This window comes from Spermophilus citellus, assembly GCF_964194105.1.
Source record: "Spermophilus citellus genome assembly, chromosome: 6".
Classification (NCBI taxonomy): Eukaryota; Metazoa; Chordata; class Mammalia; order Rodentia; family Sciuridae; genus Spermophilus; species Spermophilus citellus.
In genome coordinates, this window is record NC_138187.1 from 160,762,349 (window position 1) to 160,834,437 (window position 72,089).

Below are 72,089 nucleotides of genomic sequence, written 5' to 3' on the forward strand. Positions count from 1 at the left end.
TCTCAACAAACCCTTCACTTAAACAGCTGGCCTCCATCTGCGTGGTGCCACACCCGTGGGGGCAAGCTCTGTTGAGATTGGAGAGACCCCGTACCTGTACTGGCACGTCCAGACCTTTTTATCTGGTCCCGATTTCCTAAAGAACACCGATAACAGCTGTTCATATGGCATTTACATGTAATCAGAGAGCTGTGTGTAATCAGAGGTGGTTCCACACCCATGGCAGATGTGTGCAGATTCTGTGCAGCCACCTGGCCATTATTGTGTCCTGTACTTGAGCATCACAGACTTTGACACACGGGAGGTCACTAGAACTGGTGCCACCAAGACTAAGGAAGGACTGGGTTTCCAGGGAATCAGACGCAGACAAGCACCGCCTTTCCAGACGTCTTTAATAGGGACTAAGAAGGGGCAGTGAAAGCTTCCAGCTTCCTCCAGATCAGCACCTACGATGGGCTCAGGGGATTCAGAGGGAGGGGAAATCTGACTCGCCCTCCTCGGCCTGCTCCAAGATGGCCTCGCACCTGTAGCTCTTGTTCAAAATCTCCTCCACCTCTTCCTCCTCCTCTTCCACCAAGCCCTCCTTATTGCCTTTCATAGGATCTACAGGGATGTGGGTGTAGTCCTGGGGCCAGTTGTAAAGAGGCTTCAATTTCCTGGTGTAGATGAACTTAAACCATCTTCGGAAGGTTTGTTTGATAGTTGAGGAGGTCATCGTGTGGGCTATTTCCCTAAAAATATCGCGGGTTTTTTTTGCTAACTCCCGAATCACCGGGTCTTCATCCCGGACTGTTTTTTCAATAACTGCAACAGTAAAAGGGCACTTAGTTTGAAGCAGCTCTCTCTCAGAGGCCAAGAAGCTCCAGCCCTCAGCAACCCCACTGCCCCCCACAGTCCCTTCCTGTCCACTCCCTCTTCTCACTCTCCCTCACCTCGACGGGGATGAGTAGCATCTCATTAAAAGAAAAATGGAAATAGTCACTAAATGTCCACTGAGTTTCTATTATGTGCTTGGTAGCATCAACATAGATTCATGAAGCTCATGTACACACATTGTATTGATCATAGTCATGAAAAATGTTTGCTATTCAGCTACATGATTAGACCCTAGGAGCTGCTTAAAAGTTAAGGTTACCATAAAATGAAGTGATGCACACATTTTAACAAGATGAGATGGGCACATGTTCCTTGGCATGGGAGGTGTTTGACACATGAGTAGGTGAAAAAAGTTATGATAGTTGTAAACACTAAATATGCAATGGCATGTATGTTTTAAAAAATATTTGGGATAACACACCTAGCAAAATGCTAATGGGGTCCTAGGCAACAGCAGGAAGTGGGGAATGATGATTTCATTTCTTAATAAAAGAAGCAGAATAAGGAGGGACCTTTAGAAAAGAAAGGATGGGGAGAGGGAGGAGGAGAGAGAGGAAAGAGGTGGTAAGAGAGACCAAGGGAGAATCCTGGTGCTGCTGAATGAACGAGAGCGCCCCCTAGTGAGTCAGCGGGGTGAGAGGAGGTGACAGCATAAATTCACAGGGAGTGAGAAATGTGGGACCCGCTGGGGCATGCTGACCGTGGAGGACGTGATGGGGCACCTCTGTACCTGCCGCTCAACTTCGTAGGGGAGCCTAAAAATGCTCTGAAAAATAAAGCCTCCTTTTTTTTATTTGTAAAGGAAGGAATGAAGGCAGCTCCCCTATTTTCTAACTCACCTGCTAGTGATTGATTCTGACCTAAAGAGGCAACGGAGGCTAAGAGGGGGAGAGGCCTGCGACCCAGACACTGTGGGAGAACAACAGGACCCTGCTAGAATTCCCTCCTCTGCCAGTGGGACGGGTGTTACCGTCAACTAAAGTGGGAATGCTGGGAGGGAAGAGGCTTTGGTGGTGGTGGCTGCTGCTGCTGCTGCTGAGGGCCCAGAAGCTAGGATAGCGCTGTTGCTCAGGAGGGGCTACAGAGGCACTTGCTGGTTGGAGGAGTGAGGGAGTCCCCAACACTGCAGTTCCCAAGGGTTCCAGGGGGAGTGGTCAGGTTGCAGGGAAAGACGGGGAGAGAGAGCAAGAGACACAGAACAGAGAGCAGGAGGGGCCCTCCAACCCCGCCCTCACACTGACTCCCCAACTAACCATCCCCTGCCCCTGCTGCCCTCCTTCCCTCTGGGCACCCTCACGCAGCACTCATGTGACCAGAGTCACAAGTGGAGACTTTATTTGGACCTATGCATAGATGTGTTATCATGACCTCGGTACTTACCCTCCAGCATGACTTCGATTTCATCTTTGAGTAGTAAATACGCACCCAGCTTTGCCAAGTACCCTAGCACAGAGTGGATTAAAGTTACACCAAAATACATCACCGAAGTGCATTCCCTGCTGTTACCTGGCTACAAGCTTTGCTTTCCTTAACGCAAAGTATCTACAGATGATCTTCCAATCATCTATTAGTGCTTTCAAATGGTTATTATTTAACTATTTATTACAAACTATTTATTGAAACACAGGCCTGTGTTGACCCAAGTTTAAAGCCAAGTTTTCAATTCTATGAATTTTTTAATGAAATGGACACAGATGTGTTAAAATAAGTTGTAAATCATAATCTAGCACTTCCTATATAATTTGTTATCATTAAAAAATTAATAAATATCATCACAAATCATTCACCTATTATTACTTTTTTTTTTTTTTAAGAATAGAGCTTGAAAAACACAAGTATTTATCTCACAGTCACCCTGAGTGGGGTCTTTGTGGCTCAGTGTCAGGTTCACAGGTGTTCCACAAGCAGGATGACGAGACACCGGGGTTAATGAATGACTCTGCAGCTAACTCATCTTCCCTCCGTCTGGGTCACCAGTGTCCCACAGGTCACCAGAGTCCCAGAGGCGTCCCTCAAGCCCCTTGCAGTTTCTTCCTGCACCTTCCAGAGCACGCTCTCTGAGGTCCGCCTTCTTGCTGCACTTGAGCTTGGGATTCCCACGGTCTTTGATGCAGCCATGGTCCGTCCATTCCCATGGGCACACGCAGAGCTCAGTTTTCTTGAAACACACTGTGCACCCCGGCTCCGTTTCACACATCATCTCTACCTGCGTTCGCCTTATGACAGCCGAGTACCTCCAACGGAGATTCGGTGGCACTCAAAGCCTAAAATATTTACTATCGGGTTTTCAAAAAAGTTTGCTGAACCCTGCTAGATGATGTTCTATCTTTTTATTTATACTTATTTTTAGTAGCTCTGGGGATTGAACCCGGGGGCACTTTACCATGCCTAGCCCTTTTTGAGACAGGATCTTGCTAAGTTGCTGAGGCTGGCCTCCAACTTGACATCCTCCGCCTCGGCCTCCTGAGTTGCTGGGGTTAACAGGCGTGCTCCACTGTGTGTTTTATCTTATGAATGCAGCCATCTTCTTTTTTTTTTTTTTCTTGCCAATGGTGGACATTTGTGCTGTTTCCAGTTTGGGGCTATAGTGAGTAACGGTGTTATGGACATTCTCGTGCATGAATTCGAATTGCTGCTTGGTATATAACTAGCATTTACTGAATAATGGAGATACTTATGTTCAGCTTTAATAATTACTGCCAAACAGTCTTCCAAAGTGCTTGTACCAATTCTCACTCCCCCCAAAGCCTGGAGACATTCCCCGCCTCATCCAGAGGCCTTGAGGTCCAGGAGAACGAGTCCTTCAGCTTTGGCTCCCCTCAGGTCACCGTGGCTCTCAGACCTTTCAATTTTCACATAAAGTTTAGATCAGCCCACCCAGCTCCATCCACACCTCCAAACCCCAGGTAAGGGTCTGCTCAGGACCAGGTTGAGGGCTCGGGGAAACTGTGACGCATCTCATCCTTCAATCCACCAACAGGAGATAGCGCTTCACCTGGGTTTTTTGTTGTTGTTGTTTGTTTTTAACTTCTGTGGTTTTCTGCTTTCTTGTGTATCAGTGTTGCACATCTTTTCTTAGTCTTAATACATTTTATATTTTTGGAGTTATATTTGATAATTCAAAACTTTAACTTTTCAATTTGTTTGTGTACCGATATCCAATTGATCTTTTTGTATTGATGTTGTATCTAGAAACTTTGATAAATTCGTTTAATGAGTATTTTTTAAGAATTCTCTCCAATGTTCTAAACATGCCAACATTTTTGTGGAAATGTTGAAAATGTTATTTTCTTTTATTCAAACTTAGATATTTTATTTCTTGCTGTTGCCTTGTTTCAGGTTTGGATCATTCACGGCCTTATCTCTTCAGGTGGTTTCGTCTGCCTCGCTCTCTCCCTCCTCCTCCTGTAACATGAACGTCGAAGCTTTCTCTGTGTCTCATAGTATCTCATGCTCTTTCCACATTTCCCATTTTTATTTCTCTAAGCATTGATCTTGGGGCTGAATCCTTTGCTGTGACATATTTAATTCTCTCATTCTCTTTTACTTTCTTTCTAATTTGCTGCTGAATGCCATCCATTGAGTTCTGCATTCCATCTCATTATTTAATCATTCAAATATATTAGTCATGTGTATTTTAAACTATAATATCTTCAACAACTAGACATCCTGGATTCCACTTCTATGGTTTTTTTCCTTCTGATTGAAAGCATTTCTATAAGACTGGCTAATTTTGGTAAATATAAGCTATTGTATGAAGATGTGGATTTTCTGTATTTCAAATAGCCCTCCTTAGAAAAAGTAGCAATTTACAGTGTCACTAGTGTGATTGCTCTTTTCTTGCCACCTGGCCAAAATGTATAGTATAAAACTTTTTTTTTTTTCCTTCAGGACTGGGGATTGAACCCAGGGGCACTCCACCACTGAGCTACATCTTCAGCTCTTTTAACTTTTAATTTGGAGACAGAATCTCACTAAGTTGCTGAGGCTGGCTTCCAACTTGTGATTTTCCTGCCTCAGCCTCCCTAGTAGCTGAAATTACAGATGTTACCAGAGTATTCAGCTAGTAAAAAACTTTTTTCATTAACCTCATGGACGGAAACATTTCACCATTCAATTTGCTTTACTGTATGTGTAAAATTGTGAAAGGTCGTATATAAGTGCCAAATATATGTATTTTTCATATATTCTTTGCCAATTTTCCTAATGAATTGGTTGTGTAATGGATTTGTAAGAATTCCTTTGATAATGAGTATTCACCCTTTATCTATGATAAGTATAAATATTTTACCTTAATTTGGCTTTTAACTTGGTTTCTACTGGTTTTGCCTCACCAAGATTGTCATGTAGTTAACAATTTTCTGTTATGGCTGCTAGGTTTAGACTTTTGCTTAGAAAACTTTTCCTTCTTCCATGATTATAAGGCAGATATTCCGGATTGTTTTTATCTTTTTTTAAATATAATTATGAGTTGATTTTTTTTTAGCATTTGACTCTTTGACTATATGGAATTTATTTAATGTAAAAAGTTAAAAATGAATAAAATAATTTTAAAAATCCCCAGTGGCTTACCAGGTGTCCCACATCATCTAAGAAGCCCACTATTCACTTTCTAAAATGCTGCATGAGTTGGGCTGTCTGCATGGCGTCCTTTTGCGTTCATCTGTCTGATCATTGCCTGCAGTTTGATGGGGCCAGTTCCCCTCCTCATTATTTCATGCCTACTTTTCCACTTAGTTTGAGAATCAGCATGCTAGTTTAAACAAAAGAAATCCTATTGGTGCTTTAATTAGCATGGCTCCATGTATAAATTTAGGAAAGAATTCATACATTTTTTGGGGGGGTGGTACCAGGGATTAACCCAAGGGCCACTTGACCCCTGAGCCACATCCCCAGCCCTATTTTGTATTTTATTTAGACACAGGGTCTCCCTGAGTTGCTTAGCGCCTCGCTTTTGCTGAGGCTGGCTTTGAACTCAGGATCCTCCTGCCTCAGCCTCCTGAGCTGCTGAGATTACAGGCCTGCTCCACCGCGCCTGGCTTCATCCATTGTTTTGTTTTTGTTTTGTCTTTCCGAGACATGATTTATTCCCTTCTCTTTATTCAAGCTTTGTGTCCTTCAGTAATGTCTGCAAGTTTTCTTCACAGGTATACTGCACACATTCCAAAGTTCAGGTTTAGATGCCCCCCTCCCCTCTGTCCATCCTTCCTTCCGTCTTTCCTCTTCCCATCTCTCTTCCTCTCTCATCATCTTCCTCCCTCCCTTCAGGAGCTCTCCCTCCCTCCCTCAAGCTGACCACCCCGGGGGCGGGGGGCTTCTGCTGTCCCCTCTGGAGTCTGGCTGGACTCCATCCACCTGCCTCTCCTTTCCTCAGAAAAGCTCTTCCTCCTTGTTGTAGTTGGTGGCCGCAGATGTCCAAGGCTTGCTGACGATGGCGTTGGTTGGTGCATGTTTTAAAGTTGTTCTTTGGACAGTGACTTTTAGGCAGTGAAAGGAAGGATGAGCTGTGATAGGTCTCTGTCTTAAAGTTTGAAATGGCCCTGTTGAACGAATTCTGTGCGATCATTTGACCAATGCAACTGCATTGCAAAGACACCTCTGCTCTCAGCTCATTATTAACCTCTGTTCATCACAGATGGCACCGTCACAGGCGCTGGGCGTCATAAATAGAGAGGATTTGTGACTTAATGCAGACTTACACTGCTAGACTCCTCTGTACCTTGAAAGACAAGAAATAGAGTTAAATTTATTTACCTACTAAAATAACCGATCCTCTCCTCAGGTATAGCCGGGAGCTCCCCAGGAACCCTAAGGTACCAGATATTAAATCTGTAATGTAGCTCTCGTGAGAAGCAGCCTAAGAATAAAAAGGGAAAGAACCATCTCTCAATTGTTTAAAAGACATTTTTCTCCCTTCAGAGAGGCTTCAAGACGGAGGACACCAATGGCTCCTACTCTATCAGCACCAGCGAAGCCTGCGGCGTCCTGTGTGTGACACACTCTCTGGCAGGCGTCGAGCTGTTCACGATGTGACTCCGGAACCCACCTGTGCTGAGCTCTCTGCCACCCCCACGTGTCTCCACTGCCCACGCTGGTTTTCAGGGGACCAGGCCACGAGGTGTGGCAAAGGAACTCCAAGAAGAAGAGGAAGCGGGGAATTCTCGTTTTCGGCCATCCCAAGCCCTGGCCACAATCACACTTACTTGTTATGTTTTCTTCACATTCTTTCAGGATCACCCCTGCCCTCCCCCATTTCGTCACTTTGTGCGGCCCTTCCCTTCTGTCTGTGGGTCTGAACGGTGGAAAAGGGAAGGGCTACTTACAAGGTGGTTACAGATGTTGAGCACCACCAGCTCAAAGTTGTAATTTTCATCTTTGAGAAAAACTGGCGTGGGCCACCTCAGTTGTGAGGCACAGATTCTTAATGCGTATTTACATGCCTGTGGGATACAAAAAGGTCCCTTAAGATCTCTTCTTTTGTGGTTGCATAAAACATTGTGATTTTCTGCAAAATTAAGGGGGGAAAAAGTCTTACTTTTGAGACTCTTATCTCCTTGTCCTCCAAAAACAGGATCAGAGGCACCAAGGCTCCAAGGGCCAAAGGGTCGAGCATCCAGGTGTACTGACTCATATCCTTCAGCAACTCACCAAAGTGTCGAATGGCCATGCTCCGGATGCCCCCATTGCTCTGCCAGGTGCATGCGGAAAAGAGAAAGGGCCTCATCTGAGCACACTGGTACCACTGCTGTCTTCAATCAACACGATCTACTTATCTATCTATTTTATATGCGTATATTCATATATTCAAATGTATGAAATTATTATTTGTTTTTAGGAAAGACCTCGTCTACAGAGCTCTTCTTTTGGTTTTAACATAAGATTTACTTACCCATCATCGACCACAGCCAAGATGTAGAATTGACCTAATGCCCACTAATGGAAGCATGGATAAAGGCCACACGTGTGAGTGTGCACCTCCCCTCTGCCCCACAAGTACTCTAAGTCATAATAAAGAAGAAAATCATTGCAAAAACTACAACGGACCCCAGAGGACACTATATGGCTTGAACTCGGCTAGGCACAGCATGGACAGACAATCCCTGCCTGCTGGCCTCACACACACACCCTGAGGGAGTCAAACTCATCACACAGAGTGGAACAGTGGTCGCCAGGAGCTGGAGGCGGTGGGGGTGGAGGAATGCAAGACATGTTCATTAGAGGGTCTGAAGCTTCAGTTGGACGGATGAATAACTTTTAGAGTGTTAATAATGTATAGCACGTTGACTATGGTCAGCCATAATGCATTTTGTACTTGAAACTTGCAAAGAGATTAGATCTTAAAATGTTCTCACCATAAAAAAAAAAAGATATGTGAAAAGATGGATTACATTGGTTAGCTTGATTTAATCATTTAACAGCCTGTGCATATATCAAAATGTCACATTGGACAAAAATAAAGTATGTCATTTTCATTTGGCAGTTATGCTTTAACTGGGGAAAATATTGAAACTGGTTAAAAAAAACATGAAAAATTTTACTTACCAGAATTCAGATGGTGTTAAAAAAAAATCTTGTGTAAAAAGTGAATTTCTTAAATATGGGAAGACTATAGTACTTAATCATGTCCTCAAAATATAAACTGGAATAATCTGCATAATTGGGGATAATTTACCCAGGCTGTGTTCAAGGCTAGAGGACTTTGCGGAATTGCAAATCAATAGCGATGGGAGTGCCTCACCTATGGGCATACAGTTGGCCAAGTAAGAACTGACTGCATTATGAAGACTCTAGAAGGGAAAAATCTCTGCCAGAGTCAGAAACTATTTTAAAAAATACAATCTTCTCTTCTAGTATTGAGGAATCATCATCTTCTAGTATGAACATCACTAACTTACTGTCCTCTTTCACCCATGATCAGAGACTGTTCTTCAGTTCTCCTTTTTTTTTTTTTTTTTTAGAATTTTAATATTTATTTATTTATTTATTTTTTAGTTCTCAGAGGACACTACATCTTTGTTTGTATGTGGTGCTGAGGATCGAACCCAGGCTGCACGCATGCCAGGCGGGCGCGCTACCACTTGAGCCACATCCCCAGCACTGATTCTCCTTCCTTAGGGACAAACTTTTCTAGATTGTCACAATGTAGTTTAAAAATAATTAAATAAAAGGGTCCCACAAATACTCAAGCCTGGAGCAGAAAAGCTGGCTCTGGGGGAAGACTGCCGCCTGCTGGTGAGGCCAGGCTACGGCAGGATCTCCACTGGGGCTTCCGCTGAACCCCACAACCTCGGCTCCTCTACTCAGTTCTCCACCTAACTCACGTGATCCATCAGAGGACGGTAGCTGGAAGCGATTTTGGCGCACAGTGAGGAGTAGATCACCCTGTCCAGTTTGCATAGAAGTTTCCGGAGGGTGAGCAAGGCCCGGATGACAACGGTGTGTTCCTTGGAATGGAAGGCTTCCAGGATGGATGTCAGTAGGCTGCAGACATTTTCTATCTGCATGAAAAAGGAGGAAGATGGTGGGATTTGGGAACTGGAGGAGATTAGAGCTAGTGTTTGGCTTGCACGTCTCAGTCTAGTCTGCTGGCCCTGGCTCGCAAGAGTCACTTGTCAAGTTGCCAAAAATTTTGTGGCCTACTATTTTTAAAATGTCATTATTAAAAGTCGGGGCTGGGGTTGTGGCTCATGGTGGAGCACTTGCCTAGCATGTGTGAAGCACTGAGTTCCATCCTCAGCACCACATATACATAAATAAAAAATAAAGGTCATGGAGAACCAAAAATATTTTTTAAAAAGTCATTATTAAAAGTTAAATTGTATTAGTTTAGCATTAAATAAAACCAAAGGTAAGACTACAAAGTGATGGATTCCCGATTATTTTGGTGACAACTGACTATTTTCTACACTCCTGAGTGGTGGAGGCCTCTATCCAGCTGGAACACTGGGCTTCGTCAACAGCAGGGAAACCTGAGCCCAGATCCCGGCAGTACTTCTATTTCATTCTCCTCGCTATTCTGGACACAGAGTCCCCATTTCGTCAATGACATTGGCCAGAGCTCTGGACAAAGCAATGAAAAACTTGATGCTTCCTAAAAGAATGTTCGCTGCCGATAAATCTGTTCACTTGCGTGATTTATTTAAAGCAAACAGACCATGGCTCATGCCGTTCTAAATGCAAAAGTGGTGTTTACGGACAGGCCTTGAGCTTTTGGAGACTCTGCTGAATAGGTAATGGAGTCATCATTGTTAGTTATTATTAGTTATATTATTACTTATTATGAGGCTCATTCTTAAATCAACAATGAGTCACGCAGCATCTGCAGTCTCCGCGTGGTACAAGACCCGCTGGAGTTTGGAATTGCAGAACCCAGAGGCAGGCTTAGCTCCAGGGACTGGAGGGCATTCGTCCGATTCAGGGGGAACCAGGCCAGACGGTGACTCTCAACTTTAACCTGTGTTAGAATCAACCGAAGATTCTTTTAACACACAGACTGAAGGTCCTCAACCCAGAATTTCTGATTCCACAGGGTGTGGGGTGGGCCCCCGGACCTGTGTTTCTAACAGGCCCCCAGGATCTGGTGGTGATGTTGGTGGCTCTACAACCGTACTTTGGGGTCCGTGACATGAGGCAGTGCTCATGGGGGGTTTGGCTCTGAGAAGGGATGAGGCCATTCAGTGAGGTCCACCTTGAGCTGATGGTTGGGAAAGGAGAAAAACATGCCTATGGCAGGTGACAGAGAGGGTGAGGCATGGAAGGAGAAGCCGAGTGCTCCCCAGATGGGACTTGGTGAGTGTACCGTGTGCGCTGGAGGGAAACTTGCTGAGGAGTCTGTGGTGTAGACTGGAAGAGGGGTGTTCCTGGAGGCCACGGGTGATAAAGTTTGAGGGCAATGAATGATTTTATGGAAAATTTATAAATAAGGTGTTAAAGCCCCTAAGTTGCTTATATTCTCTTCATTTAACTCAGTATTCTTATTGAAAAAAAATATACTAATTGTGCTGTGATTTACAGAAACTGAAAAATAATATCGATGTTTTATCATAAAGATCTTGAGCAGCATCGGAATATCCAATTATGATTTTGGTGGTGCGGGTGGACACAACCCCACCCACGTACTTCATTGATGACGGGGGCCATGTTGGCGATTTTCTGGAGACTCAACTTGCTAACTACAGGGTTGGAGTCGTTGATCCAGTTTTTGTAGAGGACCATAAATTCTTCTGGGAATGGGTCCTTGAAGAAGTTATTCAGAAGCTGAAAGAAAAGAGTTAATGATGAGTTCAGGCCAACTGTGGCATGATTTCTGCCTGGTACCAAATCAAGACATTTTCAGCAAACCAGAATACAAACTCCAAGAGCTTGTGTGTATGGCTCTACACGTTTGGGTGCTCATAGAAGAGGGGACAGGGGACAACGACTAGAGTAACTCACAGATGCTTTGCTTTGTTTTCATGGCTTCTCTTCATCATTGGAAACTGAATGACCCATTTAAGACTCACTCACAGGGTGGAGTTTTTTTGACCGGGGATGTTGCCAACAGGTGATGCCTATAAACGGCCTGGTGAGCAAAAGAGTCCCGGCCCACGACCCTGTGAGTTACGGATGAGCTGAGAGGCTGGTGCCCTGCAAGACAATACTAGACACTGTTCCAAAGAAGGAGCCGAGTTATGAGCTGCGGCCAGGACTAGGAAGGAGAGCTGGCAGATGCTTCGAGAACATTCACCAGGTACTGGATTTCGACTGTGATGAAAATTTGATTTAGAATGAAGAGTGATATTTAGATTTAGACGTGAAGGCCGAGTTGGCATTAGCTGGATAAAGTGTTTGAAGAAGACACTTCCAGGGATGGTGATCATGTACTAAGGCCCTGAGGTTGATGAGGCAGGGTGTGACTGAGCATCTTTTAAAAGAGCAGCCATAGGGTAGGGGGCAGGGAGGACAGGAGGCAGGAGGGACCTGGGGGCCAAGTTGAGGAGGTTTAGTCTGTAACAGCCAGTTTCCCCCAAAGATGTGATTATCACGAGCCATCTTGCACCTAAAACAGGCACTCAAATATGTGCATTTTTAAAATCTCTTAAAATATGCATTGACAGCTTTAAAAACACAATTTTCATGGAAGAATTTCAAACGTTGCTTAGATAGGTAAAGTGTGCAGGAAAAACAGGAGAAAACTGGAAGGAAATGGTACAGCAAGAGCGGGTGAGAGGGAGGGGTCAGGCTTTCCTGCCACGATCTTCCAGAGAGCTTTCCTCCAAATCACATACCTCCTCAGAAGTGTTCACCACTTCCCTAGAGCAAGACGCTTACTTAACGTCCCTGGCGTGGAACTGAAAGCCTAGGAGCCATGGAAATGCCAGACACCCCTCCTCCAGTTAGTGGGCCAACATCCTGAACCACAGCAGTCAGACAGGCATATAATAAGGACGACACAAAGCAGTGAAAAACAATAACCATCTGATGTTGACAGTTGGAAACAGACATGTCACTTGAGTTTAAAGAAATGCTAAAATCAACAGGGCGGCCTCCCTCCCTCATCCAGGTGTGGCTCCCCTCCCTGGGCCTCAGCCCACTCCCCGCCGCCGCCGTTCTCCTAAGTCTTGGTAGGAGCGGGCAGGGGTGGAGGGGAGAGGCTGCGGGCAGCTTGGTGAGGACCAGGGGAGGCACCAGACACCGCTCAAGCTCTCCTGGAAACTCACTTCAGTGAAGAATATTATTGTGACGATATTGTCTTCGGACCTTCTAGGACCTTCCACGGAGATCTTGTAGAAATAATGTAGAGTCTCTGGAAACTGTGGGAAGTTGAACTCACTGAGAGTTCTGTAAAGGAGAAGAAGCCCCAGTGAGCAGAGAACGAGAGCACACGTCGGCCAGTCCTGATAGTGAGGAGAGACGATGCTGCCCTCCGCCTTCCAGCTCGCAGGTGGCAAGGACAAGACACTGCCCACCGTTCCCTAATCCAGGGGAGGCCACAGCCCACCACGGGTTCTACAGACTGCAGAGCCAGCGACCCTGGACCTGCTGCCGTTTCTTCCTGGCCCCTCTATCCCGTCTCCCACATCCTTGGCCACACAACAGGAGGAGCTATTTCTGTGCAAGATCCAGTCCTTGTCCAAAGGGAGAAGAAATAGATGTCTCAAGCTCCATTCAAGACAGCCACCCAGGTCACCTATGAGGTTTCGAATCAAGCTCTTCCTTTTAATTCTGTGAGGAAGGAGAGAGTCGGGGCCCATCTTGGGTTGCTCAGGAGAAGCGGCGGCGAGCTCTGGTGCACTAAGCCATCCTCCAGACACTGGGACACGGGCTGGGCTCACAGTGGTTCTGACACAAGGGCCTGGATCAGCTCGGTAGAGGCAGGACCAGGAAGGGGCCGTGACAGAGTTTCCATGGCAGGACTCCACACTGGCTTCCTTAAACTTTAAGGTGCATTCAAACCAGCCAGATCTTGCTAATACAAGAGTCCGAGTTTTAACTCCCAGTTAAAATGCTGTTGCTGCTGGTCTATCCCAAGCTTGGAGTCAGAGGATCTACGATACTAAGGGCAGGGTGATGCTTAATTAGGGTCCACTTGTAGGGTGCAGGAGTACTACACTCTCACACAGGAAGTGCAGACAAGTGGCCACTTTTAAAGGCACCCGTGAACCACATAGGCTGCCCTCTCTGGGTTGGGCACAAATGATCTGTCATGTTGACAAGGCACCGTAGCTTAATTCTTGATCAGAAAAGCTGATCCCTGTAATCCTAAGCGTGCTGTTCACTGAAGACTAACTAGAAAACAACCTTTCCAGTACACAAAAACTGAAAGTTCCATTCTATCACATTTTCCAAAACTTATCTGGCTCGTTGGACACAGGTCTTTACCGGAGCTCTTTAAAGCACACCTAGAAAGTTCTGGTGCCTGAAGAGCAGGAAACAGCTTAACATCAGAAGGGAAAAACCAGACTCACCTTTGGTCCTCTGAAAGGTACCTGCAAGAGAAACCTGTTCTGCGGAGAGAGGATAATTGGGTATCATCAGGTAAAAGAGAAGGATAGGGAAAATATCCCCCCCAAAAAAAACTCCTCAAAAGAGTTGAAGAAAAAGAATCCAGAGCCAATCCAGATCATTTGGAGAGATTTAGACATTGGAGGAGATGCCAACTGTGTTCTCTGTGACCTACGTGAAGGAAGGTGGAGAAGGTGGCACAGAGACCAAGCCTCCTACACGGCGCCCCCTTTCTTACTTGGCAATGAGGTGAACCCCGAGTTGGTGATACAGTGCTTGGGAAAACTGGTTCCAGCAGTTCTTTTTCTTCAGAGCAGCATCCACCTCTTGTAATCCGGAACAGTTCAGCAGAGCTCTCAGGGCGTCCCGGGCATAGCTAGTAAAGGACAGCGAACTTCACATAACCAAGTATGCATGCCCTGGCCCTGCACCCCCTCTTAGGCAGGATAGGGTTTGGAGAAAGGGGATGTTTCAGAGGCAGGAGGTCACCCCACACGGTCATCTCAGCAGTATAAGGGGTGGAGTTTGAATTAAAACCGTAGCCACAAGATCCTGGGCTACCCACAGAACCTCTTGCTAGTTTATGGGCTTATTGGTAAGAGACGCTGGACAATGTGACAGCCTGCTGAAGGTGTCCCTTTCCTTGGTGGATGCCATAAGTAGATAGGATAGGTTTCCATCTGCTGCGGTGGTTCGCCTAAAGAGCAGGGAGTGGGGCATACATCCAGGGCCGGCTCCTGTTTCAGGGTGCCCCCTGGTTTACATGTCCACACCAGACAAGGCAAACCGCTAACCGCTGGGCTGGGATGCAGTGCTGCCCCTCCTCCCTCACCCCGTCCCCACAGAGCAAGGGGAGTGGACAGTGTCCCGGGGCCTGGTGGCCTCTACATGCACACACGGGGTGGGGGGGGCAGGTCCTGCCTAGGTCCTCGGGTGGCGCTTCTCTGAAGGTACTGCGCCCTTCAGAGGAGAGGACAGGGCAGTCGGTGAATGCACCCGCAGGAGGCAGGAGCCCCCGGGGCCCCAGGGCTGGACGCTCGTCGTGGGCGCTCTCACAGCGGCCTGTCCTGGGGCATCACTCTGAGCTGGCTGCTGTAGAAGAGCTGCAGCATGAGGGCCAACAGGAGGTGCGGGAAGAACTGGGCCACGGCCTTCTTGTAAGAGCCCACGGGCAGAAACGTGCACAGAGCCTGCGACGCCTGTCAGGAGGAAGAGGCCCGTGAGCATTGGCCATGAAGAAAGGCGGAGCTCTGCACCCCCCACCCCGCCACCCCGCCCGCCCCAGGAAGGCAGCCGCGTGCCTGCCGTCCCCCCAGCAACAGCAGAGCCAGGAGCGCCAGAGCACCGGTCACTGGCTGCCAAACCAGCATGAAGCAGGCTGGCTCCCAGGAGGGCCCACGTCCCGAGGTCCTTCATCAGTGGACGTGAAGAGGAGTCCTACCAATAACCCAGCGCTCCCCCCCCCCCACTGAGCAATCCAGGGAAGTGGCATAGGTAAAGGGTGGGCTGGCTGGTGCCTGGGTCTTTTGGTGTGCTGACCCCTGGGAAGCCAGCACAGCAGAACTTCGTGTCCCAGCACCTCGCCATGTTCCTCTGTTATATTTCTGCAAAACCTGAATTTATTCCCCAAAATGGTGATTTGGGTCGTTGGGGCTGCGTGTACTGGACGCAGGTGCAATTAGCCCTTCCCGTGTCTAGATGACTATGTGATTTAGCCGGAGGCTGCCCCTCTGCCACCTACACCTGCGCCCTAACTCAGTTCAGCCAGATTCCTGGGCCTCCCGGCATTCCCCAACACAGGTGAGCTCCAGTCACCACAGGACATTTGCTCTTCTGTTCCTCCTGAACACATGCAAAGACCACCCTCACCAGACTCAGGTGTCTGACTAGATGTCACCTCAGCAGAGAGGCCTGCCCTGACCCGCTGGCCTAACCTTCGCCTTCCCACCCACACCAATGTATGTTTCTTTTGACACGTGTCACACTCATTTGTTCCTCGCCTCTGTTCTCAGCAGAATGCAAGCTCCCAGGTCTGACAGGGTGTTGGAGAGTGGGTGCCCGAGCGGGGACTGGGTGCAGGAAGAGTGACTGCAGGCTGGGATCTCCCCCCAGGAACACAAGGCTGGGAGGAGGTACGCGTGTCCTTTACCGCCACAGGCATCATGTTGGTGGCGTCCAGGGAGAAGCGTCTCTTTTCCTCCATGTCCTCCTCCGTCTCTCCGGGCTTTCCTTTCAGGATCAGAAGGATAGTCTTCAGCACAAGAGGGGCCACGCTGCCCTCGGAACCCGCCGCTTGCCACATCAGTATTAGAGTGCTGTGGACACAGAGGGCTGCGGCTTTAGGGGAAGCCCGCGTGGACCCGCCCCAGGTGGACTGGCATCCCGTTCTAGTGATCCCACGTGTGGTTATCCTCAAAAACAGAGGAAGAAGTGAAATAAGATCTTAAAAAACAAAAACAGTCTGCATGTCTGTGTGGTCATTTCTTACTGCTATTTAAATGTCCGCCAAGTTCATGTTCTCTGCACCCCAAACTCCGCTCCTCTAGCTCATGATCCCGTTAGTCCAGGAAGAGTGGCACACTTAAAGACTGGCATGGGGATACAAATGCGAATAAAATGTAGACGATTCTTCAACACCCTAAATAAAATAACTAAACAAATAAAAATAAAAACCGGAGCTCATTTGGCCAAATGTACCATAAAATTTTAATGGTGACACAGATGTGACTAGAGCCCTGGCTTCTTCAGTCCCCGAGCTCTGTTCCCTACACACTCAGCCGCTGTTCATGATTATTCCTACCTTTGCTCATCTTAAAAACTGCTGCTTATCTTTTTGCCGATATATTCCCGAGACCTTGTGGATCTATGCCGAGTTCTGATGCCGCTAGCTCAGTCTTCCTGGCTCCTACTTTGGGGCCTGGATTACGTGGATGTACCCACTCTGTGCAGCGGCCCTTGCCCTCAGGGCTCACACTGAGGACCCCGTGGACAGCCCGTCGCAGGCCTGTCTTGTTTTCTTGCATCTTGCTCATAACTTCTCTAGCTTGGCTCCAGGTCTGAGCCTTTTCCACCCGTCCTTGCTCACCAGTGCCTAAGACCTGGGCCAGGTGGCAGGTTTGCCTGGCTCTGCCCGCTCCCTGTGCCTCCCTGCTGGTCATCGGCACTGGAGTTGTCAGCAGGTTTTGCCCTCTTGGGTCTATTCCCCCACAAAGGCTCGAGGGCGGATGACACTGTGTGCACAGCGGTGCCTCACGCCTGAAGGGGGGGGGGGACACCGTGTCTCCCCGCGCTCTTTCCAGGAATGTAATGGATAGTGAGATATGCTGTGGGTTCAGCCTCCTAAAAACCAGCAATCTTTCAGTCAGGAAAAAAAAGTATATACTCTGTTCAGAACATTAAAAAAAAAACACTCTATGAATTTTTTCCCTCAAAAAAAAGAGTAAATTCATAAATGGGAAGAAAAGATCCTTCATCATTTTGAGAAGTTTGTTCCTGTGTGATCTGTAATAGAATATATTGAAAGCCTCAGATAATCGACATTTCTTGAGGTCCTACTGTGAACCAGGTATCCTACAAGGTTACAACTAATAGATATGATCTTATCTAAGTCTCACAATCATCCAACATGTTGTAAAGATAGATATCCTCAGAAATAAGGAACTGGCCTAACCATGATGGGTGGAGATTTGAGCCAAGTCCCTCTGACTGTGGAGTCTGGGAACAAACCTGGATGGGGGTAGGGGGGTCAGTGGGGGTCTCCTTACTCATCAGCGGGCACCGGGTAGTCCATGAGTTGAAAGATGACCTTCTTGGGTGAAGTGCGCGTCAGCAAGGTGGTGACCCGCAGCATAGAGTGCTTCATGCTGTGGGAGGGATCTTCACACAGCTTCTTATAAATGAAATTCACAATCTTAGACACCTGGAAGAGAAATTCCTCAGATCGACCCCAGTCTCCCACGGCAAGGCCACCTTTCAACTAAGGCATTGCTCCATGAAGAATTCAGAATGATCAGAGCAGCAGTGAACACACAAATACGCACCAGCAGAAAGTGTGTGTGATGTGTGTGACCACACAGTGCACTTCTGTAGAAGGGGGACCATCAGGAGAGGAGGATGGGCAGGGAGGGAGGAGGGGAGGTGCCGGGGCCGAAGTTGATCAAGTTACGCTGTGAGCCTGTAGGATGGCGCCACAGTGGGTCTCGCTCTTCTGTGTTGCTATGCAGTGATAATTTTAAAAAGCTGGGCATTCATGAATATTGGAGAAATGCCCATTTTTAGAAAATTTGTTTTGGGAGGCCAGACTTCATTATATAAGGCATACAAGCTTAATGATAGAAAAAAATATATATTATCTTAAAGAAGAAAGTCAAAACAATTGAGTAGAATAATGGTGGACATATTTATCTCAAAAATTGTTCTGAGAATTAAAGAACTGAATCTGCATATTGAGGGCACGAACTGGGACGAGAGGAATCAGCCAGAGTGCTGAACCCTGAGCCATAATCTCGCAAACTCTGTTCACAGGTTCCATGTTTGTTTTACTTCTCCTCCTTTTTTACCCATTCCTGAACAGGAGAGTCCCCGCTAGACCTGGAATGTGTCTGAAAGCAATGAAGTCTCGCATAGTGCAGAGCCCTCCCGTACCATGGGTGCTCCAAGCACCAGAGACCTACACCTTGTCTCCTCCAGGGACCTCCTCACTGTAGGCCCAGAGCTGCTGCTGCTTGGCCTCCTCCTGCTCTGATGCGGCTTAGCCCTAGAACAAGCCAGCCCCGGCCCTGGGTGCTCAACTCTGGGGTGATGATCTGTTTCAAACTCAGAGAAACACTCCATGTGTTAGACCCACGCAGAGCTCCTAAGGCCACACATCATTATGTGCCACTGGGGCGGGGGTGTATTTTTAACCCCCTAGGCTTGGTAGCCCAGTTGTCTGTGGGAGCTGGGGAAGGGTGATAAAGTCAGAGAACCCCATTTTTGTTCCGTTCTATGTGGTTAGTGGTTTACTGTAACAGAGGATGTTTGTTTCTGGCTTTCTGGTGGTGTTCTTTCTCTCCAGGGACTTGGAATGGCTTCATCTAGCCTCCCTTGGATGCTCTTTCCTCCTGTTAGAGGAGAACTCTGTGGAGCAGAGTGAGTGGGGTAGTCATTGTAGGAGCTCCTTGAAAAAAAAGTCCCTTGCTCTCTCTCCCTCTTGCAATCTTCCCTTGCCCTTCTGCCTGCCACCATGAGATGATGCCACAAGGAGGCCCTTGCTAGATGCAGGATCCTCAAGCTGGGACTTACCAGGCTCCAAAACTGTAAGAAATGAATCTCTATTTGTTTTGAATCATCCAGCCTCAGGGATTCTGATATAACTACACAAAGCAGACTTAGGCAGAAACCCATATATTCTTTCCATCTTTCTTTACTTATCAGCAAGGAGAGGATGTTAGACTATGTGAATGACAACAAGTAAAATAAAAGCAGCTGAATTAGTTTTGAGTAGTGTTTTTACTCATTTGGTAACAATGAAATGTATTTGTGTGTATATGCTATAAAATACAAATTGTTTTATTTTGGTAAATGGCATTTTGCAATATAGATGTGGATAGCAAAATTTATGTAATAGTTTAAAATTATTTAAAACTAAAATTGTTCTTTTTATTTAGAAAAACATCAAATTTGAACATCAACAAATAATGAATACTTGAGAGAGGGAGACCTCAGAGGAACAGTGACCATCCTTGTGTGCTGACACACATAATGACACTGTACTCCCATGTGGCGAGGACACAGGTCCATCTTTCATTTTTCCTAGACTCTACAAACTATGCCAAGCTGAGGGTCCTTGAAAACTTGCCTTAAAGGCTGTGCAGATTTCAATTATGACTCTACTGTTATTGTTATTGAAAGATTTCTTTTAAAAAGATCAAATATGGCAAAATATTATAATTTAATAGGATTGATGGGTGGATATTCATTATCATATTCTCTAAAATTTTCTATATGGTGAAATATTCCATTTAAAAAAGCCTCATTTTAGTAAAGTGACAGAATGAAAAATGGCAAGGACTATAAACTGAGAGAAATAGATTTAGAGCAAAGTCAAAAAGTAGACTTGAGAGAATAAGCCCTCCCCGCCTTTGCTCACTGCTGAGTCTTACCATGGTGACCTTCTGGGAGTGATACTGCAGAGTCAGCTTCAGGATAGAGGCTGCCTCAGAGGCGATTTCAAAACTGGCTTCAGACAATTTCATCAGGAGGGTCCACACAAAGTCAGTCAGCAAGGAGGGCAGTAAAGTGTTTCCTACACTCTGCAACCAGAAGGAGAGTTGTGGCCTCAGACAGGAAAATGCTGAACTCAGACCCTGGGGGAAGCTCCAGGGCCAGACAGGGCCTCAAGACTTTCATGGGCCTCTGTAGGCTCTTCCTTTATTAAAAACTAACAGAAGTTATATTTTCTAATAGTGTCAGTATAAAGACGACTATAATCCAAGGGTAATTTTATTCGGTTTTGTGTTCTGATTTTAAAACAATTCTGCTGTCCAGGTATTGTGGACATCTTTAGCTTTGGAAATGAGTTTGCTAAGGTCAGAAACAAGTACAGTCAGCAGATGCAGGAGGAGGTGGGCAAGAAATCAAGGTGACTCAAATGTGCACATCAACAACTAGGAAGAGAGAGAGGGTCTGTCGGCCCACCACTGAGGTCAAAGAACGACTACGCAAACAACCCTCTTCTAAAGTCAGAGGAATATCCAAGGACCAAAAAATTAGAATACAATTGTATGATTATGGACCAAGGAAAGATGAATGAACTCTTTTCTCCTTGTCCTTTACATGAGAAAAATCACATTCTTCCAAGTTCAGAAGGTACCCAGTCCCACCAGTAAAGCTTTTCTGTATCGTCCACAGGACTGAGGTCTGAGTGAGAATGTGCTGAGAGCCATTGCCAAGTAGGAATGACGCATGGCCATCACCGAAAACCCCCCTGGGTGCCTGCTTCAAGTGTGGCAAGGAGGGACATTGGGCCAGGGCATGCCCCGCACCATGCACTCCGCATACCCCATGCCCTAAATGTCAACAACAAGGTCATTGGGGCTCTGACTGTCCTAGATCCCATAGGAGGGAACCCTCCATCCTTCTGGGCATGGCAATCAATTGACGGTGCCTTGGGTCCTTGTCCCTGGCCGTAACAATCAATAGACAGAAACCCAGGGTGCAGATTCAGGTGGATAGGTGCAAGGTTGACTTTCTCCTTGACACCAGAGCTACCTTCTCAGTCCTGACAGAATTCTGGGGGCAAAGAGTTGCAACTTCTTAGCAAGGAGTGCCATCCACCTCTCCTATTGTCGGGGTAGGAGGAAAGACCATCTATCCAAGAAAGACTCCCCTATTACTCTGTTCCATTGGCAACTTCTCATTCTCTCAGACATTCCTAGTTATGCCCCAATGTCAAGTTCCTTTGCTTGGCTGAAATATTCTCTCTAAATTCAATACAACAATCAACATACAGGCTCCTGGCATCAGTCAGGCCCCAGAATCGGCCTGTTCATTTTTTCTGGCCCTTTTGGAAGAAAATTGGCCATTCTGCTCCACTTGTGAGGCTGACTTGAAATACCATACTAACCTAGTTGACCTGATTGTATGGGATACCCACACCCCCACACCATTTCCTGAATATTCAGGACCTTCTTAGCAAGGGGTACCTCCGTCCTGCTCATTCCCCTTACTCCCATACTAGCGGTAAAAAAGCCCTACCTACGACTCATCAACACTTCTGTTAGGCCCATAAAGTTCTTCTGGGCCTACAACATACATTCTTTGGTTCCCAACCCATACACCCTGCTGTCTCAGATCCTCCACACTGCCACCCACTTCTCGGTCATAGATTTAGAGGATATCTTTTTGCCTTTAACTTGGACTGTCCTGCCTCAGGGACTTCGAGATAGTCCACACCTATTTAGACAAACCTTGGCCTCCGACCTCCAATCTTTTCACCCCCAGTGCCCCGAATCCCCCCTCTTACAATTTATTGATTATCATCTGGAAAATCTCTTTGCCCACCTGCAGGGAGGAAAGCACCCCACCACAGCCTTTAGGCTATGGTGGCCCTCAGGTATTCCTTCCTTGGGCAGATTCAAAAATCCTAGTCCTCTCACCTTAAGACTCGGCCAATAGAGGGATGCTTACCCACCCCTTCCTCTCCCTTCTTTCTGGCCCTGGGAGTATCCAGCCTCTCCAGGAGGGGTCCCGAAAAGCCTTGGCCAAGGTCTCCCACTGCTCCGTCTCCATCCAGGACAAGAGCTTCGACTGTCAGGATTCGGTGACGACTAATCTCTGCAGCTCGAACCTGCCACTTAGGCACTCCTGATTTTTTGGCTCTAGCGGGGACACCCCTTTTGCCAATGAATCAGTTTCCTCCTTCTCTGCGTTCTCTTCCCTCCTCCTTACATGGGTAATGTGTCCTCTCTGCCGGTCGACTCTCCCCTACAATGCCTCTTGGATCAAATATAGCACCCAGGCCTGGCCCACTTATCCCTTAGACAACCAAAGCAGATGGCCCCTTTTTGGGTCCCTGGATCCCTCCATTCTAAGGGATCTCTTCCAGGCTTTCTTTTTCCTCTGATCCAATCCTGCTCTCTGCCCCTTTTGCGAACAAATTCTTCTAGCCCATCCAAAGGGCGCTCAATAGATGACAGAGTTCTCCTACTTAATTTCTTGGCCTTAAAGGGAAATCGGGCCTCTCCACAAAAGGCCCAAATAGCATGTTTCTAGGGTTCTCTATCTTTCAAGGGAAATTGTGTCTATACCTACACCAAAGACCAAAGATGACTCTCCTTTTTGGGTTTGGCTGGGTACTTCAGGGCCTGGATTACTTTTGAATTTCTCCCTCCTCACCAGGCCACTATATAATCTGGCCAAGGGCCCCCCAAATGAACCCCTACTCTCAGCGGGAGGGAAGCCCTTTAAAAAGGCCCTCCTCTGGGCACCTGCCCTGCATCTCCCTGACCTCTCCCAATACTTCACCCTCTATGTAAAAACAGGGACAAAGTCTGGGCATTCTGTGTCAGGAATATGGCCCCACACTTGCACCAGTGGCCTACCTATCCAAACAGTTCGACCCCACCATCAGGGGCTGGCCCCCATGCCTCAGAGCCCTAGCAGCAGCCCATGACCTCCAGAAAGAAGCACACAAGCTTACCTTTGGCTCCCCGCTAACCATCTCATCTCCTCACCATCTGAAGAATGTCCTCACTTACAAGGGGCTACAGTCACTTCCTCCTTCCAGGGTCCTATCCCTCCTTGTCTCTCCTTGAAAATACCTCCACCTCTTTTCTGCCCTGCTCTCCATTAAACCCTGCCTCCCTCCTCCCATCTTCTCCCTCACAAGATCCCGTCCACAAATGCCTGGAGGTATTAGAGACAATTTTACCCTGCCCTGCCACCATTTCTGGGGACCCCTGCCCTACCTCGTCTGGTTCTCAGATGGTAGCTCCTTTATACACGAAGGGGTTAGAGTGGAGGGGTATGCTGTCATTTCCCTCTCATCCATCATAGAGGCAAACCTCTCCCACCCAATACCACCAACCAACAAGCTGAACTCATAGCTGCCACAAGGGCATGCGAGCTAGCGGAGGGAAAAACCCTCTCCCTATATAATACGTCTTCCATATCCTGATCTCCCATGCAGCCATTTGGAAAGAAAGGGGCTATTGACCACCAGAGGGACAGTCATTAATTCCACACTTATTTCTGGCCTACTACGAGCCTCCAGGCTGTCTTCCCAACTGGGAATAATCCATTTCAAGGCCCCAAACTGACTCCTCCCTTTCTACTATGGGGAATTCCAAGGCCGATCAAGTGGCTTGATCAGCCCCCTACAGAGCTTTACCTCCTCTCTGCTACTCTTGGTTACCACAAGGGATTGGCCCGAAGATCCCCAACAGTTAACTCTTCCAGTTCCTCACTCTCTATTTCATTCTAGTCCACAGAGTCTCACTACTTTCCTTCACTCCTTTTTCACCCTTTCCCCACGTGATAAGACCCTCCTACAACAGATCACTTCCGCTTGTCAGATCTGCCAGAGAACCAATACCAATACTCCATTAAACCTTTCCCTTCTCTTCAGGCCCACGGCCATACCCCGGCTGCAGACTGGCAGATTGATTTCACCAACATTCCCCAAATCAAAAACATAAAATATCTTCTTGTATTGGTAGATATTTTTTTGGGATGGGTTGAAGCCTTTCCCACTTCCAATAAACGGGCCTCTGATGTAGTTGATCTATTGCTTACTCACATAATCCCCCGTTCCGGGATGCCCACTTCTATCCAATCAGACAATGGCCCAGAATTCACCTCGCAGGTAACTCAGGGACTGGCTCACGCGCTATCACTCCCTTGGCATTTCCATTGCCCTTACCCCCCCCCCCCCAGGCTTCTGGAAAGGTTGAAAGGACCAATCGGTCCCTTAAAGAGACCCTCACCAAGCTCACCATGGAATTAAGCCTGGACTGGGTAGAGGTGCTCCCTTGGCTTTATTGCGCATTAGGGCCTTGCCAAAGAAGCCTGTTAATCTCTCACCTTAGGAAGTCATGTATGGCCATCCCCTCGTTCCTCACGGATTGCCTACAGAACCCCTACCCATCTCCGAAACCTATACCCTGCCCCTCCTCTACCATCTACGCTCTGAACTCTGGTGCTATCAAGTCTGGCTCCTTCCTGACCCCAGTCTCTCTCAAAACCCTACCTCTTTAACACCTTGTCAACTTGTTCACTATTGCCCACTTGGGGAAAAGCCCCCTCTAAAGCCAAATGGGAGGGTCCTGCTCATGATTATGTGCACTCCCTTGGCAGCCAAACTCAAACTACCTAATAACCAACTTACCCCATGGATTCATATTTCCAGACTTAAGCCCGGCACTCCTACGCCTTCATCAGAAGAGCCAATCATCACCTGTCATTAAGTACTCTTGTCAATGCTCCCACTCATTTCTGGCCTCTCTTGGCTCCTCTCTTCACCCTATGTCTGGAGATTCAAGGCAAGTGACCCTAAGGGCTCCCTCCAGCCAGACCCCCTTTTCTTCCTTTCAGACCCCCCTTACTTGCTTGGATCTGGCCAGTAGTGGGACTGTTGTGTGTTGTCCTTCTGACAAAGCACTTAGGTGTCCAGAGCATGGTGACCCCTGAATAAGTGTGATCATAAGAGAGCACTTTACCAGTTGCCTTCTGGGCCTACGGAGGAACATGTGTGTTTTGTTTGCCCTCCCAGTTTCGTAAGAATTTCAAGTATCAGTATTTAAAGTTGAGGTGTTTTACATAAAACCTGGAGAGAGCTGACTGCTCTCAAAGGGAAATATGGTAAAAATGAACCACTGTCCTCCCTTGGCTGCCTTCGAGAAAGGCGAAGAGAGAAGCAAGCTGGTACACCCAGGTAGGAGAAAGTTTGAAGAGCAGCCTTAATAGAGAGGGGCGGGAGCTAGATTGGACTAGGAATGAAGAGTGGAATTGAGGGTGTTAGGTGCAGGTCAGGCTGGTCTGCAGGTCACGCCAAACAAAGTTAGCTGCAGAATGACCTGGCCTCTCAAACCCTCTGTCTGGTTCTATATCACCTGTTTGCTTCAAGCCCAAATGCCCAAGCCCCCACTCAAGGCTGAACACTTAACACCCTTTGTGCCAACAAGACAGCTTGCAGACCCAGAGATCCCATTAGATTTGGGCTATAAAAACTCCCTGTGCCTGTTCCTTCCCTTTATCATAAAGTTCATTCAGACTCAGGTGGGTAAAAAATTTCTAATCAAGCTTTTACCAGCCTCTCCTCAGGAATGACCAACTCCTGGCTGCTGATGGTACCTCCAGTCGAGACCTATGCCCAATGGACTGACGTCATCAGGGATCTGTGGTGGCAAGGAACCTTCGTTGATCTGGTTCCTGTTATACGGGTCCTTTCTGCTCTCCTGTGGGGGCTCCCTACTTCCCTCCTGTTCTCCCATCTCAGCAGGAAGCAGCCAGAATGAGTCTACGCACACTCTCATTTAATAACAAAGAGGGAGGAATGTTGGGAGTCACCCTGGCTCCAAAGACTAACTTCCCCATCCCCCAAAAAGAGCCATCCAATGGTGAGCCCTGCTAGGCTCACATGATCCTGCCATCCAATGGGGAGCCCTGCTGGCTCACCTGATCCTTACCTACCAATCAGACTAGCCTTGCTGGTTCGCCTGATCCTTACCCTCCAATCAAAAAGCACCCCATGCCAACTGTCAAACCACCCCTGGCTCTATAAATATGCAGAGCTGTTCCTCAATAAACGGGCATTTGCTCCAACGACAAGCCTTGTTCGTTCTTTCACTACCTGTTGTAACAGTTGCATGATATGCTGGGGACTTGACATCCCACCACTTGTCATTTATTTATCCATGCTGGACGTACACTTCAGAGCACAGGCTTTTGCCAAGAACCTCTTCTTGTAAACTGATGAACTGTTTTGAATTATTTCCTTTCCACAAATTCCATGAGTTTTTTTTTCTTTATAAGACAGTGTCCTCTTTTACAAACTGTTACTATATAAAAGGAGGGAGCCTTTGTCTGTGAACAGCCTTCATGTTTTCAATGCAATCTTCCCATTTTAATGGTGTTTTGCTTCAGTGCCTTGAGCTCACACCTGGCTGTGATGCTCCTATTTGTGATCTTTGGATTTTGACTGTGGTCCTCTCAGTCTCCTTGCTACAACTTTGGATTCTATGAACCCACCTACTGGTCTTCTTGTTCCAACCTTGAATGCTCCAAACTCACCTATTCCACCTTCTTGGGAAAGTCCCTACCTACTGCTCCTGCACTCACGGCCAGCATCGAACTTGCTTTGGTCTCAACTGGGAACTGAAAAATAGGTCACACACACAAGGACCCAGGGTACCCCAACCAAAGAATTCCAAATCTGGTAGACATTAAATACAGAAAAGAGAGGACTCCAGGGTGGACGTTGTGATAGCAACTCTCATAAGCCACTTGCAAGAGGCCCCGAGGAAGCTCCCAGCCCCAGCCTCACTAGCCCAATCATGGAGTTAGGGTTTTAACTCTAGGGCACCAGGGGGATGGCAGGGTGGATGAGAATGGTTTGCTGACAAACCTACACAGATGCCTTGTTTCTTCATGAAAGTGACCAACTTCATGGTCAACCAGGCTTGCAATAGTTGTGGGATTGTGAGTAGGAAAATCCCTTGATTTTGGAAAGATGTGCCACCCTGTATATGCATATTTAAGCTGTCTTTGTAATGTATTTACTATGTCACGTTAGATGCATTGCTTCAGCATATCTTCAGCCTCCCACCATTCCAACCAGGGGAGGAGGAACTTCAGCCAGGGGAGTAGAAACTGCTTATGTCTCTAGTTTTAGAAACTCTAGGCCCTTCTTCCCCAGAAGACCAGCTAGCCTGAAGGGCCACCCCTGGAGTTTTTCTGAGTGACTGGCTCCAAGTGTCTGTCCATTTGAGAGCCCAGTCTGTACCCAGCTATTTTTTAGCCAAACAAAAAACAGTATAACTAGGAAACATTCATCTTATTTGCATTTATAACCATTAAAATATGTATCAAATAAATATTTGTTATTAGAAAATGCTACAAAGTGCTATACTTGAGAATAATAGACTTAATTCTTCTTGATAGGAATAAAAGTCAGGAAACCAAGTGCTCTGTATATCATTTACCTAAGTGGGCTGATGGTACCTGAGCAATCTTAAGTTTGTCTCGTTGTAAGGTCTTGGGTTGGATTTCCACTTGAGGAACAGCAGTCAGGTGGCAATAACTTCCAAGTGCTTTATAATTTATAGGTGAATTTTTTTCAAGGTCTGTTGTATTAAGGAAAAGAGTTTAAAGTTTCTACTTGATCGTAAACTATGATATATTGATCATATATTGACATATGCTATTTAAAGATCACAACTTTGATGATATTGCTCTTTCCAATTTTCTTTTCCTCCCCAGTTCTATAGAGCTAGTCTTCTGAATATGTAACTCTATGCCCATAGCTATGGCTCATAAAATATTATAATGGCACTGACCCAGAATGTATAAAGTATTTAAAATAAGCTATGTGAAAAATGAAGGACATAAATAATTTTTAGAGATTGACCAGATATCAGATGCATTTAGGCCATCAAATGTGATGTTCAGTGACTGGAAGAAGCTATTTCTAAGTTGCAGGGTTTGCTGATCAGAGAGTTAACTAACTTGGAGGTACTTTGAAAAGGTCTGAGGAGTGGTGCCCCAGGAAAGCCAGGCTCTCAAGGGGAGGTCCAGGTACAGATGTCCTTACTTCCAGGAAGATGTGTTTTTAAGGATTTCACTCCATAAATAGCTTTATGGAGCTGTAATTGACATATACTATTTAAAGTGCACAACTTTGTAAGTTTTTGCACATGCGTACCCCCACAAACCCATTTCCACAGTTGAGAAATGAGCACATCTGTTGCCTCCAGGTTTCTGCATGTATTTCCCATCATCTCACACCTGCTTCCCTACCTTTCTCCAGATTCCCAAGCCACCGCTCATCTGCCTTCTGCCATGTGCCTTCAGTTAAGTTTGCAATTCCTAATTTTTTATAAGTGAAGTCATATAGTCCCTACCCTTTTTTCCACATTTTTATTAGTGCATTATAGTTGTACATAATGATGGGAGTCTACCCTTTTTGATGGATTCCTTTTACTCGGCAAAATGATCGAAATTCACCCATGTTGTTGCATGAACCCACGGCTCCCTCCCGTCATTTCAGCTTTAGACATCCCACTGGGTGTGTAGTAATGGTTTTGAGTTTTGTTTCTTTAACGACTCTATATTGAACATCACCTGATGTGCTTCTTTGCCAAAATGACCATTCAAATATATTATGTTTTCAGATTGTTTGTCTTTTTTTCTCACTGAGTTTTGAGGGTTCTTTGTGAATTCTGGATATGAGTCTTGTATCTGATATGTAATTTTCAAGGATCTTCTCCCTGTCTGTGGCTTAGTGACTAAGAGCGCCTGTCAAAGAGCGGAGATGCTTAATTTTTCTTTTTTTTTCATTGATGCATCATTTTTTTGTATTTTATATAAAAGGTCTTGAGCTAACCCCGAACCCAAAGATTTCTTACAGTTTTTACATCTGGCTCAATCATACATTATAAATTACATTTTAAAATTGTCATTTTTCATGTATTAACCTATTTTAATTGACACATAGTAACCCCACACATTTCTGGGGTGCACTGTAACACCTCTGGAGAGGTGTGTAGTGATCAGATCAGGGTGTGCGGGCCACTTACAGCACCATGGTGAATACAAGTTGCCACAGTGCACATCCCCGTCTTGTCCCAAAGCTTTCATGGAGTTCCTTCAGGGTTGCCCTCCTGGGTATGATGTAGTTTTAGGATTTTCAGACACGCTGTATTAGGTGAAGAGAGTTCTACTTTATTCTTAATCACTTTTTAAAAAAAAATAAGGAATGGATGATAGACTTCATCAAATGCTCTTTGTCTACTAAAATGACGACATGGTTTTATTTTTCCTTTGTTTATGTGGATTTCAAATTGATTGATTTCAAATGAGAAGCTGAGTGCACTACTGGGATAAATTCCACATAGTCATGATGGTTTTCTTTTATGTATTATTGTATTTGATTTGCTAAACTTGGGAATTTTTTGCATCCATGTACATGAGAGGCATTTGTTAGTTTTTTTTTCTCCTCACTATCTTTGGTTTTATTATCAGAATTATACTGGCATCAGAGAAAGAGCCAGGAAAAGCCAGGCTTTTTTTTTTCTATTTGTATATAATGGGTATAGAAATGGCATGATTTCTTTCTTAAACTTTTATAAGATAATTTCTGACTGGAGTTTTTTCTTTGTGGGTCTGGTGTTTTCTTTGCAAAAAGGCTGTAACTACGAATTGAGTTTTGTTGATAGACACAGGGGCATTCAGTGATCCCCACAAGTAGCTTTCGTGGTTTGTATCTTTTAGTTGATTTTTCTGTTTTCCCTAAGTTGTCAAATGTATTGGCATGAAGTTGTTTATAATGTCCCCTGTGATTCTTCTAATATCCAGAGAGTCTCCAGCAACGTCATTTCTGTTATCCCTAACATTGTTCACTTGTGTCTTCTCCCTTTTGGTCCCCATGGTCTTCTCAAAGAATCTGCTGCTGGTTTCATTGTTTGATGATCTTTCTTGGTCAATTTCTGCTTTCCATTATGTGAATTTTAATCTCATCTTCATTCTTTCCCTTCTGCTGCTTCCTGTGGTTGTGTTGGCTCCTCTTTCTCCAGTTTTACGAAGTAGAATCTGAGATCATTGATGCTCCTCCTTTCTCAGGCAGGTCATCCTGTGAATTTCTCTCTTTATACTCCTTCACCTGCATCCCACAGATTTTGAAATTTTGAAAATTTGAACTTAATGTAGTTGAAAATACTTTTCATTTTCCTTTCTCCATCCTGTGGGTTATTTAGAAGTATGTTATCCAATTTTTAAACATTTTGGGTTTTCCAGAATATCTTTTTGATTTTTATTTAAAATTGAACTCCATTTAATTATAATAATTAATTTCTTGATGTTTATCATCTAAATATCATCTATTTTGGAAAATGTTCTGTTTAACAAAAGCACTAAAAAATGTTCTTATTTTTATGATTGGTGGAGTGTTCTATAAATGTTGATCCTTATAGATTTTTTTGGTGTGATTATGAATTGTTGAGAGTTTGATATTGAATACCCTAACTGCAATTGAATATTTCTTTACAATTCTTTTGTTTACATTTTGATTTCTTAGAACAATGTATTTTTGCTTTTAGGTATGTAAGTGTTTCGGACTATTATGTCTACGTAATTACTCCTTTGTCATTATTAAATGACTCTCATTTTCTCTAGAAGCATCCTTTGTTTTGATTCATAGCTGCAATCCTGTTTTCTTTTGATTAAAGTTAGCATGTTGTATAATTTTCCAACTTTAACTTTTAACTTATTTGTGCCTTAATGTTTAAAGTGGGTTTCTTGTAGGTAGCACTTATTTGAGTCTTGCTTTTTATTCAATCTGACAATCTCTGTCTTTTCATTTGGGATATTTAGAATATTTACATTTATTGTAATGTGGTTAAATTGTTCCCTTAACTATTTATTTTTATTTTTCTCATCTGTTCTTTTTCTACATCCCCCTTTGCCTTCTTTTGGATTAAGTATTTCTTATAATCTCATTTTATTTCTATTTTTGGTTCATTATATAAGTCTTTGTTATGTTAGAAGTTGCTTTAGAGTTTATACAATACATTTTCACCATATCACAGTTTACTTGTGTGATATTTCATGACTTTGTGCATACAGGGAACTTAAAACTGTATTCAAAAGTTTTTCCCCTTCAAGTCTTTGTGCTAATGTTGTCATACATTTTTATTTTTTGTGTGATCAACAGTTGATTTTTGTATTCAACACTTGATTATCAAAGAAACTTAAATAACAAAGATATTTTAAATATTTATTTATATAGCTACAATTTCCCATTCATTTTTTTTCCTTCAGTTAGATCTAAAATTTTATCTGGTATCATTTTTTTTCCTTGAAGGATTCCTTTAACATTTCTTGAGGTGCAGAACTGAATTCTATCACAATGCATTCTAAAATGCATATCTAAAATCTTTATTTCACTTTGAATTTTGGACAATATTTTTGCTGCCTATGAGATTCTGACAGCTTTTGTTTTTCTGTTCTTTATGATGTTGCTTCATTGCCTTTGGCTTACATTGTTTCTAGTAAGGAATCTGTGGCATGTGATGTGTCTTTTTTCTCTGGTTTCTTCTCAGATTTCCTGTTTATCATTTGTTGTAAGCAATTTAATTATCATGTACCTTGATGCTGTCTTCTTCATCTTTCTCAAGCTATATTGAGCTATTTGTATCTATGAGTATGTAGCTTTTACCAAATTTGGAAAATTTCTATTATTCTTTAGTTATTTTTCTGTCTCACTTTTTCATATTTAGGGACTCAGATTAGACATGTGTTAGGTTGACTATAATAGTCTCACACCTCACTGAAGCTCTTTTCATTTTTTTCATTCTTTTTATTTCTGTTTCATTTTTGCTAATTACTATGTTAATAAGCTCACTAATCTTTTTGCAGTGTTAATATATATAATAACATATGCTTATATTTATAGAAACAACATATATATACATACATGTATATACATATGTGGGTATGTATATATTTAATTGTCATGTCATATATATATGTTGCTTCTTATCTGAGGGTAATTTTATCCTCTGACATTACATCCCTGATGGAGAGACAGAGGATTCTAAAAATATTTTAACGCTTTGTTCTGAGCTATAGTTAGTTTGCTTGGAAATATTTTGGTATTTTCCAGTCTGGCATTTACACTGTGTTAGGCCAACCATTACAGCATTTATTTTCATTTTGGACTGAGTTTTCCCCACCAACGAAGGAAGAGTCTTCTAGGAATTCTAGCTGATGACCCACTAGAGGGAAAGAAAATAGGTCTTTATTTTTCAAGTCCACTAGGAACCTCTCTCCTTCCCACCCAGCCCTGCCTCCGTCTGGCCTTCCTATCCCACATCAACACCCTACGCTTCCCTAAGCGCAGTACTTTACAGATGTTGAAGAACCAACTATACCACACTAGAATTTCTTGACAATGCCAGGAAGATTTTTTAAAATCACATTTTAGAAAGTGAAGCTATAGATCTAGAGATGGGATGTAGAAATTCCCAGACATTCTGTCTTCCTGGGACTCCCCAGGAGAATTATTAGGGGCCGATTCTTAATAACTTCAGCAGGTGGGATGAGCCCTTCTTACCGTTCTGCCACCTGGCGATGCAGAGCAGGTGGTGCAGTCCCACGGAGGCCTGGTTCATGATGTCATTTTCAGCATGACAACACAGGAGAGACAGCTCTGCGGCCAGGACACCCAGACACGGGGCGTCCACGCTCGTCTAATGAGAAGGGAGGGAGAGAATCGTTGGTTATGCCCAGTCAACACTGAATGTCTGCATCCGAGACTCTCATTTACAGAACAGGTTTCAAGGATAAGCCTCAGAGTTTTAAAAACCTGTCCTCAAATCCTCTGTTGCTGTGAAAGGAAGACAAGAAAATGCCGTCCTGTGTTAGTTACATGAGCACAGAGGGGGACGTTCATGACCGAAAGAGCCCGGGAAAGTGCTGGACAAGAGTGCTCAGCGGAGGTTAGCTTCCACTCCATGACTAGGGAGCGGCTGGCAGGGAGCAGATCCCCGGGACAGTCAGACTCTTGGAAGCTCCCTTTTCCGGTGTGAAATGCTTTAGGTGACTCAGAGTCACTGGGGAAATGTGATGTCATTCCTCCTGGAGTTGCTCGGATTCTTCCCAGAGAAAGTCATGTTTTAAAAACTCAAACTTTCTTCAAAGCTGTTGCCATAACGTTAGTTCATGCCTTGCCCCAACAAGCTCTTTGACACACAAGCTCCACCAACTCTTGAAATCTGTGATTTTTTAAAATGATTTTTTTGCATTTTTTATTATGGCAAATTTATACATGATATGAAATTTGCCATTTTGGCCATTTTAAAGTGAATAATTTAGTTGGCAGTAAGTACCCTGCTAATGCTGTGCAACCCTTGCCATTACCTCATTCCAGAACTTTCCATCGCCTCAGGTAGAAGCCCTCTGCCATGAAGCAGTGACTGATGGTCCCCCTCCTGGCCTGGCAGCCGCGTGTCCCTCAGGGTTCGCCTGTTGCCTAGTACACACACAGGGGATCGTATAACACACAGCCTTCTCTTGGGTCGGCTTCTTTTACTTAGTATGAGGTGTTCACGCTTTGGCCATGGGGAAGTGTATCACACCCACACTTGACAGGGTAACGTGCCTTTGTATGACGACGTCAGGTTTGTTGGTCCATCTGTCTGTCGATGGGCATTTGGGCTTTTGGGTTGTTTCTCTTCTTGGCAATTTGAATTTTGCTGCAGTAAACACTTATGAACAAGTTTTTGTTGAACATCTGTCTTACGTTTTTTTGGGGGTGGGTGTTGTGCCTAGCAGGATTGCTTGGCCACGTGGTAATTTGGTGTTGAACTTGTTGAAGAACCCTTTCCCTGTTCTCTGCACTTTCATTCGTATTGTGATCAGTAATTCCTTTAAGGATTTTAGTGCTTGGTCTTCAAGTGATCTTAAAAATTGAAAATCAACAATATGGTCTTGTGACTAAGTAATGTTGTTCAACGCATAGTTCACGCTCAGGTTAGTTATATTTCATTTTGGCATTTACATGTGCCTTCTCCGCTCTTTTTTGAAAATAAATTCTCATCTGTGTCTTGAATTATCTGCTTTTGATAGTCATTTTTCCCCCCTCTTTATTTGCCTTTGCAGGTCTTTTAATTGAAGGGTTTTCTCAAATGTCTGGCAAATTTTGATGTCTCTTCATATTTGAGGACAAAGTGCCTCTTGGTGGGGCTTTCTCTGTAGCAAGGCTTGCCAGTGGTGTACCTTGCTTCACGGTGGCTGGGAGTGGAGGCTGGGGTCCTCCTTCAGTGTTTAAACAAAATGCATGATTCTTCTATCAGAGAACTTAACAATGGTTTTTGTGTTAGTCAGTTCTTCATCACTGTGACTAAGATACCTGATGAGAACAACTTAGGGGAGAAGAAAATTATGGGATTCACAGTTTCAGAGGTTTCCATCCAGGGTCAGTCGACTCCATTTCTCTGGGCCAGAGGCAATGTTGGAATAGTGGGGCAGAGGGAAGCTTCTCTGCTGGAAAGGGAGTTGGGCATGGGGGCAGGGACAGACACAGTCCCCGGGCCTTGCCCCCAGGGTCCTCCCCTGCCTGCAGTTACCACTGCATTCAGCTGCGCACAGGCGAATCCAGCAAATGGATTAGCCCCCTGCTGAGGTCAGAGCCCTGATGAGAGTCTTGACCACCTCTGAACCTCGCTGCCCTGGGGTCACGCTATCAAACCACAGAAGATTTGGGGGAAAAAAGAAAGAAAGAAAGACAGAAGAAGGCAGCTCTCAAATTCCGTCTGCTGATGAACTCCTTGTGCATCCAGGGGAAGGGGACTCTGAGCCTTCTGATTGTGCTGATTGAGCTTTCAGGACTCTCAGTTGATGGGCCTGCACTCAGCCCTCCCTTGACCCCTCGCTTCACGCCCTCCCTTCTTCATTGCTTGGGATTTTGCAGCTCCAGACCCCACCCTCGTGGTCATGGGTTCCTGCTTTGGCTCCGTGGACAGACTTTTCTATTCCCGTCTTTCTCTCCTCTGTCTTCCAAAGTTTGCTGGCATTGCTAGCCCACTGAAAAGCCTTCACCAAGCCTCTTTGTGGATGTGACTTTAGACTTTAAAACTTTCTGTTACTATCACTTCGTGAGGACTCTGGAGGGAGAGGAGATGAATACACAGGGACCACCTGTGTATTATTTAATTGGGACTCTTCCATCCATTTCTAAATGCTAATGTGCCAAAGGAGCACAGGTAGGAGCATTCTCTGTGAATGCAACAAGACGATGTGCTTAGCTCACACTTCTCTTCCTGTTGAAAGCTGATACTTCACTTAAAGGGATGAATAACCTTTGAGTGCAGGAGTTTCTCTACCCTGATGGGCACATGGGTTATGTGAGGGGAATTATCCCTTTAATAACATATTTCTGACAAAATACAATGATAATCAGAAGTCTTTGCTAGGACAGGAGCCTCTGAGGCTGAACAGGACCTAGGCAGGATGATTTATGAAGAAAATGTTTTTTTCCATTGTATGGATAGCATGAGAGGACAGAATAGGTAGCTGTTTAATTAGAGCAGAACAAAATTTAATTGTCTGTTTTATGTCAGACATAGTGATACAGAGGCCAGGCCTGTGGAAGCTCAGCTTTAAATCATTTACAATATTTTTGAGATTGTTTTGTCCTATAATCCCCTCATCCAATAATCTCACTGAATTAATTATTTTGTTATTTTATTTAAATTTTTTTAATTGTAGGTGGACACAATACCTTTATTGTTATTTATTTTATATTTATGTGGTACTGAGGATCGAACCCAGGGCCTCACTCATGCTAAGCAAGCACTGTACCTCTGAACCACGATCCAAGCCCCAGAATTAATTATTTTCAGAAGACATTAATAAGAAAGCTTCCTTAATGAAGTTTATACTTCCATGACTGTGGTGAGCTGGCTGAGTCTAGCTGTTTCAATGTTCTGAAAAATGCTGATGTACTTCCACCTGGTGGCACTTGGCGAACACTGCAGAGCAGAGTGGCAGATAATCCCACCCGGTCTTTCATACAAACCTGTTAAAGCAAGAAATCCTCAAATAATGTATGAGAGTCTTCTGCTACACACCTGAATTTACACATTTGATTTCTTGTGGATGGAGAGAGGTCTGGGTTCAGGGGCAACCCAACTAGTAATGGAAAGACCAGGGGTGCTAAGCTCTTGATACAAAGCCCCACCTGCTGCCTAAGCCCATGCTAGGATGCAGGCATCCAAATGCAGAGAGAGTCAGGTAAATAGCCCTCTTCACATAGTTGGCATCAAATACTTGCTAAGTGCATATTGTCCCAGGAGCTGTGCAGAGAACAGACTTGAGTGGTACTTAATCCCAAGCCTCACTTGCAAGGTTTTCCATGCTGAGCCTTCTAGATATTTGTATAGAACCCCAGGCCATTTTAGAAGTGAGGGTGTTGGGGGGCAGGGCTGCCTTCCCAAATCAAAGAATCAAGATTAGACAAGCCCCTGAATCTCTCTTTGGGTGCTAAAATAGGGGATCACACGATGAAAACACTGTGGACGGTGCTCCCCTGTATAAGTAAATTCTAACATGTTCCCAGCTGGCTTTAAACAAAGTCATAACAATTCAGCTATTTTAAAGGCTGGTCTAGACATTTTTGTTTTGCTATGTCTGGGGTTTATACAAGTACGAGAAAATGGACACGAGGAGCATCCCAAATGTTTATTTCCAACTCCCTTTACACGTAACTACTCCTGAAATGATTCAAGTCATCAGAAAAACTGTTAGTAGAGTATATTTTAAAATCCCTGTAGCATGAGTTGGGAAACAGACTGAATGTACAGTATCCACAAGAGAGAAACGTTATTACATTATTTTTGTCCAATGTGACATTTTGATATATGCACACACTGTTAAACGATTAGATCAAGCTAACCAGTGTAATCCATCTTTTCACATATCATTTTTTTATGGTGAGAACATTTTAAGATCTTTTTTTTTTGCAATTTTCAAGTACAAAATGCATTATGATTAACCATAGTCAACGTGCTATACATTATTAGAGCTCCAAAAGTTATTCATCCATCTAACTGAAGCTTCAGACCATTTAATGAACACGTCTTGCATTCCTCCACCCCCACTGCCTCCAGCTCCTGGCGACCACTGTTCCACTCTGTGTGATGAGTTTGACTCCCTCAGGGTGTGTGTGTGAGGACAGCAGGCAGGGATTGTCTGTCCATGCTGTGCCTAGCCGAGTTCATGCCATATAGTGTCCTCTGGGGTCCGTTGTATTTTTTGCAATGACGGAATTTTCTTCTTTATTATGACTAAGAGTACTTGGGGGATGGGTGGGTGGGTGGGTAGTGCCCCAAACCCTTGTGGCCTTTATCCATTCTTCCATTAGTGGGCATTAGGTCGATTCTACATCTTGGCTATTGTTGATAAAGGATAAGTAACTCTTATGTCAAAACCAAAAGAAGAGCTTTGTAAACCAGACCTTTCCAAAAATAAATAATAACTTTATACATTTGAATATAGGCATATAAGATAGAAAGATAGATAGATAGACAGATAGATAGATAGATAGATCATGTTGATTAAAGAAAGTAAGATAGATCCTGTTGATTAAAGAAAGTAGTGGTAGCAATGTGCTCAGATGAGGCCCTTTCTGAGAATAAATGATTATGTAAGTCTAGAAGACCCTGGCATTTAGGAAGGTGTGGGAGATGGGCATTCTTATATCACAGGAACACAGATTGGAGGACAGTGGTACATTCCTAAACTCGGACCTCCCCCACGTCTATCTAGCCATTGCCTCCCTAAGATGAACTAAGTACATACAGATTTGCATGAACATAACCAATTTTTACTGTTTGAAGTTGAAAAACACCATTGGACTCATCAATGGAAAAGTAGTTCAGTGGACTGTAATATTCAAGAAAGCACAGACTATGTTTGAAAGAATAAGATTATGCTGCTGCATATATTAATATGAAAATATGAGCAGGGCATGTTGTCCAGTGAAGAAAGCAAGTTGCAGCACTTGATGTAACTTCTTTAAAGAAGCAGGAGGTCATCCATGTGTGCATGCGTGCACACAAGGATGTAGACAAAGAAAGCGGTTTGGGTGGACACATGTCACACCAACAGGCTGGGAATGTGGGTGGAGAGGAAAGGAAAGGAAGACTTATGCTCCAAGAATTGCTTGTAAAAATTTAAAATAGATAATGATTTGTGGGGAGCCATTCTAACACCATTCTGACACGTGATTGGGTGACTCCCGTTAAGGGCCTGAGGCACTCTGGCTGTGTCGGAGTTATCCCGACCCTTTCCTGATGAGAGAGCCCATCCGTGTGGGGGTGTGCGTAACCACTGACCCTGGAGACCCAATCACTGACCCTGACCTTGGAGTACAGCCCCCCCTCAACCTTCATTGGATGGAATTCTCCCCTGAATCTCTTGTTTCCCCCAAATAAAAGGCTGATCCCCGGCGTGTTCGCTCTCTCTCTCTCCTGCTAGCCCAGAGTAATCCTTGCTGCCCTGCTGAGCGGCTGGAGGCAGGGAAACAGGGAGACCGAGCGAGCCGTCTCGGACCTAGCATTAAAATAAGGTACTGTCTGTGTGTTTTATTTTGATCTCTTCTAACTAACTGAATGCCAGAACCTCATTAATGAAACCACTGCGCAGGCCGCGTGGTAGAATTGGCGCCCAAGAGGGGGGCATTCTGAATTAGTTAGATTGAGTGGGAGCGCGCGCTAAAAAGATTAAGGGAAAGAAATAAAGAGAAAGGAAGATAAGGAAATAGAAATAAAAAAATAAAGGAAAGTAAGGAATAAAGAATAAAGAAAAGGAAGAGGTGACATTTGGGTCACAAAAGTAATAAAGAGGATAAAGAAAATAAGAAATAAGATAAGAGAAAGGAAAAAATGACATTTGAGTCACAAAAGTACCAGGAAATATTGAAGGAAAGAGACGTTAATTTACTTAAAATGGGAAATTCTACTTCTTCGGATAAGGAAATGTATCTAACTATTTTAGACAGTATAATTAATCAGAAAGGAAAACAGATAAAGAAAACTCAGTTATTGCAATTCTTAAAGATTGTAGGTGAATATTGTCCTTGGTTTTGTGACCAAGAGTCTCCAAATTTACTTACTTGGGAGAAATTAGGAAGAAAGTTACAGAGAGTTTGTCTTTCTACTGAAATACCTGAAGACCTTATAAAAGCCATTCAAGGAGCTGTTAAGTCTATTCAAATGGAAAATCAGCCTGAGGCTAAGTTAATTACCTTTCCCTTGAGAACAAAAGCACTAGGGACCAAGGTTAGAAATGTGAACTTAGACTCGCAGCCCCATGCGGAGGATTCAAACGGCGCGGATCAACCCGCTTTCCCGCCGCCGCCGGCATTTCCTCCTGGCGGGAGCCCGGGAATTCCAGGGACGGTCGCACAGTGTGACGTCACTAGCGGCGCCGACCAGGACAGTCCGCGATTTTTACCGGAGCAGAGACATGGATCACAGACAGTTTTCTTAGGACCTTCAGAGACAGTTGAATTAGATCCTGAAACGGGACCAACACAAATCCCTACTGGGATTTTCGGGCCGCTTCCTGAAAATACTGTAGGTTTAATTTTGGGGCGTAATAATTTAAAGGGAGCTATTGAAGTAATACCTGGTGTGATAGATTCAAAATTTAAAGGGCAATTATATGTCACTGTAAGATCCAATTATGCCCTAAGACTCACCCCAAAGGATATTTTTGCTCAATTAATATTATTGCCTTGTGTCTCAGAAAGGCACCTGCCGGCAGATTCAGTTTCTAAACCGCCGGACAGAGTATATTGGTCCCAGTTAGTGCGACAAGAACGCCCTTTATTAAAACTTAGAATTAATAATAAAAATTTCCTAGGAATAATTGACACAGGGGCTGATAGTTCAATATTGTCCAGCCGATTTTGGCCCAGGCAGTGGCCTCTGCATACAGCCTCAGCTAATCTAGAAGGAATAGGAAAAATTTCACAGCCTGCTCAAAGTGCCAACTATCTCCGTTGGGAAGATTCTGATGGGAACAGTGGAATATTTAAGCCTTATGTGTTAGAGTCTTTACCAGCTAATCTATGGGGAAAAGATATACTAGCCAAAATGGGACTGCTACTAGTCACCCCAAATTCTATAAGGTCAGTTGAAGAAATTAATCAGAGGTATTTTCCTGGAGATGATAGGGAAAACTTTCAGGAAGAATATCTGTTTACAAGCCAGTCTACACGGCAAGGATTAGTAAATACTTCAGGACAAAATTTTTATTAGGGGCACTGAGTACTTCCCCGATCCTTAAAACAGCTGAAAAAATTACATGGCTCACAGAAGAGCCTATTTGGATTTCTCAGTGGCCCATCTCAGGGGAAAAGCTTAAAATAATTCATAGATTAGTTGAAGAACAACTTCAAGCTGGTCATATTGAACCAACACTTAGCCCTTGGAATACACCTATTTTTGTTATTAAGAAAAAGTCAGGAAATTGGAGATTATTACAGGATTTAAGGGCAATAAACCAGGCAATTCGGCCTATGGGATCATTACAGCCAGGACTTCCCTCCCCCACAGCCATTCCTTTAGATTACAGCTTGATGGTAATAGATTTAAAAGACTGTTTTTTTCTCTATAAGGTTACATCCTGAAGATTGTGAAAAATTTGCTTTCACTGTCCCAGCAGTTAATTTTAAGGAACCTGTTAAAAGATACTGCTGGAAAGTCCTTCCTCAGGGAATGCGTAATAGCCCTACCCTGTGTCAAAAATATGTTGATCAGGCAATAGATCCCATTAGAAATAGCTTCCCTGATGCATACATTATTCATTTTATGGATGATATATTATTGGCCCATGCTAATTCAGAAGTACTTTCAGAAATTTTTACTCAGTTAGAGACCTCACTTACAACATTGGGTTTAAGTATAGCTCCTCAAAAAATTCAAAAGGTATCTCCTTTTCAATATCTAGGTCAGATAATTCAAGGGAGTACAATCCGTCCTCAAAATCTTCAGATAAGAGTTAAGGAGTTACGTACCCTTAATGATTTTCAAAAACTATTAGGAGATATTAACTGGCTAAGACCATCCTTAAAGTTAACTACTTCTGAGTTAAGTCCTTTATTTCAGATATTACAAGGAAATCCTTCTCCAACCTCTCCACGTCAACTAACTTTGGAGGCCAAAGCAGCATTAAGGAAAGTGGAAATTGCAATTAAAAATGCACAGCTTACTAGAATAGATCCTAAAGAAATACTGTATTTATTAATATTTCCAACTGAACATACCCCAACAGGAGCCATATGGCAAAAATTAGGAGTTATTGAATGGATTTACTTATCTCATTCCCCTCAAAAGACATTAATTCCCTTTCATGATTCTACAGCTCAATTAGTGATTAAGGGTAGAACTAGGATTTTACAATTAATTGGATCTGAGCCTGATATCATAATTATTCCATTTTCTGTTCAACAGACTAATTGGCTTTTTCAAACTTCTAGTTCATGGCAGATAGCTTTTGCAGATTTCCCTGGCCAGATAGATAGCCATTATCCTCGTGATAAGATTGTACAATTTGCATCATTAACATCACTTATTTTTCCAAAGATTGTATGTTCCCATCCAATAGAGGGAGCTTTATCGGTGTTCACAGATGGTTCCAGCTCTGGTAAGGCAGGTTTCTTCAGCCGTGTTCACACAGAGGTAATACAAACTTCTTATACTTCAGCTCAAAGGGCAGAACTTCAAGCCCTGATTTTGGCCTTAGATTATTTTTCAAATGAGCCTATTAATATCTATTCTGACAGCTTATATGCAGTCAGAGTTACCAAAAATATTGAAACCTCAGTTATTGGGTTTACTTCATCACAGGAGTTATTTGAATTATTTCATAATTTACAAAAGACAGTGCTAATGAGGAAGTACCCATATTTTATTGGACATATCCGAGCACATTCTAGCCTCCCTGGACCTTTGGTTGCAGGTAATGATAATATTGATAAATTAGTAGCTTTTTGTCAACAGATGTCTTCATATGACTGTGCCCTAGCTTCCCATTCCTTGCATCATCAAAATGCTTCTAGCTTACGTAAAAAATTTAGTATTACCAGAGAACAGGCTCGTCAGATTGTAAGCCAATGCCCTAAGTGTGTTATTTACACTCCATCTCTGCCATCAGGGGTAAATCCCCGTGGTTTAAAACCAAATCAAATATGGCAAATGGATGTAACTCATATTCCTCAATTTGGTAAGCAATGTTATGTGCATGTCATAGTGGACACTTATTCTAGATTTATTTTTGCCACAGCACGTACTAAGGAAAATACTCAACATGTAATTTCTCATTGCTTAGCAGCTTTTTCCGTTTTAGGGTGTCCTATGCAGATTAAAACAGATAATGCTCCAGCTTATGTAAGCTCTGCTTTTCAACAATTTTGCCAAGAGTTTCAAATTAATCATAAAACAGGAATTCCTTATAACCCCCAAGGTCAAGCCATTGTAGAACGAGCTCATTTATCTATTAAACTTCAATTACAAAAATTAAAAAGGGGGAATAAGATAATGACTCCCCAAAATAGCCTTAATCATGCCTTATTTGTTTTAAATTTTTTAAACTGTGACACAGAAGGTCACACAGCTGCTGAGAGACAAATGTCTCCCTCGGTGACAGGCCCTTTAGGCAGAGTTCTGTGGAAAGATTTACAGACTGGTCAGTGGAAGGGCCCAGATCCGGTAATATCATGGGGCCGAGGGCATGCTTGTATTTTTCCAGAAGGTGCTTTTCGTCCTATCTGGGTGCCTGAACGTGCTATCAGACATGGAGGAAATAGAACCCAGACTCAAGCGACTGAAGATAGACACGGAGGAGCCACAACCCAGAAGGAGGAGATATCGGAAAAAGATGAAGAAAGACCAGATTGAACCAGCCGAGAAGCTGATTTCATGGAAAGATGTGAAGAAATTGACAACCCAGGCTTCCCAAATACTTCGACGCCTAGGAAAGAACAGGACACCAGTCTTGATGGTAGCGACAGTAATTGCCCTACTGGGCTGTCAGGTAAAAGGGAATCAAGTAGACACTTATTGGACTTATTTCCCAGATCCACCCCTGGTACACCCAGCTGTGTGGACTGGAGAATCTATTCCAGTATTTACTAATGACTCATTTATGATGGGAGGATTTACAGATGCTCATATTACTCCCAATCATGTGACTAGATTTAATTATTCTGGCTACAGTGCCCAATTACCTTTATGTTGGTCACATGATAAACATGCTGGCTGTCTAAAAGTATCATTTGAAGAAAAGACAGCGATTGGTAAACCTAGACTGACAAATAATTCTATTTATGGAGACTTAAAACCTAATACTAGATCAGTAATTAAGATGGGACTTTCCCATAACAAGCCAGTCATTTCTGCAAAACCTCCACCGGTACCCCACTGTCCAAATAGTTCTATAATTGAAATTGACACCTTTCCTAAATGGATGGATTGTGTAAATACCTTTCCTGTACAACATAAGGTGTCTAAAGCTAGTGGGTATATTTTAGACTGGTCTCCAAAAATTGATAAGAGACAATTACGAAGAAATTCTGCTATGACACCTACAGGATTTGTTAGTAATATTTTGACTTATAGTGAAGGAGGCATTCAAAGAGATATTTGGCGTTTAATTGCTGCCTCAGAATATTTACATTTTACAGACAAACCTTTACCAAAATTTGTCGGCAAGAACTGTAAAGAGGGATCTTGCTATGGCCTAAGAGCCTATGTCCAATCTCCTTATGTTTTAATTATTGGAAATGTAAAAGTTAGATGGATAGGTGATAGATATTTTGTTACTTGTAATAAGTGCAACCTAACCAATTGTATTTCTAGGTATAATGGAGGAAAAGGAGTGCTGATACTTCATCAGCCCTCTTTTGTTTTATTACCTGCTAATATTTCAGAGCCATGGTATGCTGATGCTGGTTTACAAGTCCTGCAGCAAATTCATGCCCAGCTAACAAGACCTAAACGTGCTATTGGAGTCATAATTGTTGGTGTCTTAGCACTGGTCTCATTTATTGCCTCAACCGTCTCTGCATCTCTGACATTGTCTCAGAATATTCAGCATGCAAAATTTCTTAATAATTTAGCTCAAAATACTTCCAAGGCTCTGCGTAATCAAGTAAATATTGATGAAAGGATTGAGACTAAGTTAAACGCCTTAGAGGCGACTGTTATTAACATTGGTAATGAACTTTCAGCCTTAAAATTTAAGGAAAGGCTTAAATGCCATGCTAATTATAAGTATGTATGTGTTACAGCTGCCAAGTACAATACTTCTCTCTGGGATTGGGAGAAGGTTAAAAACCATTTATTAGGCATTTGGCAAAATAGTAATAATAGCTTGGATATTCTGGAACTTCATCACCATATCCAAGACATTCAAAATAATAGAGCTGATTTTTCAGATCCTTCTTCTTTGGCTAACCAAATATTGAAGGAGTTAAATGGATTCAACCCTGGAAATATTCTTAAACACTCCGCTTGGTACATTATTGGATTATTCTCTTTGCTGTTAATTCTCTTTTGTATTGTAACTATAGGATGGCGAGTCCTCCAATCAAGAATCCGGGGACTCCAGAGAGTGAACCGCCGCCTCATTGTTAAGAATAAAAAGGGGGAATATGTGGGGAGCCATTCTAACACCATTCTGACACGTGATTGGGTGACTCCCGTTAAGGGCCTGAGGCACTCTGGCTGTGTCGGAGTTATCCCGACCCTTTCCTGATGAGAGAGCCCATCCGTGTGGGGGTGTGCGTAACCACTGACCCTGGAGACCCAATCACTGACCCTGACCTTGGAGTACAGCCCCCCCTCAACCTTCATTGGATGGAATTCTCCCCTGAATCTCTTGTTTCCCCCAAATAAAAGGCTGATCCCCGGCGTGTTCGCTCTCTCTCTCTCCTGCTAGCCCAGAGTAATCCTTGCTGCCCTGCTGAGCGGCTGGAGGCAGGGAAACAGGGAGACCGAGCCGTCTCGGACCTAGCATTAAAATAAGGTACTGTCTGTGTGTTTTATTTTGATCTCTTCTAACTAACTGAATGCCAGAACCTCATTAATGAAACCACTGCGCAGGCCGCGTGGTAGAATGATTCACAAATATTTTTGGAAAATAAAGGGAGAACATAAAGAGGAAGATAAGGGTGGAAAATAATATTCATTATGGTCCATAGAGGAGAATCCAGAGAGTCAGCAAAACCTGGTACCAACATGCTCATGCTGTTTCTCTAATAATGCTTCTTTACCAGTTTTTGAGAAATTCTGCTCCCATGACTTAAAGCCATGCAGAATGTTGACTCCTTTCCAGATACTGCAGAGTGCAAACCCAGTAATACCAAGCAGACACCCAGCACCCTCAAGACCTCAGACATGGCAAACAGCACCCTGGAAAGCAGTCTTCAGAACCGGGCCATTGTTCATTGTGTGACTTACATCTCCTAGGACTTTCTTAGATGCAAAGCATAACACCCTGCTGATGATCGTCAGTGCTTCCTCTTGCAGGTACAAACGCTCTTCTTTCACCCACAAAACCATTTCCTGTTGGAATAACAAGAGCCATCTTAGAACCATGGAATTTCCATTTCCTAAGGAGCCCTCCTTCTAATCACCAGTTTGGGGGTCCCATGGTCTTTTGATTAATCCACGCTTGACCTATGGTTATCTTAAAAAAAAAAATGGACAACAAACAGCCAGTGTACTACTTCATCTACTATGGTGACTACATGTGGTTTTTATTTTACTTAATTCTATTCAACAAGTGACTAATAAACACTGTAGCAGTCCTTCTGTCAGGTATCGTGAAAGTTCGGCATAGGTATGTACGTGGTCATCAGCTGCTCTACGTACAAATATTCCTTTTTTTTTTAGGTACAAATATTCTAATTAAAAAGAATATGGACTCTGATCTCTGGCTTTAAAAGAGAACTGAAATGTTATCTGATCAGAAATGTTATCTTTTCTTATCTTCATGGATACCAATTCCTCTGCAAATTCACCATCCAGAAATGTTCTGATCCTTGGTTAGAGAATACATCAGTGGAGGCAGTTTAGTTAGAAAATTGTTGCTAATTTTTATTCAAATCTGTCTTTTAGTACCTTCTCTTGGTTCTAAATCCCAAGAGCAGGGATGCATTTCTCCCTGGGAAGGGAATAGACTGCACATGCTAATGAGCCCTAGCAGACTTCTTAGGCCACCTGTTGGAGGCCACTGTACTTCTGCCAATGGTTGGCCAATCTGTTCCTCTTCACCTCTGCCAAGCGGCACACTGTTCTGAAGTCCATTTCCTAAGGCAGAAGAGTTTCTAAATCTCAGAGGGGTCACACTCTGCCTTCTCTGGGAGTGAGGTTTCAGCTCTTTTTGAGGATCAGGGAGTTCCCAGACATAATGAACCTCCCAAGTTGTGGTGGCTTTGCCACAATAGCATTGCTTCTGTTCTTTTTCTCCAAAATGGAAGAAATAATAGTAGCTTCTTCATGGGATGATTTGAGGGATTACAATATGTACTCACATCCTCAGTACCCAACATGAAATGCTCAATAAGAGGAAGCAGAGAGCAGCCTGGGGCAGTTCGCAGGACATGCAGGGGGAGGGGAATGATAATCACTTAGGAGAATAACATTTCAAATGCACAGAAATATTTGGCTCCAATTCAGCACAAATTAGCTCATCCATTTTTACTTTCCTTCACATTCTTTCTTGTCTTCAAGGATACCAATCTGTCTTCTTTACTTTGGTTTGCACAACTCATGGATGTTTCTGGTAGGGTAAGTCAATGTATTCCCAGTATTTTTAGACAGCTGACTCCTGACACCACCATATTAGGAATGCAAAATTTAAGAACCTAAAACATCCAGTGCAGTCTTCTCTGCCTGGGACATGAATCATGCGGTGAGGTCTGTGGACAATAGGGGTTCTACTTGTACAACTATACTAGGCTCTGCCCTCACAGGAACTCTCTGCAGTGGTCTGCTACTGGGACAAGTCTCTTCCTGGCTGTGACATCTTTTGAAATCTAAGTAGAGGCCGCCATGCTTCTGCATTGGTGGCATGAGGCACACAGCTCATGCATTCTGTGTACCTGCAGAGTTAGCACTGTGCATGCTGCCAAGGCTCATGGTTTGGAACTCCCAGAGCAGTGGGTGGAGCCACACCTGAGCCTCCCTGAGTCATGGTCAAAGCAGGCAAGGGGTGCTGTGCTGAAGGAAATTCAGGGCCAAGTCACCAGCTGGTACAGAGGAGAAAATACTGAGGTTCTATGGGTACCTCTCTTGAAACCTTGCCCTTAAGGTCCTAGCTTACCTCTGAAATGCCTTCAAGGTCACTCCCCCATTGTATTGATGACCAGAACCTGGTTTTCATGCATGTTTAACTCTTGAGCATATGGTCCCTTAGCAACATGTACCCTTAATGTTCTCTCTCAGGCTTTTTTTTTTTTCTTAAATTCTTTACATGGTCAGGCCAAGAGTTCCCCAGATCTTTTCATTCTGCATTTCCTTGATTATAAATTTCACCTTTAAGTCCCTTTTCTCTTTTCTCATTTTACTGCAAGCCATCAAAAGAAGCCATGGGGCACCTTGAGCTCTATGCTAAGTGGAGATTTCTTCTCTCAGGTGTCCTCATTCATCATTAAGTTCTGCCTTCCAAAAAGTCCTAGAATGCAGACATGGTTCCTCCAAGTTCTCTGCAACTGTGTAGCAAGGGTGACCTTCACTCCTGTTTCCAATGTCTTGTGCCTCATTTCTCTCTGAGGCCTCCTGAGAATGGCCTGCATTCTGATCACAGCCACTTATGTTTTCCCTGAGAAGACTGAGGCTTTCCCTACGGCTCTTGTCTTCTACTGGCTCCTCAGCACAATGGTCTTTAATGCTCCATTCACACCATCTGGCTCTTCCAGCCTCATTACCCAGTTCCAGAACAGTTTTCACATCTTACATAAGAATTTACCAAATACATACAGTATTGTATCTGGGTGTCCTGAGTTCTCCCCATAAACTGAAGGTAAAAAAAAGGAGTGAGGTGGCTATGTGGATAAAGTCTCACCCAAGACCAAGCCACAAATTGCTTCTTTAGCTTAGAGATAAATTGCATTGTGTAGCAATGCTGAGAAAAAATAGTCTTTAGGTATTGGTTAGAGGGACAGTCTCTCTTCTTGCCATTAATTTTGTCTATTAGACCAAGTGTGTTTTTAGGACAGAATATCTGAGGCTGGGTGATTTATAAATATAATAGAGATATTTCGTTTTTACAGTACTGGAGGCTGGAAGTCCACCAGTATCTTCAAGGAGTCCTCATCAACTGAGGGACATTTTGCTGCATCACTGCAGAGAGAAGAAGGGGAAGAAAGCCCCTAGGAAAGAGGAGGGGCGGGGGCAAATTCATCATTTACCGAGGACCCACTTCCATGATAATGACATTCATCCAGTCATGAGGGAAGAGTCCTCACAACCTAGTCAACTCGTAAAGGTCTCACCGTGCAATACTGTTGCATTGGGATTAAGATCTTGACAGATGGACTTTGGGGGACATTAGAGGACATATCGAAGCCACAGAATATGGTATGCATAAGGCCAGAGGATCTGTTGAGTTGCCTCACCCCAGAACTGATGGAAGTGAAATGTCCTTCACTGGGAGTGGGTGTCACGCTGTGGTCCACCGTCCTGTGGACCTGGAGGCAGTTGAGGCCAATGCTGGTCTCTGCTATCCCAGCCTGTGTTCACCCACAGTCACCACATCAGACTTGCCTCCTCAGATGGCCATTGATGGCTCCTCCCCAAATTGATTTCTACACTTCTATAACTCAAATAAAGGGAATGGTTTTGTTTCGTGAGTAACTTCACTCCACAAGAACCAAATTCCAGTCACCAAATACTAGAAGTATATATAAATATGATAAATTAGAAGTCAGTGAACTAGAGTGAGCTCTTTATATTTATGACAAACAAAACTGCTTATTTCCTCTTACCCTTAGGATCTGTAGCTTGTAGAGGTCTTTAGACACTAAGATCAGAAGAGTGTCCTCAAATAAGTGTAAAATATTTTGATATAAACTCTGAAATACAAAAATAATATCACATAACCAGCCAGCAGTCTTACAAAAGAATTTACCAAATACATACAGTATTGCATCTGGGTGTCCTGAGTTCTCCACATAAACTGAAGGTAAAAAAAGGAGTGAGGTGGCTATGTGGATAAAGTCTCACCCAAGACTAAGCCACAAATGGCTTCTTTAGCTTAGAGATAAATTGCATTGTGTAGCAATGCTGAGAAAATAGAGACCTCAGGTGTTCCTAACCTTATGATGGGACTCTACTTATTTTCATCTTTCTCTGCTTCTATTGTTTTTTTTGGGGGGGGGGCAATACTTTTCATTAAACTCTTTGCCCTTGTGAAACCAGTTTTGACCAAAAATACCTTCACTGTTTCTATAATCCCTATATAATCCACTAAATCCCATGGGTCACAGAATTCACGAGGAGTTTAGGGGTGTAGGTTAGTGCTGAAGAATTCCATTATATGTAAGTAGGGGAGAAGAAAACAAAGACTGAAACCTTCCAAGATGCATTCTCAGCTCCACTGTGGTGCAGAGCAAAGTCTCAACACAAGTGAAGGAAGAAGGGTCTCACCTCCTGGTCCTCGAGGTCCTCATTGCCAATCCCCAGTGCTCTCAACTTTCCAAAGTTTGGTAGGGCTAATAGCATTCTAAAGGATGTTTCAGTTACATTCAGCTGAGTTTCATACTGCAGTACGGGATCCACAAAGCTGACAAGAAAAAAGGTCTAACTATTAAATGGGTGAGATTTCAAATGCAATTTAAATTTATGGACTTTTTTTCTTAATGATGAGAGAGGGTATACGAGAAAGTAAAACCCAGATGATAGATGGATCTTAAATATTCTCTTAGCAATGATGCCTTAAACATTAAGGAATCAATTTATTCATAAATATAATCTACATTAAGTTATTTAGAAATTGGAACATCTTTCTCCATGAACTCAATAATGTGAAGACCGAGCCCATAAACCCACACTGAGGTTTGAGATCATTTAACTGTATGGTGCCACTATTTCCTAGTCAATGATACCATGTTTTTTTATATTTTAATATTTTTGATACGGGCATGCATCTTTTAAGGTAACAGCAAAGGAAAACTGCCCATCCTCAATTAGAAAGACCATCTGCTTATCCATGTGATATAGAAAGATTGGGGAGAGCATAAGAAAAAAGAGTTGCTAAATCAGGATGATGGAATTTTGAGTCAATTTTTATTTCTCACAATTATTAATTTTTAAAAAATATGCCATTTCAAAGATATTCAATTAGTGAAATCAGAGAGTGTCACGTTACCTAGAGTTGATGGCCAGGACCATGGACTGATGACACAGCAGGCCCGCAAAGGCATTCCATAGTTCATTAATTGCATTCTCCTAGGTACCATGAAAAACACGAGCAATTACAAACAAGACAACATCCTGTGTGGTCCCTGCTGCACCAAGCCAAGGCACCAAAACAGACTAAAAAGTCATCCCAAGAGTTTGTAGAAGTATCGAGACTAGAAAAACTATAACTTCATCTCCCACTAGTGTTTTGGCCTAAATGGTGGTCTGTACAGCCAACCACTGTGCTTTTACAGTGAGCATTTGCAGATAGTAGTATTTTTTGGGGTGTGCTCTTTACCAGGTGTGCTCTCACATACTTCTGTAACTGTCAAGTGCAATCTACAGGTGTAGTGTCTACCTATAAAAATGCCAGCATGGCAACTTAAGACAGGCCTTCCTGAAGGATGACCACTGTTGAGAGCCACAGCCAAAGGGGCCCCAGCAAACTTCCAAATGCCAGCAAACTTCCAGCTGCCGGCTGATGATTGGCTCACAGCAGCCCCAGCAACATCTAGCTGATTGGCTCCTCTGCGGTGATGTTCATTGGGCTGTTTCCCTGCCCTTCAGACTGCCAGCTGATGATTGGCTCACAGCGGCCCCAGCAACATCTAGCTGATTGGCTCCTCTGCAGTGATGTTCATTGGGCTGTTTCCCTGCCCTTCAGATTGCCAGCTGATGATTGGCTCACAGCGGCCCCAGCAACATCTAGCTGATTGGCTCCTCCACGGAGCTGCTCATTAGGGGACTTCTTTGGCTCCGCCCACGCGACCCAGCCAATCAGCCTCAAGAGCAGGAGGATTGTGGGAGGTGGTGAGGTGTGTGGGGGTGAGAGGCTTGGGGAAGCCGGTGGTGGCAGTTGGGCTCTGAGGGTTTTTCCTGAGGAGCTGTTTTGTTTGGCGTTTGTAGTTCTAAAAATAAAGTTAGTTTCTTTTGACAAGTGGCTCCTGAATTGTGCCCAGCCAGATTGCGGCATTTGGTGGCTCGCACGGGGAGAGACTGAGGGTAAGTAAACTGCTCGCCCCTGAGGGCAGGGCGAGAGGATGGGTAGCCATTCTAAGTTTCCTCTTTTGTTTTGCTTCATTTTTGTTTTAAGTTGCCTGTCCCTGGAGATGAGTGAGACGGAAGAAAAACCGCTCACATTTGAGGAAAAACTATTTGCGTCTGAGGAACAGATAGGGAGAAAGGACGGATGGACATTTCAGGAGGATAGAAAGGCTGATATAATGAATTATTGTTCCATTTTTATTGCATTCTGTCTCGGTTTTGTTTGGTGTCATCTTGTTGGGTTGTATTATAGTAGAAATACGGGATCAGAAATTAGTAAAAAACAAACCGAAAGACTGTTAAGTAAATTATTACAGGAAGGAGGCTTCCCAGTAAAATCAAGAGCAGTCAGGGCATACGTTGATATAATACAAAAATGTAGCCCATGGCTTTTTAAGGAGGAGTTGTTAGATATATCACAATGGAACCATCATGGTGAAGATTTAAAAAGAATAGAAAAGAACAACCCAGGGACTCTGCCAGTTGGCACATTGCCATTGTGGACGTTCGTATCTGGTTTGCTTAGTCCAAAGCCTTCAGTTCAGACAAAGGTAGAGGAAGGAGAAGACATATTGATTCAAGTAAAAGAGAAGGTCTCTCAAGTTAGTCAGAAAGAGGGAAAGATTCAAGTAAAAGAGAAGGTCTTTCGAGCTAGTGAGACAGAGGAAGGAAGTTTAGAGCAGAAAAAGCCATCAGGGGAAAAGTTACAACAGGAGACTGCTAATAACACCTTTCTATCAGAGAGCATAAGTGTCCAACCAACAGCACCACCTCTACAGGAGACTGCTACTAACAGCATTCTATCACCAGAGGGCATAAGTGTCCATTCAACAGTGCCACCTCCATATGCTAGGAGACTCCCAACCCCCGCAGTTGATAGTTGGGATCCTGAGACAGGATCTCAAGTATGCCCTGTATTTGAGGTAGGAGGGCAGCAAATTTACCAGGGTTTAAATTTCAAAACAGTGAAGGAGCTAAAAGAGGCTGTAACAACCTATGGTCCTCAAGCACCCTTCACTGTAAGCTTGGTCGAATCCATTACCAACTTAAACATGACGCCAGCAGATTGGGCTAATATTTGTAAAGCTGTGCTAAATGGAGGACAATACCTGTTATGGAAGGTTGCCAATGAGGAATTTTGCAAGGAGATGGCTAGGCGAAATGTAGCAGCTGGTTATCCTCAGAGAAATCTAGATATGTTGTTAGGAAAGGGACCTTATGAGGATCGGCAGCAACAAATTGCATATGATCCTGGTGTATATTTACAAATTGCTGTAGATGCAGTTAAGGCATGGAAGACTTTAAAAGGACATGGAGGTTTACAAGGTCAATTATCTAAGATAATACAAGGAGCTAATGAACCTTACGCTGAATTTGTAGATAGGCTTATTCAAACAGCTACCAGAGTTTTTGGGAATACAGAACAAGCAATGCCATTAATAAAACAACTGGCTTATGACCAAGTGGAACGTTGGTGCAGAGATATCATTAGACCATGGAAACAGGAAGATTTAAACATGTATATTAAATTATGTAGAGACATTAATGAACAAGAGCAAGTCATGGCAGCTGCAGTAAAACAGGCTTTAGATGCCAGAGACAATAATGAACAAGGGCAAATTGTGGCAGCTGCAGTAAAACAGGCTTTATATGCCAGGCCAAGAACATGCTACAATTGTCATCAAACAGGACATTTTAAAAGGAATTGCCCCATAGGAGGAGGGTTTAACAAAACTAGGTATCAAAGGAGTAGAATACCGGGTATTTGCCCACAATGCCATAGAGGGAGACATTGGGCTAATGAATGCCGTTCTCAAACCACCATAGAGAGTACTCCATTACATTGGGCTAATGAATGCCGTTCTCAAACCACCATAGAGGGTACTCCATTATCAAAAAACGAACAAGGACCAAGTGTTTATCCACGATATCGTGGAGAAAGGCATCGGGCTCCGTTGCCAAAAAATGAACAGGGGGCCCCAATGCTCTGGGGCCCCAAACCACAAATATATGGAGCACTGGAGGAACCCAGCAATCCCATCAGGGTAGTGACCAGGACACATTGTCCATCAGATCCCTCATCAGACAAACCAGAGGGAGCACAGGGTTGGACATCTGTGCCTCCGCCAGATCAGTACTAACTCCAGAGATGGGAGTTCAAATCATTCCCACAGGGGTAAAAGGTCCTCTTCCCAAAGGAACAGTAGGCTTATTATTGGGACGCAGCTCTTCTACTCTAAAAGGACTTTTGATAAGTCCTGGGGTAATTGATCCCGATTATGAAGGTGAAATAAAAATTATAGCCAGTTCTCCAAAGGGTATATCAGTAATTTCACCAGGAAATAGAATAGCACAGTTACTAATAATACCAAGCCTACATAATAAATTTTCCAGTCATGCTGTAGAAAGAGGTTCCAAGGGATTAGGCTCCACAGGTGTAGATTGGGCTATGCTTTCTTTAAATTTAGATTCTCGCCCCATGCTAAAACTAAATATTCAAGGACATGAATTTAATGGGCTACTTGATACAGGTGCAGACCTTAGCATCATCTCTCGTCAAGAATGGCCAAAACATTGGCCATTACAACAAGCCACTCAAACGCTTCGAGGCCTAGGAGTGGCAACTAATCCCGATAGAAGCACAATGGTATTAGATTGGAAGGATCCTGAAGGATGTGAAGGAACTATACAACCATATGTATTGGATCATCTTCCCGTAAATTTATGGGGATGAGATGTCTTAGATCAATTAGGTTTGACATTAACAAATAACATCAATCAAAATGCACCCACTATTATGGCTAGACAAGGTTTTAGGAAAGGAAAAAGATTAGAAAAACAAGAACAAGGTATAGAAGCACCAATACAAATAGATCAAGGAACAGAGAGACATGGGTTGGATTTTCACAAAGGGCCACTGAGACAATAAAAATTACATGGAAATCAGAAAGACCAGTATGGGTTCCTCAGTGGCCCTTAACTAAAGAAAAGATACAAGTAGCCCATGATCTGGTCAAACAACAATTAGCAGAGGGACATATACAACCTTCCGTATCTCCCCATAATACTCCCATTTTTGTCATCAAAAAGAAATCTGGTAAATGGAGATTATTGCAAGATTTAAGAGCCATTAATAATGAGATGGTTATTATGGGACCTGCTCAATCGGGGATTCCCCAATTGTCTGCTTTGCCAAAAACCTGGTATGTTTTAGTTATAGATATTAAAGATTGTTTTTTTTTTTCAATTCCAGTTCATTCTGAGGATAGTCCACGTTTTGCATTTACTATCCCTGCACTGAATCATGAAGGTCCTGATCAGAGATATGAATGGAAAGTACTCCCTCAAGGGATGGCTAACAGCCCAACTATGTGTCAAATTTATGTTAACAAAGTAATCCAGCCACTTAGAAATCAAAATCCTGAACTACAAATATTTCACTATATGGATGATGTATTATTAGCACACAAAGCTAAAAACACATTGCTGGAATGTTATGCCACACTTACAAACTTATTAAAAAATTATAATCTAGAGATAGGAATATATAAAGTACAATTAAATTTTCCAATTAATTATTTAGGAGTTCTATTATCCTCCACCATGGTCCGTCCACCAAAAATTCAAATACGAGTCGGTCAACTCAAATCACTTAATGACTTTCAAAAGTTATTAGGAGACATAAATTGGATAAGGCCTTATCTAGGTATTCCAACAGGAGAATTGGGACCTTTATTTGGTATCCTAAAAGGTCCATCAGATCCAAATTCACCCCGAATGTTAACGCCTGAAGCAAGAAAGGCATTAAAAATCATTGAAACATATATGGAAAATATGCATTTGGATAGAATTGATATAAGTTTGCCTTTATTATTTATTGTACTACCAACAAAAAATATTCCTACAGGAGTATTTTGGCAAGAAGGTCCATTATTATGGATACATTTATCTTATTCTCCTAACACTATTCTTACTAGGTATCCTGAGGCTGTAGGACAATTAATACTCAAAGGAATAAAAACAGCAAAGGGAGTATTTGGAATTTCTCCCAATAAAATTATTACTCCATATACTATGAATCAAATTGATGAATTAGCTAATGAGTTAAATACTTGGGCAATAATCATGTGCAAATCTAATGTTTCATTTGATAACCACTTACCATCTAATCCTTTATTGTCTTTTTGGTCATTGCATCCTGTAATTTTTCCAAAAATGACAAGAAAAACACCTATCATGAATGCTCCAAATATATTCACTGATGGGTCAAATAATGGTACAGCAGCAATAGTTACACCTGATCAAACTTTTACATTTTTAGTACCCAAACAATCAGCTCAAAAGGTAGAGCTTAATGCAGTATTACAAGCTTTTGTGATGTTTAAAGATTCTGTATTTAATTTATTTTCTGATAGTCAGTATATAGTTAATGCTATGGTATCCCTTGAAGATGCTGGTAGGATTTCCCCTTCTTCTACTGTTTTTCTTTGTTTTCCACTATACAAAGTTTAATCTGGGACAGAAAAGATCCATTCTTTATAGGACATATCAGGGCACATACAGGATTGCCTGGAGCCCTTAGTTTGGGCAATTATTTAGCAGATAAAACTACACATGACATACATATTTTCTCTACACTAGAAGAAGCTATAAATTTTCATAAAAGGTTCCATGTCAATGCTAATACTTTACAAAAGCATTTTAAAATAACTAAGGAACAAGCTAGACAAATAATAAAACAATGTCAAAATTGTGTGACCTTTTTACCACAAGTTAATCTTGGAGTCAATCCTAGAGGATTGATACCTAACCATATTTGGCAGATGGACATCACATACTTGCCAGAATTTGGAAAATTAAAATATTTGCATGTTACAGTTGATACTTCTTCTGGATTTTTGATGGGCTCCCTTCATGCCGGAGAAAAAACTAAAGATGTTATAGCTCATTGCTTACAAAATTTTGCCACTGTGGGCATTCCAAAAGAGTTAAAAACAGATAATGCCCCTGGTTATACTTCTACCTCTTTTAAACAATTTTGCTCATCATTTGGCATTACTCATATAACAGGAATCCCATATAATCCACAGGGACAAGGCAGAGTTGAAAGAGCTCATCAAACTATTAAAATGTACTTATTAAAGCAAAAAGACGGAATTGGGAAGGGGTATATATTCCCCAAAGATAAACTTAAAATAACCCTTTTTACTCTAAACTTTTTAAATTTGGATTCATCAGGACTTAGTGCTGCAGAAAGGCATATGTGTCCAAAAAATGTACATAAGCCCAAGGTACTTTGGAAGGATATTCTAACAGGACAATGGAAAGGTCCTGACCCAGTAATTGTCTGGAGTCGGGGGTCTGTTTGTGTGTTTCCACAGGAAGAACAGCAGCCGATTTGGATTCCGGAGAGATTAACTAAAGTCCTGACCCAGTGATTGTCTGGAGTCGGGGGCCTGTTTGTGTATTTCCACAGGGAGAACAGCAGCCGATTTGGATTCCAGAGAGATTAACTAAAGCGATTTCTACAGACCAAAAAGAAGATGATTTGGCTCAAATCCATAACAGCTGATATCCAAAACTCCAATTTGGCTATCCTTACATCTGTGACAGAACCAGGATGCTTTTTTCAATATCTATTTTATTATTGCCCTTTCCCATATCATGAAGTTCTAAGTTTGTTTTTTGAGCTCATACAGACCTAGGTTAATGTTTTGCTGATCAGTTCTATTTTTTTTTTTTTGACTATAGAGTTTTTAAACATTGCAATGGAGATTTCACCTGTAAAAAGTTATAAGGCCTTTACTATTATGTTATGTGTTGTATGTATTATATTATGTGTGCACACTTGTGTTTTGTGTTATATGTTTGAATGTACATATGTCCATATATCATATATGATGAGCGCTCATGAAAAAATGGATCCAAATATTTTTTTTATTCACGTGATTTAAATGGTTTAATTTAAATTGGGTAAATAACTGTTAAGAATTGTTTTAATATGTAAACAAAAAGGTTAACAGATCTGTTTGTTTACTTTCACCTTTCCTTTTCATTATATTTAATAATTCTCTTCAAATTAATGTAAATTGTTAAGAAAATTGTTTTCTTTTCTCTTCAAGATAATGTAAATTGTTAAGAAAATTGTTTTCTTTTAGTGCCTTCTGGAATGTTACATAATTTTTTCTTTAGCCATTATTGCTAGAATTCCTATCTTCATCCCAGTGCCGGTGAAGACAAAGATAAAACTAATCTACAGTTTCTGCAATAGCCATCACTGAACTGCTTGCAGAACTTGCCTAAACGATGTGTCACTTGTATGCATTGTGAACTCACTTGTATGTATTGTGAACTATCTGTTGGTGCAGTGACTTGTGGTAGTGTTGGAGTATTTTTACTGATGATGTCATCGGTTGTACAATTTTTCCAACAAGAGCCGTCAATTGGCTTGGTGTATCTTCCTCCCTTCTGCTTGTCATGACAAAGACCTATCCACAGGTGTGGCTGTATACTGGACCGGTAGTCAATGACGGGTAAGATCCAATTACAATGGTACCAACCTAAGACAGGAGGCTGATGCCCTGAGGTCAGCTCATCCGAAGACGGGTAAGGACCATATGTAGTATTGGACAACCTAAGGCAGGCACGGTCCCTAAGCCACATGCTTGTTGTTTAAACAGAGAGGGGGAGATGTTGAGAGCCACAGCCAAAGGGGCCCCAGCAAACTTCCAGCTGCCAGCAAACTTCCAGCTGCCGGCTAATGATTGGCTCACAGCGGCCTCAGCAACATCTAGCTGATTGGCTCCTCCACGGAGCTGCTCATTAGGGGACTTCTTTGGCTCCGCCCATGCGACCCAGCCAATCAGCCTCAAGAGCAGGAGGATTGTGGGAGGTGGTGAGGTTTGTGTGGGGGGAGAGGCTTGGGGAAGCCGGTGGTGGCAGTTGGGCTCTGAGGGTTTTTTCCTGAGGAGCTGTTTTGTTTGGCGTTTGTAGTTCTAAAAATAAAGTTAGTTTCTTTTGACAAGTGGCTCCTGAATTGTGCCCAGCCAGACTGCAGCAGACCACATTCATGCCATAGAGTAAGAATCATATCCAGGTCAATGGGCGGCTGTATAACTTAATTTTGGAACCATTAAAAGTTGTAATTAAAGATACCCAATTAGGAATTTATATTTTTTATACGAAGTTTGAGAAGTCCTCAATTATCTAAAACCATTTAGAGAAGGAAGAATAAAAGCTGGAGATGTCACACTTTCTATTTTCAAACTCTACTCTCAAGCTGCAGTAATTAGAATGGTATAGCTGGGCATAAAAACAGACTCATAGGCAACACAGCATTGAGGGTCCAGAGACAAACCCACCCATAGATGGTGGGGAAAGGATGTGCTCCCAGGAAACGGTGTCTGGGGGTCGCATTGTCCACACGCAGAGGAGTGAGCTTGGACACTTACCTTATGCCACCTGCAAAAGTTAAATGGGTAGATTAAAGGCTTATGTGTAAGACGAAGACTATAAAATTCCTAATAGATGACTGGAAAAGCTTCTTATTGTTGGTTTTGACATTGATATTTTTTGGAGGGGAGACGCAAAAAGTATAAGCAACAAAAACGAAAATAAACAAAGATTTTTTTATCAAACTAAAGTTTCTGCAAAAAAAAAAAAAGAAAGAAAAAGAAAATGGGTCAAAAGATAAAAAGGTAATCTGTGGAATGGGGTAAGATATTTGCAGGCCATATATCTGATAAAGGGTTATTCCCCCCAATATATACCTCCACCTCCAGGTACACGAGGAAGGTCTCCTACTTCCTCTTGGAATGGCTCCACAGTGCCCTGTCCCTCTTCTTTGACAACCCCCTCACCCATCTTTCCCTGCTAGATGGCTGTCTCCCTTACAGATTATTCTGATTTCAAGGATTTCCCATGTTTTTGGGCAATTAAAACAACCCCAGGGTTATTGTTAATTATAATCCTGTTTATTTAAAATCTTAACCTTCATAGCTTATTATTTCTAATTTTTATTAGTTATTGATGGACCTTACTTATTTATTTGTTTATATGTGGTGCCGAGAATCGAACACCTCACAGGCTAGGCAATGCTCTACCACTGAGCCACAACCTCAGCCCCGTAACTTATTGTTCAAAGGTCTTTATTGATCTCCAGGGCAGGCAAGAGTTTGGGTTTCAGGGTCAACACAGGAGGGTGGTCAGGCTGCCAGTCCTGGGGCTGCCACTGTTACGTGACCACAGGCAGGTCACCTTCAGCCTGAGTTTCCTCATTTAAAAATGGGGATAGCAGGAGAACTTACCCCAGAGGGATCTTGTGAGGGTCAAAGGTGCTCAGCTATTTTTTGGAACAAGGAAAGTTATTCCTTCCCTCATCTTCCCTGCCTTTTTTCTAGAGTTGCAGCTCTAGAACTAGAAAAAAATGTGTGTGTGTGTGTGTGTGTGTGTGTGTGTGTGTACGTGCAATTTCTTGCTTCCTTCCTGTGGGTTGTGACTTCCGACCCTGCAGGTGGTGGCCACCACATTCCGGTTGACCAGGAATGTGCTCCCTCAGGAAAGCGTCCCTTTCAAGACCCAGCTATGTGTTTGGGGCAATTCTGGCTGTTCCTGGTTTCTAAGCTTTGGAAGCACAAGGCCACTTGATGTGTGCGTGCTCAGGGCTCCCCAGCAGCCAGCTGCCCAGGTCCATCAGCCCTGTGCCTGCTTGCCTGTGAAGGGTCTGCACCTCCCCTGCTGTCAGAGCAATTCAGCTCCCTTGGTGCAGCTGGTCCCACAGCTTGGCCCTCTCAGCAAACCCAAAGGAACCTTCACAACCGGGTCTGTGCCCACAACCCATCCACAGCTCCTAGAACCCCCACAGAGGTCCGTTCTGGGCCATCTGTCTTTGGGATGGATGCTATGCAACCTCTGTCTACACCAGCCTTCTCCACCTCAGGACTGAAACGCTGTTTTCCCAGTGGCTGGGAGTGTTGGGAGCTGAAAGCTCTCTCTGGTCTGAAACTTCCCCCAGTCAATTGCCCCTCTGGCAACCTGACTCTGATGCCTGGGTGACACAAAGTCTCAGCCCCTTTACCTCCAAGGTCAAAGCGAAGGTCACCTCATCTCCAAAGCTCCTGTGGGGGTAGCTGAAGCCTGCTTTGTACTTCCCTGTATTTCAGCTCCTCCACCTGCAAGACTGCCTTCTCCACCCCTCCTCCCCAGGAACTGATCCCAGGAGCAAATCCAGCAAATCTCCTGGATGCAAGTCTCTATCTTAGCATCTACTTCTGGAGAATCTTACCTAAAATCTACAATGTATGTTGCTGGTTTCTTTCCCTGGGCCTTCCCAGGTTCCTTCCCTGGAATGTACTTGACCCTCATCTGGGTGCTCCACTCATCCTCAAAGTCCAGCCAGGTCTTCCCTAACCTGAAGCTAAGTAGAAGCTCCCTCTAAGTAAGTGTACCTCTCTCACCCTGCCTCCTGTAACATCCCCGCAGCTTACAGCAATCTCTAATACTGACTTATTTTATTTTTCTTCCATTGGACTCTAAGCAATTTGAGGCTATTGTTTGAGTTCTACTTTAGTTTGTGTCTCAAAATGATAGCATAATATTTGTTATATAGTAGATACTCAATAAATATTTTTAAATAAATGAATGACTGAGTGAATGAAATGCTAAACTGTACATTTGGTCTCTAATGGTGTTAACAATTTGAAAGTGATGAAATAGCACTGAACAGCAGGTTTTATTGTCAAGTGTCTTCCTATCCTGGCAGGCAAAGTGAACCTGTCCATCAAAAAAGTTATCAATGTTTTGCTTTAATTATCACTGACTTTGACCACAGACTCCTAAAGAAATGGTCTATACATGGTTTAACCGCCACATGGGCCCATTCTTCTTTCTAAGGGAGAAAAATCGCATATCTTGTGGTAGCTTTTCCCTGTGCCTTCTGTGTCAATTTAAACTTAGATATAAAAATGGTGGTAGGTTTTATCAAAGGCTCCAGATTTCAATCCAGTTTTTACAAAGCTATATGAATACCTACAATGACAATGACAGTACTGTGTCACATTGTAGGGAACACAGAGAGAGGTAATCACAATCTCTGTCCTCCAGGGATGACAGACAAGCAAACTGTCCAAAAGTCTAAGGAAAAAAATACAGAATAAGATAAACAAAAAAGGAATAAAGCAAGTCGTGAGGCTGTCAAATTGGGGAGTGAGACCATCATTGAGACTGAGCGGGGGCCGAGCTGGCTGAGAGGGGTCCCCAGGATGGGAGCAAAGGATGTGAGACTGGGCGGGCCCTGGGAGATGGAGGGTGGGGGATCCGCAGGAGGGGTCAACACCTCAACGCTCTGCATTAGTGTGAAGCCACTTCCCCGCACAGTGGGCTGGCAAGAGCAGAGCTCTGCAGGGGAATGGAGGGCAAAGCCGGGTCCAGCCAGCTTGCCTGTGTCCTTCCCCCCACTCATGTACCCGAAAATGTTACTTGTAACATCCGTGTAAGAGTCAGCGAACGAGTTTCTCCCTCGGGAGATCCCAGTTACCACGATGTCCTACAGAGTGTCACGTACCAGGTGGTGCCACTTCATTTTGGACTGCAGAATCAGGAGGCCACTCACTGCCGGAGAGGAGGGGACTGGTTAACAGCAGCGAGCACAGCCCTCTCACCTCAGTGGGACTAACCCCCACCTGGAAGCTAGAGTCTCTCTCTCTCTCTCTCTCTCTCTCTCTCTCTCTCTCTCTCTCTCACACACACACACACTCACACACACACACACACACACACACACTCACACTCACACTCTGCAGAGGAGCTCACTGTGGCTGTTACTGAACAACACTAGATAGAAAATATTTCAAAGATTTTAAATCTATACTTGATAACAATTCTTAATCAAATAGACATGTAGCTAATTTCTTGAGGTGAGAAACAGAAAGCCAGCCCCCCTCTCCACGCCTTTATGGAAGTACCATACAGTATTAGTAGAAAACAGAAGTACATTAAACTTGTTAGTTTCTGAATTTCTTTGCTTTGTGATCAGAGGACATGTCTGCTAGTCTACTGTTTGGAATTTATATAGAAATTTCTAGCCTAATACATGTTCACTCTTGTGACTGTCCTAGGGTACTGGGGACAAAGGTCTATTCCATGTTTTCTTGGATAAAGATTGACAGGTGGGTCCCTCTCTCTCTCCTACATGCATCTCTATGTTTCCCTGTTCTTCCTACAGCCTTTCTTGATTTTCAACCCATCAATGCCATGCTGACAAAGGAGAATCAAATTCTTCTACTAAAAACTGCAAAACAATATTTTACAAAAACTTGGAAGTTTCCTATGATTTTATTTTGTCCTATCAATTTTGATACTACTATGTATTATGCTATGGCAATGGTATTATTTTTCTACTGCTGTGTATCAAGTTGCCACAAATTTTATGGCTTTTAAAATACCCATTTATTATTGCACAGCTTCTGTAGGTCAGAACGTTCCCTCTCAGCTTAGCCTCTGGGCTCAGGGCCTCACCCAGCAACACAAGGTATTAGCTGGGACGGCTCTCTCCTCGGGGGCTCAGGGTCCTCCTCCAAGACCATTAGGTTGTTGGCAGAACTCGCTGCTCTGAGCCTGTCAGACAGAGGGCCCTGTTCTCTTGGTGGCCGTGTCTACTGTTCTCTGCCTTCTCCTGCTACCACTCTCTTCTTTCCAACAGCCTAGACCCAGAATTAAGAGGCTCATATGATGAGCTCAGGCCCCCTGCAGATGATCTCTAAGACAACTGGTTAGCAGCCTTACTTAACTGGTTAGTAGCGCCCCTTTGCCATTGCCCGCCATCATCTTCAGAGCCTCAGACCACATCTTTCCTCAGCTTTTCATCTTCAAGGAAGAGGGATTTGTATGAGGCCTGAGTCTCAGGGCAGGGGCATTTGGGCCACCTTGGAATTCTTTTTACCAGGTAGATTTTTCATAATTATCTTCATTATGGATTATGAACTTTCTTATTATGTGATGCTTTTGTAGGAATCACATTTGATGCTTTAAAGCTTAATTCATAGCCCGGAATTTGAGTCAGTCTGAATTAAGTTTCCCCAGTTCTGCTGAGCTCCTGTTCTTCCACTTCTTATAGACTTCTCCCCATCGACTTATTTATAGCCTTTTGAGAGATTTGTAAGTGTTGCCAGTATGTAGCATGTTGCTGGGTTTTATTAAAATGTAACCAATTCCTTTCTCTTAATAGGTGAGTTCAATCCAATTTCACCCTCTGGTGTGTGCAGTGTCTGTGGGTGTTGTGTGTTCATGTTTTCCTTTAATATGAAAGGTTTGTCCTCTTGCGACAGTGATCAGGTTGACTATAACTTTTTAGAATGTTTCTCAAAATCTTCAGAATCTGCTGATTCCTAACTGTGAGCAAAGATGGGATTGGTTCATTTTCTCCTGCCTCTTCTTTGAGCGATTTTAGTTGATTAAATTGCTAAGTGGCACTTTTATGTCTTTGTTCTCATTTTCATGGTTACTTAATCACTTCCAAGTTTCAGTGAAGAAGAAATCTGTGTACTTACATTACCTTCCCTCATAGCTTCTATTTCCTGTATAATTTTGTTAGTTAAGTCATGCATATACTTTCAAGGTTTTCAACATTTGCATTCAGCTTGGTGACAATAACCTCCCCATCCTATATGCCTTAGTGCTATGTTTAAATAGATCCAGGACACACAGCCAGGCTTTCTCTCTTCATCCTCATTGGGTTTAAATGCATCTTGTATTTTATTTAGAGGGGCTTGAGGGAATTACGTCCCTTGACTCCTTGTCATGTGCTAGATAGCTGGCTATGCATTTCCGAGTTAAAGTTTGGCCAGGTGTGACATCCTCAAGCCACCTTGTTCTCCTCTGGGGTTGTAGAGGCTGCTTCATTGCCATCTAGCCCGGCCCTGGGAAAGCCCAAGGTTAGGTGGGTTTCTTGTTGTCACTGTTTTCTTCCATGAAGATTCACTGAAGCTTTTCTTTTTCCTGGATTTCCCAAGGATTCTTTGATTATCTCTGAGATGATTGACCTTATAAGGGTGTAACTCTCCTTTGATGGTTTTGAGTTAATTTAGGGACATAGTCCATTATGCAATCTATATTTTCATGGAAAGTTTCACTAGAATTTCACTTAAATTTGTGTTCTCTTCTGTCACTTTGGCCTCTTGGGTGATCTCTGCTCTAGGTCTTACCTTTGTGCTCCTTGCCAGGTTTTGAGCACTGCTTATATGGGGGGGGGGAGGGGCTGGGAGCAGTTTTCAGCAGAGCCCTTGTTTTTCTGAGAGTATTTTCCAATTCTCTTCTGAGTTGCACTAGTTCTTCACTAAATTTTTTTGCAGCTCTACTTTGAGCTCACTTTATAGACAAAATTGGTCCATTTAATTTTTTTAAAAAAGTACTTATTTCTGTTTTACAATATTTTCCCAGAGTTCCTTAACTGTCGTTCATTTTTATGCCACTTTTCCACTTCTTTCTTGTGAACTCTTAGTTTAGATCCTTTTTACTGGTTACTTTTTTCTGGACAGGCTACTTCTAGTCGGACGCCTGCAGGTCTCCGTCAGAGTTTGATGTCCGTTTGCTCTGTCGGCCCTGTGTAACTTCTGGTGATCCTGCTGGTGATCCAGAGCTGCTGGGGCCTCGCCTCCTTCACCCTGTGCCACTCGCCGACCACAGCTGGTCTGTGTAGTTTCCTCTCTCCAGCTTCACGGGCTTCTCCTGGGTTCAAAGTCAGAGCCCAAGGGGGTCCTTCAGGGTGCAGGTCCCATTCCCATTCCTCTGCCTGAGTGCCTCGTCCTGCCTTCTTCATGTTCTCATCAACCAAGAAGCAATCAGCATCAGCGGTGTCTCCAGGAAAGAAAGTCTCTCTGGACCCAAATGTGAACAAAAGCCTTGATTGAAGCAGGTGGTGTTTCCCCAGGATTCAGCCCCATTTCTCAGCTGGAACACTTTTATTGCTATTTCCAAACTTTCCATATTCTATTAAATGTATGTCAATGACCTTAGTCTCAGTTTGTTCTTTAAAATTCTCACAGGACTGAAAGCCAAGGGATTTTAGGACAGGTGTAGGGTATTTCCCATATTACCATCTTAGCTATCCTTTTTATATATGTGATTTATTTAATAAGGTATGGTCTTTTTTTAAATTGATGTTTAAATTGTTTAGTCTCGGGAGTTTTCCAGTAGCTGATTATCTCCTCTGTGTCTCTATTCATTGAGATCTAGCCTCGGTGAGGAGGATGACGTGTTCTCTGGAGGGAAATGCAATTTCAGATCTGAGTGAGTTGGAGTGAAATAGCACTTTGATGGGTACCAACTGATAGGTGACCTTAGTGCCCCGAATGCCTGCTGAGTAGGGGAGACGTGGTCAGCAGGTGGGAGAGAATATAGACCCCGCCAAGGTTAACGCTGTGTCGTCTTGACCCCAGATTCTCTATATTGGATTAGACATACTTCTGGCTGTGCCTGGGAGGACTGGTCAGGGCAAGAGTGGCTGAGTAATGCAGGCCCTCTCCAGTGTGCTTGGGCCTGTGTGCTTTGCTGAGGGCTTGAGTGGAACCACTGGGCGGAATGCGGTTCAGCTTGTCATTGGCTCTCTCGGGCCTGCAGACTCTTGTATCTCAAGCCATTAGAACTGCGCTGGCACCTGCTGGCTCATGGGCTTCCACACTATGCCACTGCTCTCCTGGGACCCGCTTACAGACAGCACTGTGGGGTTCTCAGCCTCTGTAATAATGTGAGCCAATATCTGATGGTAAATCAATTTCTACAAATAGATTCTGTTGCTCTGGGGGAAACCTAAGACAACATGAAGTTAGGAAATTAATTAATGAAAATGAATTTTTCTGATTGGTAAATCAGATAAGAATTCTAGATGAGGGCCTGTGGAGAAGAGATTTTCAAATATATCTACAGTTTTGTCTCTTAACAAAACAACAGCAGCAGCAACAACACAAAACAGTCACTTACTTGTCTGTGATCTCCGCATAATTGCTGCCAATACAAAGTATTGACTAGAAAATCTCGTATGTGACTTCTTAACTAAAGATGAAGCACTTTGGAGAGTTATCAACCACGAGAATCCTTTCAAGTGTTGTTACTTGTCATAGCAACCAGGAACTCCAGGTATTCCGTTCTGGAATGGATGTGGCACCCGGCTGGGATGTACCGGGGTCCAAGTGGCTGCTGAACATGTAAAATAACATGTGGTAGCTCTGGAAATAAGATCCACCGCCCCCCCTAGGGTTTGTTTTTATACTTTTTATTGTTATAGATACTGGTTTTATTTTGTTAAGTATCAACTTTCCTGGACTAATTTTATAAAGTCTGTATCATTGTCATAGAGGGCTGCTGAAGTCTCTGTTCAGTTAGCTTAGTGGTCATAAGGACTGGACAGAGGATTCCTTAAGGGTTTTGAATCAGTAAGTCTTGTGGCCTTTGCCAGGGGCTGATTGTGTGTGTGTGTGTGTGTGTGTGTGTGTGTTGATGTCTTTGATACTGCTGGTTACAGGTGACGAGTTCTGCTGCCTCAATGTTGAAGTATAACACTAGAGAAACTCACCGAGGCAAGCATATAAGGCAGGGTTTATTTAAAAAGGGGCAACATAGACTTCTCCCGGGAGGGAGAAGAGGGCCATAGCTGGTGTCCTGGTGTCCCCAGAAGCGAGGTGTTCTGCCCTTTTATATCTCCTAGGCTGCCTTTGTCCTCCTGTCCTCTCCCCTTGTCTCTCTCCTTCAGGTGTCCGTGACTAGGCCCAGGGATGCTGGTGGGATGGCCAGAGGTGGGAACCAGGTGGGCTGAGGGGGAAGGGCAGGATGGAGCAGCCAGGGACACATGAACAACTTCATAACTCCCTGTAGGGAGGGCCATTCCTGGACAGGTTACCTCAGCAACAGGTTGGAGCAGGGGGTGGTTCTGGATTGGTAAGGGGGGGAGGGCTCTGAAGGAATTCACACTTCAGTCGCTCAGGGGCAGTCCAATTGGCCTCCTTGATCTGACCTGACTCTATGTACCTCTGCACTGACGGCCTGACTAATCCTGGCTTCACCTTCAGACTCCAGGAGCTCACAGGTCTGCCTTGACTCTTCCTTACTGAATGCAAACAGCCCCAGGTTGGCTGTGAGTGAGCAGAGCTCCTAAGGTCTTCCTCGGGAGCTTCCTTCCCACTTCCAGGTTCCCAGGCATAGGTCAGAGGTCTCAAAGCCCCTGTGGACATTTTATTCCTCAAAATCTCCTTTTAAGCTTTTTGGTCAGATGCTTGTTTGCCACCATTGGAATTGTCATGGAAGACAACAGCACAGTTAAACAATTGCCACTGACTGTTTTTAACAAGTGCTCTGGGAGCAGAGCTGTTGTACTGAATGAGCTCAGTCAGATCAGGTATAGGCGGATTCTGTGACTGATGTTTTCCTGGGGAGATGCCAGACAGGTCAGACTGTGATAGCTTCCTGATTGTGAGGGAGGCCACGCCTTTCCCACCCTCTGTGGTGGTGGTGAGGCTGCTGATTTTCATAGCTGTACGGTTGTGAGGTTGGTAAGTCTACTGTGGAGTAAGAGAAGAGGATGGGAATGGGGTCAGCTGTGACACTGTAAACCCAATATTTTTACTGAGATTCAGTCATTTTTCTTGAGTAAACATACCTCATGTTATTCTTATAACTTAACATCCTGAGTTTTGAAAAGGTTGATTTTTGACAATTTGACTTTTGTTCCCATTGTTTTTATAAACAATCAGATTTTCAGAGGTTCCTTCTTTTATCATTTCAAAAATGCTTCAATAGAAAGTTTTTCAATCAGAAAAAATTATTAGAACTATTTTCCATAGTAAGAGAATAGAAAAACTGATTTCTTCTTCCAATGGAACTCATCTATCAAAATAATAAAGTGATATTAAATATTTAAACTTAAGTAACTATTAAAAACAATTGTTGAGGACTAAATTGTAGAATAATGCCCACAGTAAAATATTTCTATAATTAAAATACATACAGAATAATATTTTTTGATGGGTGCTGAAATATAGTTTTGATTTGAAGTAAATTTTTTTTTAAGAAATGGATTAGGAATTATTTCTTTTGTTTCAATTTTATTGATTTCAGCTCTGATTTTAATTATTTCTTGTCTTCTGCTGCTTTTGGTATTGATTTGTTCTTCTTTTTCTAGGGCTCTGAGAAGTAATGTTAGGTCATTTATTTGTTGACTTTTTCTTCTTTTAAGGAATGAATACCATGCAATGAACTTTCCTCTTAGTACTGCTTTCATAGTGTCTCAGAGATTTCGATATATTGTATCAGTGTTCTCATTTCCCTCTAATCTCCTCTTTGATGCCTTTTGCAACCCTTTGTTCATTCAATAGCATATTATTTAGTCTCTAGGTGTTGGAGTAGCTTCTATTATTTATTTTCTCATTGATTTCTAATTTCATTCCATTATTATCTGAGAGAATGCAGGGTAGTATCTCTACTTTTTTGTATTTGCTAAGAGTTGCTTTGTGGCATAATATATGGTCTAGTTTAGAGAAGGATCCATGTGCTGCTGAGAAGAAAGTGTATTTGCTCATTGAAGTGAAAGTAGTGATCATTTGTGGTTTTACCCCGAGTGCTGCTTCTGACAGCAGTGGTTATAGTCACTGCCTCACAAGACTTTTGGTGAAGGTTATGTTCATTCAACACTTGTGTACTGAATTCATACTCCTTGTTAGCTATGGTTTGCAGAATTCTCCTTGTCCAAAGAAAATCCAAAATATCTGGCTTATTACCACCTGGGGGCAGCTGTTGAAATTTAAAGAAAATCAAAACACATGAGTGTTTGTTATTTTCAGTATTTAAAATTTAAGAAGGAAGTCATAATGGATTGGATCCCTCTGTTCTCTGGGAATTCCTTTGACTTTGCCCAAGTTTTATAATCTATGGGTGGAAAGCCAACAAGAGGCAAGAGTAAGACAAATGACGTCTGAACCACAAACCAGTCTGTCATACAACGGTTTAAGAGATGGCTTTCAAGTATGGAATGTTAAATTCTGGTTTCCATTTTACTTTTAAATAATCACAAGTTCAAACCAAACACAAAACCCAAACCAGTGACTTCCTATCTGAAATCTCCCGGGTGTTGTCTGGCCAGGGAAGGGGCGTGGTTGATGTTGCTTCCCCTCCTTCAAGCCCAGGGCTGGCTGGAAACATCCCCACCATTCTGAAGAGGAAAAGGGAGCTGCTTTGTCATCACAACCACTTGAAAGAACATAGAATCTTCCAGACATCGTTGATGTCCCCTCAATGAGGTGGGAACACAGATATCAGTTCTCTGGACAAGTAGGAAGTGGGAAGTCTGAACTGCCCTGATGGAAAGTCGTTTTTTCATGTGACGGTTTGTCCAAGGTAAAGAGGAAGATCCGCCCAGCCCCTCTTGGCCTGTTAGCCAGAGAACCCTTCAAAGTCAAGTGTTCCCATTACAACATGGAACCACTAGGGGTCACTCAAGATCAAACCTGCAGGCACTGCCTCAGCCACGGTCACCAGGGGAGCACACCAGGAATGCCTCATGCTGCTGGAGAATTCACCAAGCTGGTGGAGAAAACCGAATTTCCCCCTTCCATGACACAATGGAAAGTGGCCTCCCTGCAGCCCAGGGCCCTCAGGCGATGGTTTCAGATGCCCTGTGCCATATCTATGTCGTGCTTGGAATCTGCCTTTGACAGAACTATAATTAAATAAGCTCACAAAATTCAAGAAGTATGTCATTATGATGACGGCCACTAGAATGGCACTGAAATTCCAAACCTCGGGTCTGCCAGGGCCTCTCTGGGCAATTCCAGCTAAAATTTCAACAGCTGCCCCCAGGTGGTAATAAGCCAGATATTTTGGATTTTCTTTGGACAGGGAGAGTTCTGCAAACCATAGCTAGCAAGGAGTATGTGTTCAGTACACAAGGGTTGAATGAACAGGACCTTCACCAAAAGTCTTGTGAGGCAGTGACTATAACCACTGCTGTCAGAAGCTGCACTCGGGTAAAACCACAAATGATCGACACTCTCGCTTCTCACTGCCCTTTCCCACTGTACTAGGTAGGAAAGCCCTTCACCTGCCCCTGGACAAGAATCTCAGGCGCACTTACGACATTTCTGACTTTCTGTTGTTGCTTCAAAATCTCACTGTCACTTTAAGCAGCAGAATGATTATGATTAAGTCATTTAAAACTGTCCAGTTTCATTTAGTAACACAACTTTCCCCCTCAAAGCTCACAGCTCTCCCTCCCTGAACTAGGACGGGCAGGGATCATGCAGCCTCCAGAAGGGGCGGGGCGCTAGGCCCCCCCTCTCCTGGGGGAGAGGGCAGAGCAGCTTCCCTCTCTGATGGCTCTTTCCAGGTGTTCCGGACATTTCTAGTGGAAGCATTTGCCAGCGAGTCCCAGGATGCAAGCTGAACCATTCTTCCAGCTGATCATTCTCCCGCAGTTTTTCATATACTTGTTTTTCTTTAATGAAGGCAATTTATTAAACAATGTGTTATTCCTCCTCCTACAGAACTAGAATCCCCAACTTTTAGCTGAGTTTGGAATAAAAAGACTGCATTTCCCACCCTTTTTTAAATCATGGTTCATGTGCAAATTCTGTCACCTCTCTTGAAATGAAGGGCTGGTCGCAGCTAGGGCACATCACGCAGACTGGACGAGGAGGGGGCAGCCCATGTAATCACACGTGCACATAGGTTCATACTCTGGTTTCTCTTCAGGTCAATAAATCTTCTGCCTTTTTTTCTTTTTCTTTTTTCATTATACATCAAAACAGAAAGGGCATGGTCAGAATGAGTAGGGCCCATTATGATTCCCTTGTCACCCAGTATTTAATTAAATGAACGGTGATTGAATAATGCTAAAACCAACTCCGGATGGAAAGCAAAAGTCAGGTGGGCTGGGGGTGCATGGCTCCATCCCTGCCTGTGCCTGCAGTGTGTGGGCTCATTGTATTGCATTTTACATTTAGTTATTTTTTAACTTTTATTTTAAGAAAATTTCTTGACAACTACAACAAGGTTCTACCTGATATTTGTCACGAAAATATTTCCTACCCTCAAATTAAAAAAAAAAAAATTCTCCAAACAATAGGACTAAATATTCTAAGTTCTCCTGCAAGTATGGAAATTTGGCAGAGGAAGACTAGTACATTGCATTTACATTTAGACACTGTGATTCTTAGAATACCTTATTGAATTTAGAATAAAATTCTTATAAGAAATAGAAAAAAAAGAAGAAAGTTCATAAGTAATTATGGCATAAAATCCATTACATTCTCTTTTATGGCAAACCTGAAGATGTATTGTAAAGAAGCCCAAGATTCTTCTCTGGCCACCTTCAAATAGGAAACATCTGTGATGCTCAGGTTACTCTTGAAGACCGTAGACTACCTAGGGCCGCAGGACAGTGCATAGTAATTTTTCACACTACCAAATTTCAAAAGTGGGCAGAAAACACAGAAACTCACCTACATTTGGTAAAAGCAAACAACAATTGTAGAAATTAGA

At 43.3% G+C, this 72,089-nt stretch overlaps 2 protein-coding genes across 2 annotated transcripts; both read right to left on the minus strand.

Annotated features, from left to right (window-relative positions):
* Window positions 1-466: 466 nt before the first annotated feature.
* On the minus strand, window positions 467-2,316 carry LOC308651330 (uncharacterized protein; the record flags this gene model as incomplete). The annotated part of the gene is made up of 2 exons (XM_081298243.1): window positions 2,257-2,316; window positions 467-804 (listed from the first exon to the last, which is right to left on the minus strand). The coding sequence occupies exons 1-2, from the start codon at window positions 2,264-2,266 to the stop codon at window positions 467-469; spliced, it is 348 nt and encodes a 115-aa protein (XP_081154369.1). The 5' UTR covers window positions 2,267-2,316.
* A 3,979-nt stretch (window positions 2,317-6,295) lies between these two features.
* On the minus strand, window positions 6,296-32,961 carry LOC308650781 (maestro heat-like repeat-containing protein family member 9). The gene is made up of 12 exons (XM_081297106.1): window positions 32,669-32,961; window positions 20,004-20,153; window positions 17,625-17,779; window positions 16,010-16,175; window positions 14,917-15,059; window positions 14,099-14,236; window positions 12,576-12,696; window positions 10,996-11,133; window positions 9,198-9,374; window positions 7,412-7,564; window positions 7,200-7,316; window positions 6,296-6,595 (listed from the first exon to the last, which is right to left on the minus strand). Exons 2-12 carry the CDS (start codon window positions 20,094-20,096, stop codon window positions 6,572-6,574), a joined length of 1,425 nt encoding a protein of 474 aa, XP_081153232.1. The 5' UTR covers window positions 20,097-20,153; window positions 32,669-32,961; the 3' UTR covers window positions 6,296-6,571.
* Between the last annotated feature and the right edge of the window lie 39,128 nt (window positions 32,962-72,089).

Coding starts and splice junctions, on each gene's coding strand:
- LOC308650781 (XM_081297106.1), bottom strand. CDS start 20,096: ATGAAATTGTCTGAAGCCAGTTTTGAAATCGCCTCTGAGGCAGCCTCT. Junction 17,780..20,003: donor ACTCCCAGAAGGTCACCATG/GTAAGACTCAGC, acceptor TTTCTCTTCCAG/GTGTCTAAGATTGTGAATTT. Junction 11,134..12,575: donor CAATAATATTCTTCACTGAA/GTGAGTTTCCAG, acceptor CTTTTCTTTCAG/CTTCTGAATAACTTCTTCAA.